Raw genomic sequence first — 72,089 nt, forward strand, 5'->3', positions numbered from 1 at the left:
CCCCTGGGGATAGAGTATTATGCCTACATCAGAAAGGATGAATGCCCAACTTTTGTAGCAACATGGACGGGACTGGAAGAGATTATGCTGAGTGAAATAAGTCAAGCAGAGAGAGTCAATTATCATATGGTTTCACTTATTTGTGGAGCATAACAAATAGCATGGAGGACATGGGGACTTAGAGTGGAGAAGGGATTTGGGGGAAATTGGAAGGGGAGGTGAACCATGAGAGACTATGGACTCTGAAAAACAATCTGAGGGTTTTGAAGGGACGGGGGGTGGGAGGTTGGGGTACCAGGTGGTGGGTATTATAGAGGGCACGGATTGCATGGAGCACGGGGTGTGGTGCAAAAATAATGACTACTGTTATGCTGGAAATAAAAAAAAAAAAAAAAAAAAAAAAAAAAAAAAAAAGAAAAGGAAAGGAAAAGTTGATAAGCAATGAACAGAGACTTTTCCTAGCACACATGACTCATAAACAACTGAGCCATGATCAGAACCCAGTGCAGTGCTAGAAGCTAGAAGAAGGTAGAAGCAGCACCTGGCCTCAGCTGTGACACAACATAAAACGTTCACCTTTACTTCACTCTCCACCATCTTCTGACTTAGTGAAATCTCCCCCAATCCAAAAACACTTCAATACCCACCCTAGCTCACAGTGACTTTTCCTTCCAAGAAACCCTTCATATTTGCAATCCAAACTATGTAAACCCCATATCTGATATGATTTCAAGATTGTGAATGATAACCACACATTAAGATTTTAGATTTGTGGGAGTCCAGAGATCTATTGGGAGACAGTTCGTGCTCACAGGATGAGACGGAACGGCAGAGACCCATGACTTGCCTTCATTCTGATGTACTTTCTCAAGGATGTTTGTAAAGCAAACAGCTTTGGAAGACAGATAGTGCCTTTGGATCCAGAATAAAGGGCAAATTGCTTACTATCAGTATAATCAAAGCAATGTCGCCCTCTAGGGTGAAGGGCAGATATGCTTACGTCCTATTTTAAAAGATTAGTGTTCCCTTAGCTGAGGGTCACCTTCAGGCCCCCCTTGCTTCACCCTATGAAGACAGGCTTAGGGAACAGGTGTAAATGCTGATACTCTAGTTATCGCCATTGCCATGACTGAAGAAGGGCCCTTTGTCTCTGGCCCAGGAGTCCTGTGTCCTCTGCCAGCATCGGTGAATTTATGGCAAACTAACTTATTACTGTACAAGCAGGGTATATTTCAGAGCCAGTGTATTACAGCCGTTGAGGACATGACTTTTGAGGTCCAACCAGGTACCTGGATTCAGATCCTAAGTCCCTGACTACTAGCTGTGTGACTTTGGCCAAGTACGATAATCCCTGTTTTTCAGTTTTCTCGATGGTAAAATGAAGATGATGGCAGCACCCTACTTCAGGGGGTTGTTGCAAAGATTGAATGGGTGATTTCATATAAAGCACCAATGCAAAGCACACGCGTGATATTATTGTACAGCTGCCATTCCAAATACAGCAGCATATTTCAATGCATCCAAATTACTTTAAAAACTCCAGCTTTATTAGACCCACTGATTTCAGACCATTTCCTGAGATAAACTGAAATATTTAACCATCATAAATGAAGGACAGAGGCGCTGGGGTGGTTTAGCCAGTTAAGCATCTGACTCTTGATTTCAGCTTAGGTCATGATCTCTGGGTTGTGAGATGGAGCCTTGCCTCAGGCTCTGCACTCAGCACAGAGTCTGCTTGAGATTCTCTCCTTCTCCCTCTCCCTCTGCCCCTTCCCACTGCTCATGCTCTCTGTCTCAAATAAATACATAAAATCTTTGAAAAGAAAAAAAAGAAAGGACACACTGGGACAGCTCTATTGTAGAACTCTGACTCTCAGTGAGGATAGAAATCCTTGCCAAAGCTTTAATGGACCATAGTGATGACTGTCAGCACTCAAACACTGCATTCATGAGGGAGTTATTTTGGGCTTGTGTTGTTTTTAGAATTCCTTGTTATTTGACAGGCAATACTGAATTCGCGAATGTCATCAAGTCTGTGGCTGCTTATGGAAGCCCCCAAGGCTCAGGTGTCTCCTGGTCATGGTACATACGATCATCAGGGAAAGATGGAAGGGTCTGTACCAGGAATCAGTCAGGGATGGAAGAGGCTGCTTGTGATCTCAGGGAGTGCTGGCATTTAATGCAATGCTGATGAACCGTGAAGAGTTTATTATCAGGCAAAGGGTGAGGTGGAGAGCAGGGAAACTAGATGTCAGCATCATCTGGTTTACTGTCCTACACTCCACACCATTCAGATTCACTGAGTCATTATCGAGGCTTCAGTTCATCTTATGTAATAAAAACTCAGCCATGTGTGCCATATTAGGGAATGGAAAGAGGAGGAAAGTAATCTTTATTGAGCACCTCCTGTGTGTCCTTAATGCGCATTATCTCAACACTTTTTGGCTATATTAGCCCCCTTGGAACAGTTGATAAAACAGAGGTTTCAGAGAAGTTGAGTAATGTGACCATGATCACAGAGACTGAAATGGTGAAGCCAGCTCCTGAACCAAGCTCTGCACCCTAAAACCAAATCCTGCTGCTCTGTCTTGGGCACCGCTGCCCCAGATGCCCATTGGACCACCTGTGAACTTCTCATGAACAAGAGAGCTGTGTCCTTTTCACCCATGTATCACCCATACACATACATCTCAGAGAGGAGGCCCGAATAACTTTTTTGTTGAACAAATAAAATTGGACATCTAGCAAAACCATAATAAATAATCGGGGTCCTTGAGGACAAACATCCAGAATAAGCACTCGAGGATCCTTGTCTATCTTGCTGGGAAGCTGCCACCAATAACTATACAAGCCCACGAAATCCCTTATAGACAAGCATTGAAAGCCACAGGGCCAGCTGATCAGAAGAGAGGGCAATCCTACCGGAGGAACCAGGGATCACAAGTGGTCCCTTGGAAGTCCTGTTGTATATCATGCAATGTCTTAGGTTTGACGGGGTCTCCCAGTGCTGGTTGATAACTCTTGCTCTGAAATCTGAAATTAAGTCTGATCAGGCCTACAAGGGTCCCCTGAAGTCATGGCCTCCAATAGCCTGAAATGTCCAGATGTCCCCCTTCTGGGCTTCCAGCAGTTTGGGCTGTACCAGCTGGTTGGAATTTGGACTCGTCCTAACAGACTGGCTGGGATAGACATTCAAAATCATCTGAAATGAGAAGAGACACAGACTGAGAGTATGAGGGCAAACTGTGGAATGAACCACAGAGAAATCATTTGCCAAGTCTCCAGGGCAGATGGTGAACAAAAGTGAAGGCTGAGAATCAGGAACCAGATCATACCCAGGTGCATTGGAAGCTGGGAGGGACCAGTGAAGAAGGTCTTGGTCCCTGTCTGCCAGTGCCACAGAGGACCAGTGGCTCACTTCCGTGGGCTGGTGAGGCGATCGGTCTAGCCAAGAAGCAGAGGGTAGAGCAAACATGAATCATTCTTGCCTCCATCTCTAACAAAGCCAACTCCTCCCAACCCCCGAAAGCCTAGAAAGGATTCAAAAGGGCTGACCTAAGTAGAACGGCCCGCAGCTGGGGGGAGATGCATCTGAGATGGCTCTGCCAGTGATCTCTTGCCAGGCCACCGGAGACCTGAGAGTGAGACCATGAGTGCTGACCTCCCACTATTCACCTTCTCTGTGACACCAGGGACTGGACATCCCCGACTCGGCCCTCACTTCTGGAATCTGCTGGGGTTGGCCCAGAGAAGGACGAGCCAAGCGTCCGGCCCAGAGCCTTACCCTCTGCTCAGCACATGATTAGAAACGCACGTGCTGGAGTCGTCACCATCTAGGGAGAGAATCCCTCTCTCGGCAACAGATGTGCTGACGGAATTTCTGAATCCCTCATCAGCCGTTCAGAACCGACGCGGCTATTTCTCGCCAGCACACAGGGATGAATGCATGTGCTGTTCCTGCTGACAGACATCTTTTCCAGTTTATAAATACCAGAGCACGTGCTCCTCACTCCGCTGGGGACATATCCGGTTCGCCTGCTGCCGACGAGGCACAATTTCATCCGATAATTGCTACTGGAAGAGGAGGCTCTGTGTGTGCTTCGTACATCTGGCCTCGCAGCCCCCATGGAACTTTTCCACGAAATGTATATTCACGTTGGTGCTTGGCAGGATTCATTTAGAAAGAAAGCTGTGTTCAAATAAAGCGACACGACGCTTCAGGAACCAAATGTTCTGTTCATTGATTTCTTTCTTTTTTTTTTTTTTAATGATGCAGTAAAATTCATCGTAGAATACAAGGGACGTTGCTTCCTCTCTTTGTCTTTCCTCTCAAGGAAAGAGGGCCTCATGATAGCTCCTTACTATGCAGTGTTTATAAAACAGATGTGAAGCATTTTCACATCCTCGTAACCGTGATCTTGTTGTCCCCTTTCCGTACGTGGAGCCCCCCAAGGCTTAGAAAGGTCAGATGGCTTCCCCAAGCAGAGAGCCATGAACAGATCTGGATTGCAAATGAAGGTATTCTGACTCCAGGTCCTGGGCCCTTTCCCGTCTTCAAACTCGTTACATCTCAGCCACATTGTCTCTCTTCTGGAAACCCTGACAATCCGCTTACATGGATTGTCTAACATTGCTCCAACATTAAATGTGAATCTTCTATTTTAGGTTTATAGTTCTTAATTTTAAATTAGCTTCATGTCTTGTCACACAACACTACTTCATAAATTACTTTCTCCTGACAGCTGTAAATGTCTGGACAGTCACCAAATTCTGCCTAATTTCATGAATATACTGTAGTCAGGCAGAGAAGTACCTCATTCTACACGGTTGCCTCCTGAGATAGGTCAAAAGGATTCTTGCATTATAATGATATATGGAAGGGCATTTAGGGAGTGCCTGCTGTAGGGCAGACCATACATCAGACACTTTATAGAGACAGCCATATATATTTATATTTATTTTATAATTATATATTTAAAGTAGGCTCCATGCCCACCTTGGAGCCCAAAGAGGGGCTTAAATTCAGGACCCTGAGATTATGACCTGAGCTAAGATCAGGAGTCAGACTCTTAACCAACTGAGCCACCCAGGCTCCCATAGAGAGAGCCAGTTTAGTCCTTATACTGTCCCTGTGAGAAAGTCCATATCAACCCCAAATACAGATGAGAAGACCGAGGGCAAGAGAGATTAAAGAGCTTGTCTATGACCACAGATAAAGCTAGGATTAGGACTCAAGTTTGTCTGACACCAAAACCCATGCTTTTATCGATTCTCCCTTTGTCCCAACCAACAAGATACATTCATATTAGCACACCATTAAAATTAAGGCTTCTTTTTAGCCGTGTGACCCTAGTGGAGACAGATGAATATGGACCCCAAAAGATATCCAGGTCCTAAACTCTGGAACATGTGAATGTTAATTTATATGGCAAAAGGGACTTTATGGATTTGATATAATTGGGGATCTTGACCTGGGGAGATTATCCTGGATCCTAAATGTGATCACAAGTGTCCTTAAAGGGAGGCAGAGAGAAGTGCGGCACAGAAGACAAGGTGATGTGACCATGGGGCAGACAGGAATAACGTAGGCAGCCGTGAGCAGTTGGAAGAAGCCTGGGGTGGGCACTAACCCCAGAGCCTCCGGAAGGAAGGCTGACAGCATCTTATCTTAGCCCTCAAAACTCAGTTCGAGCTTCTGCCTCCAGAACTGCGAGGAAATAAACTTCTGTTGTTTTAAGTCACCAAGTCTGTGACAGTATCACAGCAGCCATAGGAAACTAATATGCAAGAAAGTTGTTTAAACCTTCTACTAAAACTCCTACCTCATTTGGATGTTAGTTAAATTTGGTAACACCTAATAAATATTTTTTACTTACTTTCCTGGGGGGAAAGAAAAGTGAATAAAGATGTCAAACTTGGAATTCTTTAGAGCAGGAAAAGAGAGTTGAGAATGGAAACTGTTCAGCTTGAAGAACACAGACATTCTTTGTTCAAGGGGCAGTTAGCCACTAGCTCCACCTTCGGCGAGTGTAACACGGGGACAAATCAACTTTTAAGCACTGTTGGCAACACTTGGGTTAAACATAAGCCGTAAGGTGTGCGCTCTCAGCCTCCAGAGATCTTTAAAAACTGAGGGAGGGGACACGTGGGTGACTCAGTTTTAGAGTCGGACTCTCGGTTTCAGCTCAGGTGGTGATCTCAGGGTCCTGAGATCAAGCCCCACCTCAGGCTCTGCCCTCAGTATGAGGGCTGCTTGAGATTCTCTCTCTCCCTCTCCCTCTGTCTCTCCCACTATTCACACTCTATCTCTTTCTCTCTCCCTCACTCTCAAAGAAATAAATAAATTAAATTTTTTAAAACTGAGGAAACCCCAATCTGCCTCAGATCATTCAGGGGTCTCGGCAGAAATCCTTTCACTTACTTCTTGAGCTCCTGCTTCCTTATGATGCTTCAACACATAATTCGTAGAATTCTTTCACCTGAACCAAGTGTGCAGAAATGCCAAGTAACTGGAGAGTAGCGGTTATGCAATACCTTCAAGGACTGGCATTTGATACTATTAAGAAATTATTAATCTGGGGGCACCTGGCTGGCTCAGTCAGTAGAACACGTGACTCTTGATCTTAGGGTTGTGAGTTCGAGCCCCATGTTGGGCCTCTGGCTTACTTTAAAAAGAGAGAGAGAGAGATTATTACTTTTTAGTTTATCGGCATTGCCTTTGTATTTAGTAAAAGATTATTTTTTAAATATACTTACTGCCATACTTATGGATTAGATGATGTGATGACTGGCAGTTTCTTCAAAACAAATGAGAGGGGAGGAAGTGAGTTGAGGAAGAGAGGAAATGGGTTTCTAGTGAGTTTGATAATGTTGAAGCCAGGTGGTAGGCACATGCAGTTCCATGATGCTATTCTTGTAACTTTTATACATGCTTGAAATTTTTCATAATAAGATGTAGGTAGGGAAGAAGGCAGAGTGGGAAAGTGGAATACACCGTAGTGTGCTCCAATCTGGACATCGTCTCTATGAATGCCTTTAGCTACATGGCCTTGGCTGGGCTGGGTCACTCCTCTTCCTCATGACCTCCCAGGTCCCTCTGCCCTGTCACATTCATGGCTTTAAGCAGTGCTTCTGTTTCTCAGCTCACCCCTCCTCTGCCCTGTGTTCCTAAATGCCTTGGCATTCCTCCCGAGAAGGACAAACTAGCAGATGCCAAAAATGACCAAAGGTTAAGCCACCGAGTGACTTTCAAGAAAATCTATTTTATGGATCTACTGATGGTCAAGAAAACTTTTACTTCCACCACTCCCCAGAAATTCTAGGGCCCTTTGCTCCTCATCACCAGACAAAGGGAAAGAAATGACTCTGCAAATGTTTTTAATAACCTAAATTTTAAGGCAAGCTAATTCCCTGTGTCCGCAACAGCAATAAAACCTTATTGGTTAGCATTCTACTGACAGAATAAGAAAAATTCTTTTTTTTTTTTTTTGCTATGTGAATTTATAATGTAAACAAAGTTGGAGGGAAACTAACCAATTTGTAGAAAGAAAGTGAATTAAATAAATGTCCAAGATAGAAAGGATTCTAATGATTATTCTTAAATCCAGCCTAAGAAAAGGAGCTTAGAGAAAGGCTGCCTGGCCAGCTAGTTAGCTCTGGTGCTAATAGCCAGTGTCCAGGCTCCCTGATGCCCACTTTCTTCCTTAAAGTAGACATACAGATAGGATCAGTCACAAGTTTGCCTGAGACTTGAGAAACACCTTTTTGTTAACATAAGGCAAACCCTTAATATTATGCTGAATCATATTGAAGCTGTTGTGATTCCAGACCAAAAAAAAAAAAAAAAGATGATGGAATAATGACAATTTCATATGGTGGAAATCACCCCTTTTCTGAAGGTTAGAAAAAAAATCTTTTCCAATAATATTAACCAACTCCATAAAATAGTACAGATGTCTCAGATTACAGAAACTCCAAGACAATGGCCCACCATGACTCTCTAGATGGGGATAATAACAATTGCCCCCCAAATTCTAAGCTAAATATAAAATCAACACATGGGGATGATTTCAGGCATATAAAAAGCAACTATGACTAATATGGGCATAGTTAAACCTCCACAGAGGGAAAAAAATGGGATAATCATGTCTAAAGATGGAAGATCCTTTAACTAAAGAGGATGATGGTTGGCAGAGGGAAGAGAAGCCCCAAAGGCAGAGATTAGCCGTGTCTGCAGCTGGGACCATCCAGTGGCAGTGAAGGTTTTCTCCCTAAAACTAAACCAAACTCACCAGGATCTCAGACTAAAGTTCCCAGATAGCTCAGATGTCACCTCCTCCAGGAAGCCCTCCTTCGCTCTCACACATACACACACATATACATACATATCAGCTGACTAATTTATCTCCTGTTAGCCTGAAGTCTCCCTAAGAGCAAAGATCATGTGTCAGTTTTTCATTCCCAGTGTGTTCCCTGAGCACACATCCCAGTAAGCACTGGGGAAACAGCAAGTAGAACCATGAGCAAACTGAGACAATCTCCAGAGGAGGAAGACTTGAGAGGGAGAAAGTCAAGCCTGGTGAGATAGGTCCGGGGGTGAGTCACTGGCCTTCCAGACCGCCATCAAACACTGCTGAAGACGCTACCACAAATCTGAGGACGTGGACAAAGAGGCCACAGGGTAGGGACAAAGAATTTGAAAGAATTAAAAGTCAAAATTCTCCCAAAGTGGCCTGATCCCACTCACATGAACCCCAATGCCCAGGACTGATCACACAGCAACAGGCAGGGTCAGTAGGTCGGGTTGGCTGGCTTCCTGCTCGGCCCCTCATTGTGCACTCCTCCGCCAGCCCCCCTGTGCTGGGGGACTTTGGCCGCGGACTCAACCCTCAGGCAACAAGAAGCCGGCCATGTCACCACGCGGGATGAACAACAGGGACCTGTGTGGTTAGAGGCAAAAACACAACTGCTGCTCTGCTCCCACCATAAGAGCGCGGGTGAAAGGATGGAGAACTCGAGCTCTCCTTCAGTCCCACCAGCGGAGAGGCTCCTGAACTCCACTACGACTGCGGACTGCCTACCGCGCCTGCCGCTCGAGCTCAAGGAAGCCCCCTCCCAGTCGGCTCTGGCTTCAAGGGCACTCTAGAAAATTCAGCTTTGTAAACAAACGTGCCTGCTTTGCGGACCAGGGGAGGACAGGTACCTACGTGGTCAGCATTTTCCACACACCTACTAGAAAAATCCAAGTCCAACAGTGTGTTGATCTTTGCCTCTCCTGATGAACTCTGCCCCGATGTGTCCTTCAATCTGCTCCCCAGCGCAGCGGAGTGCGAGGCGCTGTGATGCCGTGTTCAAAGCACGGGTTCCGGGATCTGGATCCCGGGGTTCTCAGCCCAAGTCCGTCATCATTCACGGCACTTTCCTTGAGAATCTCCGTTTCCTTGTCTTAAAGCGCAGACAGGAATAAACCCTTGCTCATAGCCATGTTGGCAAGCCCCCGGTGAGACTGCAAAGGTCGTGCACTTACACAGCAGCTGATTATTATCATTGCTGTTGCTCTTCTTACCGTTCTCATTATCAATGTCACGGCTCGTACTACTACTCTGACTGTAACTATTACTAGTACTATGGAAGCGGCCTTCAGCTACTTCGCTACTAATTGGGAAATGGTTGATAAAAGATTTCCATCGCTACGCTTCAAAAGTACATTGACACCACCATCAAAAAGGGGTTTTGGGGAAAAGAAAGCTTTTTCAAATGGACAGGGGCTGACACACGTGCATGAATAAACCTCCAGATTTAAAAGTGACTATAAAACCCTGGTCAGTTATATCCGTCTCAGAAGGCACAGAAATGTTGAGAGAGGAGTCAGAGTTCTTTTCATCAGATAACCTACAGGCGATGTCCTTCTTTCAATGAAATGCATCTGCAAACATAGGACGTTGAATACTATATCCATGTGGCTTTTCCATTCGAAAAGATCTCAGGGAAAGAACTCAGTCTGACAGCAGGAGTCAGAGTCACCATACATCTCCAAAATTAAGATTTTAGTAAATTTTCTCCACCTGGGCTGGAATTGCTCTGTCACCGCTCTGGAAACGAGTATCTATGTCTTCCTTCATCGGGAGGGGCTTTTATGGAAGAGGCAGACATTACTGTCTCGAAGGCGATTTTAAAATGGCAGCTTGTTTTATAGCTGCTGGCGTCGCTTTTTCCGGTGATTAAAGTTTCGCTCCTCTGGCCATAATGAATCACATCTGTGTGTTTGTGCACCACTTCCCCTTTCTTCCACTCACGGAGCGTGTCCCTGCCTGTGAATGTGCCCTCTGTTCTGCATAATTTTCAGGTGATGAGGTTTATTTCTCAGAAGGAGAAATTATAGGGGCGCCTGGGTGGCTCACTGGGTTGAGCCTCTGCCTTTGGCTCAGGTCATGGTCTCAGGGTCCTGGGATCGAGCCCTGCTTTGGCTCTCTGCTCAGCAGGGAGCCTGCTTCCCCCTCTCTCTCTGCCTGCCTCTCTGCCTACTTGTGATCTCTCTCTGGGTGTCAAATAAATAAATAAAATCTTTAAAAAAAAAAAAAAGAAGGAGAAATTATAAAATACAAACGAGAGACTAGAAGGGTACCTGTAAGGGCATATGCTTCGTGCGTATATGCTAACTTGAGTATGTCCTGAAAGTGTACACGTTTCATCAGTTTACACAGGACATGAAACTTCTCCCTGCCTATGACCATTGGGTCTCCTGAACAAAAGAGCTAGCCTGTTTTTGACGTTTACCCCAAATTCAGAAACGAACAGCAAGGACACTTGATACTCAAAAAAAAGAGCATTTCCCTTCCAACATTTGAACATTCTGACATGTACTTACTTGACATAAAAACATAACAGCCAAGACAGTCTCCGTACTGAATTAGGCAAGTTTATTAGGCTCCTAATTTCCGTGTCTAGAACACGAACATGGATTCACATGCATTGTCTCATTTTGTGGCTCTTACATGCATGTAGTCTTCAGTCAGCTGGGCCTTTGATTCTACTTGTCGGTAATTTACAGTTAGCTCAATGTGAGTAGATGGCAAACACAGAATGATACGTAAGCCATAGCAACAAATCCCGCCCCACACCATTTACCTTTTTTCCAAAAGCATATGACAACTCTCTCTTGTAAAAAATAAATTTCCTCACAAGGCATTTAATTCACTTCACTGAGAAAAATAAAGGAGATTCTATTATTTTGGAGCAATGAATGTCCCACTATGGCTGAAAGGTATACCCTGAGAATTAAATGATTTTAACGAACCCATTGAGGTTTATAAAGCTGTGTTAACCTAACATCAGGAAGGGACGCAAGATACAGGCACAAATGTCCCTGCTCATTTTGCTGTGCAGTTCTCCAAGGATGCGGCGTTATAAATATCCTCGTTGTCTTCAATGCTCGAAGCATCCGTGGAATCGGGGTCGCTCACCACAATTCCCATGGAAGATAGGCTGGTAATGAAGGCGTGCATCCGCTGCGCGTAAATATCCCTAATGTTAAAGTAAGGGAGATCGTGACCCTTCTCTGGGGGGTCCTCGCTGCACTGGTCCACATCAATGTCCTTCTGCTTCTGGTAGTACTTGGAAAACTTGTTGAAGATGATGGTGATAGGAAGGGCCACCACCAAGATGCCACAGATGATGCACGTGCTGGCGATAAGCTTCCCTGCCAAGGTGACTGGGTGGGTGTCTCCATAGCCCACGGTCGTCATGCTGATGGTGGCCCACCACCAGCAGATGGGAATGCTGGTGAGGCTGGACATGTGCTCATCCTTCTCCACAGAATAGATAAGCACAGAAAAGATGGAAATGCCCACAGAGAGAAAGAGAAGCAGCAGCCCAACTTCGTGGTAGCTGTGTCTCAGTGTGGCACCGAGAGATCGAAGTCCCACTGAGTGCCGGGCAAGCTTGAGAATTCGGAAAATCCTCATTAGCCTGAGGATCTGGACAACCTTGCCCATGTTCTCGATGTCCTCACTCTCCTCCTCCTTGGTGTCCACAGCCAACGTGGCATAGAAAGGGATAATGGAGACGAAGTCAATGATGTTCAGAGGGTTCTTCCAGAACTTCTTTTGACAGGGAGTGGCCACCAGCCGGATGGCGAGCTCGCCGGTGAACCAAGCGATGCACGCGATCTCCACGCCTTCCAGCACGGGGTCGTCTACCTCCCCGTCCTCGTTCTGGAACTCCGACATGCTGTGGACACACATGGCCACAATGGAGGCCAGCACCACGCTCAAGGAGGAGATGGCAATGAGCTTGGCGGACAGGCAGTAGGCTGGGTTTTCCATTCGAATCCAGATCTTCTTCCGGAGCTGACCAAATCGCAGCTTGTCAAACTTCTCCAGCTCCTTCTCGAACAGAGACGACTCTTCAAAGGAGGTGTCGGTACTCACGTCATTGCTCTTCTGGTCCCAGTCCTTGTCGTGGTTTTCCTCCTTGCGCTCCTGGTAGCGATGACTGCAGCAGGAATCGATGAAAAGCTCGTTGATGCCCCAGTACTCGATCTCCTGGCAGAAGGAGAACACACACAGCTCCTCCATGACGTGCAGCTTCCCCGTGTAATAAAAATTCAAGACGTATCTGAACAAGGAGGGGTTCCGATCGAAATAGTACTCCTTATTGGCCACGCTGTAGTCATCACACAGCTCCAGAATGGCCTCTTCCGAGTGGCAGGTGAGCAGCTTTCCAAGTCTAGTGTGAGGAAACCGCAGGAGGGTGCTTTGGTCGACAGACTGCTTAAAGCCCCCTACGTTCAAGTTGACAAGTTCCTCGTCTGGTCCAGGGCGATGGAAAAACTCACCAAACACCATGGTGGACCCAGGAGGCGGGGAGCTGGATGGGAAGGGAGATGAGGAAGTTCACGCTGCACCTGGAAGGAGCACAAGACGGCATTAGCACTGTCCCGTGGTGCCTTGCCAAGCTCATTTTTAATCTGCCCTTTCCGGGATGGTGGGCTACATGAAGAACAAAGCTGGAAATGGAGTAAAAAGGAATATACAGTATTTACACATTTGAACTGGAAGAAAATCAACACAAAACAGGTTGTTTTTGCAAAAGCTGGAGTTCACAGATCCATTTTCTTGGGCGGTGGGGGGGAAGACTGCCATATCCTTTTCATGAACTTTAATTCTTATTTCTTTATTTTCTAAGCACACAAAAGTTACCTCTCACCCCTCCCTCTCCAGAGGAAAAACTGCATGGGCCACTTACACTATACAGGCACCTCCAGTCCCAACCACAAGCCTCTTGCCTTTGGGAATGCTCGGTTCAGATGTGATGGGCTGATCACTGCCTGGCTTGGAGCTCACCCTGAGCCCAGGGTTCAGTCATGCACCCTCCCAAATAGCTCCCCCTTCTGCTCTGACCCTCACCCCCAACCCACACTTGACCAGGGGCTCAGCTCAGCTCTTACAAAAGATGTATCTTTCCCCTGGTGCTCCCATGTTTCACTCTTTTAAGAGAATGTCCTACCCCTATGTTTGGGTGGGGACAATCAGGAGGATATAATCATCTCCCTGTCCTTAAGTACCCTACATCTTAAAGATATAGTTACACTTAACGGGATGCTGGTTTCAGGTACATCCACAGAGAAGAAAGTGACTTGGGAAAACCTCTATAAGTTAATTGCACTATCAGTTTCCTGACACCAACACGCTTCTCTTCCACCTGCTCCCTCTCCTCCTAGACTGTCCCCCACACACTCGCAGTTGCTCTGCTGATACCAAGTCTCCACTGGTCCAGCACCTGCTTCCTGTTTCTGGTTGTGACACTAACTGGGATTCACCAGATCTTTCTCAGAGAGAAAGTAATGGATTTTGGCCATCACCTAATACAATGGTGCTCCCTCAGAGCAAATGGTACAGATGAAAGAAAGGAGTTTGTCAGATACTAAGTTCCCACTTAGGATACTATTAGATGCTTTGTAGACATGTTGTCATTTTATCCTTCCAACATTTTACAGAAGATGTACAGAAAAATGGGTACTCAGAGAGGTTGAATCAAAGCTTACAGGATAGGTAAATGGTAGAGCCAGGATTTAAACCTGAGTTGGATCAGCCCCAGACCCATGATACTTCTACTACATATATCTTCTCCTCCACTTCCTCTCTTATTATAATCCAAAAATCCAATGTGGGAAGTGCTATAAGAGAAATGAGTCAAGCATCTTTGGCATTACTGAAAAGAGCAATCACCCTTGTCATTGGTTAGATCTGGCTCAGAAGTTAAAGGTTCAAGCGGGCATTCCCAACAGTGGGCACCAGGCAGTTTGTGGCGGGGGCGGGGAGTGGGGGGAGAAGCCAGATTGGTAAGAATCTTGCAGAGCAGTCTAGAGTCTGGACTTTATCTGTAGGCATGATCGCTAAATGGTCTTAATCAGTGACTGGACACAGTTGTCTTTGTGACTGTGACCTAGAATGACCCCACTGACAGCAGGGTGGGAGTTGGCTGGGGGGAAAAGGTTCAAGGAGTCAGAGGTGCAAGAGAAGGGAGAGGCCCCCAACTCATAACAGCGGTGGTGTGTGTAAGGAGGAAGTGACAGAAATCAAGAAAAGTTCATAATGTTGAATCAACAGTACTTGGGGAAAAAAGGACAGGGAAGTAGAAAAGTGAAAAGAGGATGCGTTTTCCACTCCGCACACGTGGCTGATATGAGGAAACCATTAGAGAAGGCAAAAAAGTCAGGAAGGGATTTTCTGCGCCTTATGCTTACGAAAAGCCAAGGCTCTCAGTGAGACAAGAGATGCCTCCTCTGAGGAAGGCCCCAGAGGACACAGCCTCAACGTCCAGCCCCCTGCCATCTGCCCCAGGATGGAGCCTCCAGTCGTAAAGCAGGCATGAGGCACTTGCTCTCGAGACACTAACGGAACGCGCTCCCATGAGCGTGTTCCCATGAAACCAGAGACCATCGCATAACTTGACATACCAGTTAACAGACTTGCGGACCTCTTCAGAATACTTGTTTTCTTTTTTTTCTGCTTCTGCTTTCTATTTTTAGCTAGATATCTTCTTTGACGGGCCTAAATCAGATCTCATGGCTTGGTCCAAATATTTATGGAACTTCAGATCTCGGAAAGCAAGCTTGTGCTCGTGGCACGTTTACATAGTAAAACGTTCCAAGGAGCTAGTTTGAGCTAAACTGGCATTAGGACGTTAATGGACATTTTCTTCTGGTGGCTTATTTTTCACCTTCTTGGTTATTCTGGAAAGCTACAGTGATAGAACAGCAGTGTCTGCCTTCATGACACACCTACAGAAGCCGGTGTCATAATCAATGAGTGTGTAATCCGTTTCCCGATCAATCTGCAGTCACTTTTCTAAAGAACACTGTTATCACCCTTCATGTCAGCCTTCCCGTTCTGTCCTCCCTGCTTTTTAATCACTCTGTGCTGGTGAAAGAGAGCCCATTATGAAGCCCATTCATGCCACACAGTCTCATCATAAAAGCAATACACATCGTAAAATAAGCACTTGTTGTGGGGCTTCAGCGGAGAGAAAAAGCAAAGCGTCTGGATTATACCAAATGCTTGAGCTCAGAGTGCAAGCTGAGATTTTCCAAGGCATGGTCCAGAGAAGTAGGTTTGGTTTCTCCTTGCCTGGGTCCGGCCTACAGCAGCCAACAGGGGGCCAGGAAGAAGGATCTCGCACCTTCACGTTCGTTAGCTAGGTTCCCTGGCAGGCAGACAGTCCCTTTCCAATTGCAAACATTCCCTCTGTCATTTGACCCTCGCGACCACCCTGGCATTTGCCAATGAGGAAGCAGGATCAGAGGAGATAAGTGGGCTTTGTGCAGATATTAATGGTTAGAGCGTAGGTGCAAATTCTCCCGATTCCAGAGCTTTCTACAGCATGGTGCCTCACACATCCAAAGTAACATAAAGACAGGCAGACACCGAGCAACCGTTTCTCCAAGATTCCTGTTCATTTACTCCTATCCAGAAAACATTTACAAGATCCAAGGTATATTTATACATGTCTACATATATTTATGATTTATATGAATTATACATTTGTAATTCATTTATATATGTAAACGTATGCATTTACGTATATATGTAAACATATACACATTTACATGTGTATTTATAAATACATAAATAACTTTAAATACATTAAAGCACTTTCTTTAGGCGTGTTCATGTGATCTGTAATCCAAAAACTGGATTGCACACGCTATTAATGAGTCTGTGGGGAACCAGGGGTGGCGGAAGAATGCAAAATGAAGGAAAAGGCTTTTGGAGGCAATTTGACCAGATGTAACAAAACTACATAGGCATTTATCCTCTGCCCCAGCAATCTCTCATCTAGAAATCTCTCCCAAAGAAAGACAAAAACTGAAAACACTTGCATAAGCTGGAAACATTCCAAATAGCCATCAATAAAAGATTGGCCAAAGAAACTGTGGTGTGTCTCTCTCGATATATGCAATGGAGTGATTTCTAGGATATGTTACGTAAGTAGAGGGAAAATGTGTGTGTATATGTACACATACATGCATATGTATATGCATACACATATGTACACACACACTTACACAGAGAAAAACAGCAGAAAGACAAACTGAAAATAAACAAAGTGCTTCCCTATTTGGGGAGAGAGGGAACAGGGTATAGGCGACAATGTTGGAAGCTGGACTTGGGAACTGTGTAAATGTTTTACATAATTATGAATCAAAATTAAATAAAAAAGAAAAAGACAATCCCTAAAAATTTAACCTTACTGTGTATCAAACTGGTCATTAACCTCAAGGACATAAATTCTTTCCAGATTTTTGAAGTTTGATTTAATTTTAATAAATTGTACGTCCATAATGACAAACTCTAAACATCTTAAAAATATTTTTAGTATTCATATCGGAATCATGACTCTGAAACTTATGCACACACAAAAATAAGGTAAAGCAAATAGATGATTATGTTAATGTCATGAAAAGCCCCCAAGATTCTGAGTGCAAAATAAAATACAAATATAAAAATCAAAGAAATTAAATAAGAGCCCCACGATCTTAAATTTGAATTGGAAGTAGCATTATGAACTGATAATTTAACTTTTTCTAAGGGACGATTTTATTTCCACTGAAAAAACGTACAACAAAATGACCAACTCCAGTGGATGTTATGAAGCATCACTTATATCTCCCCTTTAGAACTGAGCCACTTATTCTCACACCTGCTGGAAGTGGTAATAGCTAAGGGCTCTAAGTTAAGTCCCTCTTCGGGAATCACCTTCACTCAAAGTTTTGCCCAAGGTCACACTCCTTCCCCAGGCCAGTTCACATCCAGTGACATATGTATGAGGGGGCTATAAAGACCCAGCACCTTTTTCTCAAGGTAGGCTCCAGAGTTTCCATAGAATCAGCTAAGATTTCTGTTCCATCCTCATCACAGTTCAACTCTTCTCCTTGCCCAATCCTACTTCCTTCACTTCCTGCTGGCCTTGGTCCCCAGGGCACCTCCCAACAAACTTCCTGCACATCGATCTCTGTCTCAGTCTATTTCCCTGGGACCCCAACTGAAGATACCAAGTCAAGAGCAATGAACATCTCAAGTTTGTGCAGATTGAAGCATCAAAATAGAATTTCTCACTAAAAGAACAAGGGCTCCTTGGAGAAATATCTAATCCTGGGTCTGGGGTAAGAAATGCCCAAGATAAATGTGAGCTGGTGCAGCCACTCTGGAAAACAGTATGGAGGTTCCTCAAGACATTAAAAATAGAGCTACCCTATGACCCAGGAATTTCACCACTAGGTATTTACCCCAAAATACAAATGTAGTGATCTGAAGGGGTATCTTCACCCCAATGTTTATAGCAGCAATGTCCATAATAGTCAAACTATGGAAAGAGCTCAGATGTCCATCAACAGATGAATGGAAAAGAAGATGTGGTATAGATGTGTGTGTGTGTGTGTGTGTGTGTGTGTGTGTGTGTACAATGGAATGTTGTATCATAAAGGACGGAATCTTACCATTTACACTGACATGGTTGGAACTGGAGGGTATTATACTGAGAAAAATAAGTCAGTCAGAGAAAGACAATTATATAGTTTCACTCACTTGTGAAATATAAGAAATAATGCAAAGGATCATTGGGGAAGGGAGGGAAAACTGAATGGGAATAAATCAGAGAGGAAGACAAACCACGAGAGGCTCTTGGAACAACCTGAGGCTTGCTGGAGGGGAGGTGGAGAGGTAGCTGGGGTAACTGGGTGATGGACTCATGACGTAATGAGCATTCAGCATATGCAACTGATGAATTTCTGAGCTCTACATCTGAAACTAATGATGTCCTATATGTTGGTTAATTAAATTTAAATTTTAAAAAAGAAATACCCAAGATAAGCCTGTACTATCTTGTTATATTAGAAAGCAAGGAAGCTATCAACAAGGACAGGGGCAGAGTCAAAAGGACTCTGGGTCAAGTTAAGGACACTCTCACTGGCCAAAGAGGGTAAATTTGTGCATTAAAAAGAAAAAAAAAAACTCCCGATAGACTGACCTATATTGATATGTTAAAATCCCTGAGTTCATAATAATATTTTTTAAGAAAGAAAGAAATTAATATATTGGTCACCTTTGGAGGGTATTAGAGTGTCAGTTCATTATTCTGGAATGTAAGGGGGGAAAAAAGAAAATCAACTCTGGTAGATCAAGGGAAAAAATTAAGAATCCAGAAATAAGTCCGTATCTATGACCAACTGATTTTCAAAAGGACACCAAGACAATTCAATAGGGAAAGAACAATCTTTTCAATAAAGGGTATTGAAACTCTTGGATAGCGACAGGTCAAAGAATAAAACTGGATGTCCACCTCATATCATACACAAAAGTTAATTTATCTATGAATAGAGACATAAATATAGGTGTCAAAACTGGAAAACATGCATAAGGAAACACAGGCATAAATTTTGGTGACCTTGGATTAAAATGACTTCTTAGATACACACCAAAATCATAATACAATAAAAGGAAGAATAGGTAAACTGACTTCATGAAAATTAAAAATGTTGTGCTTCAAAGGACATTATTAGGTCAAAGGACAAGTATCAAGAAAATGAAAAGGTGACCCACATGATGGGGGAAAAGATTTGCAAATCATTTATCTGAGAATGATCTAGTATCCAAAATAAAGAACTCTTACAACTCAACCATAAAAAGACAAATAACCTGCTTAAAAATGGGCAACGGGTTTCAACAGACATTTCCCTGAAGATAAAAAAATGGCCAAAAAGCCCATGAAGAGAGGGAACATCATTTGTCATCAGAGAAAATGACAATCAAAAAGATGAGATAACACCACACTAGTAGGATGGCTAAAATCAAAAAGGAATAATAATACAAGCATTGTACTATAGTGCAAGTGTTTGTGAGGATATGCAGCAACTGGAACCGTCATGCATTACCAGGGGTAAGTTAAAACGGTGCAACCATGTTGGAAAATAATTTGGTCCATTTCTGAACAAGTTAAACATAGAGTTAGCATATGAACCAACCATTCCACTTCTAAGTATATTTCCAAGAGAATTGAAAACATATTTTCAAACAAAACATGCACAGTAATGTTCAAAGCAGCATTATTCATAAGAGTCAAAGAGGGAAAACAACCCAAACGTCCAAGTCCATTAATAGAGGGAGGGATAAACAAAATGGTGTGTCCATTCGAAGGAATCTTATCTGGCCATAGAAAGGAATGAAGTACCAGGTACTATAACATGGGTGAACTTGGAAAACATTATTCTAATGAAAGAAGACAAACCAAGAAAGACCTCATATTCTATGATTCCATTTATATGGAACATTCAGAATAGGCGAACCCCATTAGAAAGTGGTTGTTCGGGGCTGGAAGAAAGAATAGGGTGTAACCAACAGTAGGTATGTGTTTCTTTCAGGGGTCATAAGAATGTTCTCCAATTAGTTGGCTGTACAGCCTTAAAAAATAGTAAGAACTACTGAATTCTGCATTTTAGAAAGGTAAATTTTATCATAAGTGAAATGTATCTCAATAAAACTGTTATGTAAGAAAGGATCCCAGCTAATGAAGGAATGCAAGTCATTACGCAATAATGGATCTAGACTGCTAAAACCCAGATAAAAAGCTGATGCGGTACTTAACTAACAGCTACATCAGAATAACAATACCTGAGTCAGAGTCAGAAAGACACAAGACAGAGCATGCCTCTTGATGGAAGTATATATGCAATTCTGCAGTATTTCAACAACAACCAACAATCGGGCCTGAATGTTTTTGAGAATCTAGATCTGCCATTTGAAATCAGATAGAGATTTCAGAGGAACATGTGCAGTGACACAGCAAAATCCAGACTGTGGGAAACTGTGCGGACAGACAGCACAGACCAGATAAGCGATGTATCAGAGAGATCCAATGTGTGGGCTTTGTATGAATCCTGATTTTAACTAGCCAAATGCTTAAAAAAATACATATGAAAAACAGGAGAGTTTGAGTATCACCAAGATACTTGATAATGCAAAAGAATTATTGTTAAGATTTCAATGCCTTGATGGTATTGGAAGTATACTCTTTTAAAAGAACTATTACCTTTTGAAAATGTATACTAAAATATAAAAGTATGCCACATTTGGGGTTCATTTCAAAATAATCCCTGGGGAGGGAGGTTGATAAGAGAGCCAGGAGGTGGGGGGTTGGGGGAAAAAGGGGAGGTGTCTCTTGCTCATACAAGATATGGCCATTTTTTTTTATATGCTGCTTTATTTCTGTAAGGATACACTGAAACGTTAGAGGATAATAGCTAAGGACAAAATGCAGAAATGAGGCGTCGGCTTCGCTAACCACTCCTACGAGAATGTTCCTATGCACTGGCATTACGTGTTCACTTGTGGTACTGTCTCGTTATACTATGTCCTAGAACAATGTCGATGAGAGTGCGGTGAGGTGAGCACTACATGGGCGTCCCGCTGGCCCGGGAGGGAGGCCGCCACGCCCCCAGAGATCCCGCGAAGCTCTGAGGGGCAGTCCTTTAAGAGTCATAAGAAGAGGGACTGAACGGGGTTCTTCACCACAGGGACCAAGAGCAGACAACTACTACATTACATTACTGTTCAGAGACATCCTGTCGGTCAGTGACCGCCCCGGTGCCTGCTCACCTACCCCTCTCAGGTGTTAGGGTTACTTCTGTAGGATGGATTTCAAAACTGCAGGAACGCTGGAGGGGGCATTGATCACTGAATTGATCACTGTTGCAGTTGGATGATGCATACAGGAGTTTAATGTATTATTCTCCCTATTTTTGTCCATGTTAAAATTCTCCATCAAAAACGTTTCAAGAAAAATTTACGAAGCACCTTTTCAGGTCATGCATGGTAGTAAGCACTTGAATAGAGACTGTCCTTCATCCTTGAATTCCCAGCAGTCCATGTAGTACCTGGGCACTAGGGGGCGATGAGGAGGCATCACCGAATGAATGAATAATATCCTTTAATTCCCTAACTGTCCTAAGTGAGATCTTATACCTCACCTTGCAAATAGGGACACCTAAGGCACAGAGTCTACCCAACATTATCCAGATTTTATGCAGCAGACTCTTTCCACTATGCATCAAATATGAGTATTTAATTTTTTTTTAAGTGGGAGGGCGGAGGGACTGGCTGATCTTTGAATTTACCTAGTTTTTCATCATCCTCATTAAAGAGCACTATACTCTTTAATAGGGGATTTGGTATAATTATGACGAGGACACATGGGATCTCCAATCAGGCACATCTGGGAGTACAAAAGGCATCTGGCCACAAAGCTGAAAACTCCAATGCTATTTTCATTCTTTTTCTCAAGAACGTCAGCTCCCTGTGCCACTCCCCTGGCCCATTATCACCCCAAATTACGCATCGTGGGACCACTATAGACTGTATTTGGCCACCTTGGGTCCCTTGGTGTTTACTTGGTGTTTTCTTTTTTAAAAGAAAGAAAAAGATGTCAAAAATCCAAGGTATTCACTGGCAGCTTAAAAGAAAACTGGCATTGATCTTCCTCTCTCCAAGTGGCACCCTTTAAAAGGCTTTTTGAAGCCATTAACCTCTTACTCACCTCTTCTTAGTCCACTTCCCTCTCTTTTTGTTTTCCGTTCTCAAACTCACTTAAGAAATACTCTCAGAACTGTGTCTTCTTAAGCCAGACAAATATACATAGACACATGTGCATGAGTGGCTTTGCGGATGCTCTTGCTTGTTCAGAAATGTAACAAGAGCATAACAAATACAAGTCAGTATTTTGATTGGGCAGAATCACTTTTTTCAATCGATTCCACAAATGTAGACAAAGGCTTTGATTCCTTCTGCCCTCCTACTTGTCCAAAATCTACATTAATCTTTCCATCAAATTAAAAAAAAATAGGGCATTGTCACCTTTTTGGGCTATCCTGAGAGCTGCATTTCATCCTAATAAATTTAAAAGAACAATCACTCATGTTTTTAAAAAGGGTAGGTTTGTGCTAAATTCTATTTCTGCCCATGGCTTGTGAGAATATTCCAAATAAAAACAAGCAGATGGAAACAGAATTCAAAACCTAAAGTCAGTCCACACCTGTGGATGGAGGTGTTCCCACCGGGCGCCTTCCCTGACCTTCTCTTCCAGCGAGCTCCCCGTGCACCGGTGTAACACGTAAGGAACAGAAGATTGGTAATCAGTGCTGGGCAGAGAAGAGCAGAGAGCACGGGGAAATGTCAGTGGCACTGCAGGGCTCACCCCGTGTGGTTGAGAAACCGAGATGCTGGCATTCCTTAGTGCAGACCTTGCTGAACCAGTGTCATTGGAGCAGCTAAAATAGTGCAATTCCAGGAAATGAACGGCTACTTATAAGCCATCTAGAAGGTCATGCCCAGCGCCATCCTGGAGAGTACATCAAACTTCAAAGAGCCTTCTGGAAAAGAGGCAGCTCTCGCCACCTGGGACAGTCGGATCAGGACTGCACTCATTCCTTCTGGGCCTCTCTTTATGTGGCTACTCCTCTCTGCACAGCCCGGGCATCCTGTCATTCCTACAGCTCCTCTCCAAGTGGAGTTCACTCAGAAGGCTGGGGGATTTACTGAGGCCAGAAATCAGTGGCCAGAAATCTGTCCCCTTAGTTAAAAAAAAAAAAAAAAAAGAAGAAGAAGAAGAATCACGGATGGAAGATTTTCCACCATAAAAGGGGAGCCTTTACTCTGCAGGTAATACCCTCTCAGGAGTCACCTTTGTGGGGGAACCCACAAACACATGCTCATACTGGGGTCCAGGGGACTTCTGGAGAATCTGAACACACCTGGGCCAAATTAACAGGTGCCCCCCCCCCGGTTCCTCAGCCCCCTCATCTTCTCCCAACAGCCCCCAGTGCACAATTGTGTAGGCGCCCCCCACAAGATATTATAATTCTTTCACAGTTCTCCCCCCCCCGCCCCCCACAGGTAGTGTCCCTACACCCTAAGCTGTTCCATGGAAGGAAACAGGCATGGCCGCTTCTGCAGTCTCAGACCCGTATGCTAATTTCTGTCCATAATCCAGTGAAAGATACTCGCTTTGATCCGGAAGAATTAAAAGGCTATCACTGTTTTTGTCAAAGAGCTAGCAGAAAGATCTAGACCAGACAAGGGGAAATGAAATGCCTCCAGCGGCCAAACAAGTAAGTTAAACAAATTTGGTTGGGACTGCAGTGAATTCTCCAGAGGCAAAGCTCGTTCAGCCCCAGAGTCCTTTGTGGGAACAGAGAGCCAGCACGCATGTATCTTATAGTGGGCCAGGAGACCCAGAAACCCTGATTTTTCTATGGGGCATCTCAAGATTAATTGGAATTGATCCAACATGTGTTCAACATTATTTGGCTCAAACAACATGTGTCTCCAGACCATGTACTTCCAGGAACCCCGGCCCTTCTATGACCTGAGCCAGACCTACCAATCCACAGCCCATTTTAAGCCAGACTGACTTAAATGGACTCAAACGTAATCTTAACACAATAAAGGCAGCTGTTACTTCCTCAAGTTTGAGCCAGGAATCTCAGAAGGCGGAGTGGGCAATGTGGGCTACTGAGTCTTCCAAATCGGGCTTGGTGCCTCCCCCAAAAGAACCCAACCTAATCCTTCCAGGCTGGCTTTCTCACCTTCCTCCTTTACTCATCTGCCCCAAATGCCAGCGAATGTTAGTCAGAAGAGTCTCCCTGGTGTGTGACCTTCCTCTCTGTCACTGCTCTGTGCGGCTCACTCTCCCCTCTCCGGTTAGTGATGGGGCCAGAGGAAAGATCGGTGGCGGCTCTTACCCTTGTGGTGTCGATGGTACACTCTCTGCCCTCATCCTGCCCAGCAGAACATCCATCATCATCCAAGAAGCTCCGCCCTTCTTCCCTCACGGGTGTGTGTGGTACACAGAGGCATTTAGTGGCCACAAGAAGAGAAGAATCCTGTTTTCTGGTTGAAGGGGCCAATGCAATCACTGGGAAATCATTCTCACCTGCAGAAGAAGCCAGAAGTCAAGTTTTAGCCCCAAGGAAGAAAAACACCCAAGACATTCTAACTCAGACTCAGTGATCTGGGCACTTTACCGATTAGACCCATCTCCTAGAGCCCCATCTTCTTTCAGGGACGGAGTGTTCTTCCCCTCCGCCCGCCTCCGTGGAAGCATCCCTCTCACTAGACTCAGGGATCGGGAGACATCGCTGTCCCAGGACCTGACTTGCAGTCATTCTCAGGCTTAAGGACCCTCAGGTTTTGACTATAGTGGACACTTGGGACATCTCCACTGACCCCAAAGCCAACAAAACATCCAAAGCTAAAATGAGGCACTAGAATTAGGACTGTGGTTATTCACTTCCCACACAGTTTCTTCTAGGAGCATTATTTTCCTGGCTAATTTATCAAGGATATACTTATAAGCTTCTAAATGAATACATTTTAATCCATTTCAGAGACCAAGTTCTCAGTGTGACTGCCCTAATAGAATTAACACCGCTGCTCTAATTTGAAATCAATAGGTTTAAAAGCCTGGCCAGATTCGATTTTGCTTTCTTTGTCCATTGTTATATTTCACAGATCAGAAGTGACTATGCATGCTAGATCAGAGTCCTCTGGTTAACGTGTGTCTATGGATGTGTGCGTAGTGTGTCTAGGGAGTTTAAGCTTGTACCAAAACAAAAGGACAAATTTACATTTCTCTCTCTGAATAAATTAAAGAAAGCAAAAGAAGTCCCAGTTCCCAAAAAGGTAAGCCTTGCTTCATGTTGATGCCTTCCCATAGATTTATGTTAGTATCTAAGCATCCATGCATTGATTTTCATGTTTTCCAATCAATGCTAGGTCTTAAAGGGGGCCTGGGCTGGGTGGGGAGGAGGAAGGAAAGATGGATTCTGAGCTTCAGAAAGAAAATGAAAGAAGTGTCTTCGGCTACGTCAGTCATTAAACAAACATTCATTATAGCTTAAGATCTGCCTGGAATTATCATAGGCTTTGGGATCACACACAAGATACAGTGCTTGCCCCCTCCTCCCTACCCTAGGAGCTCCCAGGCGCAGGACCAAATGTCATAAACAAAGCATGGTATCCTACCAACATCAAGGGGGCAAGGGAGAGGGGGCCGAGCAGGAACACCCTGGTCCAATAATGGCCAGATAAATCCTTCAGTGCATTTTCACCTCTAATAAAGATAACAAGAAAAGATCCAGGGTGCGGGGGGTGGGGGGGGGGTGCAGCTTTACCCAAAGTGAATTTCTGAGCTGGGACTCTTTAGCAGAAGAGGTACAGCAATCTCAGCAGGGATAAATAAAATCAACTCAGGAGTTAAAGTCCTCCTCCTACTCTTCCTTCTGCACAGCCTTCCAGCAACACAACATTGGGTCAGTCTCAAATATCTGCGTCCCACTGAAATGCTGCTGTGCCTTTTCTCAAGGGTACAGCACACACGTACAGTCTTCTTCTGCCTGCCAGATACCTTTCCAAATGTAGCACATGTTAAAGGAAGGTATGATTAATCTTGCTGGGGGATAATTAGCTGCAAACAGCTTTGACATGACTATATTAATTACTGAAGAAAAAAATTAGCAAAGTACTTAAACTATCTGGCACTTCTAAGAAACCCCAACCACTGATGGGCACTGGCTCATCACAGAAGGACTGGCCCAGGGACAGACTGTGAGGGGGGCCAAGTGTGTCTTTTTTTTACAAAAACTGGTACTTAGTAGGCCCTCCATCAATGTCTGATGCATTAAAACCTCCCAGCCTGCCTTTTCTCTCTGTCTCCCCACAAATTCAGAATGCCAGGGTTCTGCCTCATTTTCCGTCACTATGACTCCCATCCAAAAAACTAGATTTTTGGAAAAGATATGATACCACTCAGTAGCTCTCGGTATGAATTTACGTCAATGCACACCCCTTCTAGGGCGTTCCCATTCTAAGCGTGACTTTTCCATGTAAAATGATAACCAGCATTCTCTGAGTCCCTACAACATGCCAGGAACCTTCCAGGAGTTTCACACACATTACCTCTGCCCTCAGCTACTGGGAGTGTTAACTGTTGTGATCCCCATTTTATAGGTGGGACATCGAGGCTCAGGGAAGCGATTTGTCCAATGTCCTGAACCCAGTCGATGCCAGAGCCAGGATTCAAACTGAGGTAGGCCTGCCTGATGCCCCCTCAGCACAGAAAATCAACTTTGATATGACTGTACGAGTAACTGATGAAAAAAGTTAGTTGTCAGGGAAAGTGAAGGGCGGGGAGCAGTGAGCAGAATGGGTCCCAAACCAGAAGACTTGGGAAAGAAAAATCCAACACGGTCTCCTCTTCCTGCTTAACCATCCCGCCACATGGTTCCATTCTCTACGTTCCCAGCACGCCATCAGTGTGGAATGGTTCCGAAGAAGATGGATCGTCTGTGATTTAGTACCTAAGCAGGCTTCTGACTTTGCTGAGTAATTCAGCAGGATCGTGGCAAAACACATCACGTTCGCTCAAGTATTGCTGGCCTCTGTAGGAAAATCTCTTCACTATAAAAAAGGAGGGCGTCTACAGCATCCTTCTCGTGGACCCTCCAGCTTGGCTGTATTTCCTGGTGGGTTGACAACAGCATTCAAAAATGCACAAAAAGACTGGCTCCGTTATGGAGAGGGAATGGTGAAGATTAAGTGACCTATTGGACTCTTTCATCATCCAGAGAGTTGACATCCAATCTCGGAACAGAACGAGGAAAATCAAATGGACAAGCAGACAGTACCCAGGGGTAATAATAACTCCTAATGCCCGTCTCTTAAGACTCAGATTCACAGGACTAAGGTGGCTTTCCAAAAATTAAACCATAAAATCAGTGTCTGAGAGATCAAAACAGACACTCTGAGGGACACTGCTGCATAGATCTGGGTCTGATGTACTTGCCCAGAATCCTGAGTGTACCTGTTACTGCCCTTCTCACATTGTTCTGAAATGTTGTCACCTCCGTCTACCCACTAGACTGAGAAGCCTCCAGTTAGGGACAGTGTTATAATATCAGTCTTCATAGTCATTATCCCTGTTACACAATTGTGCTTGACACATTTTTATTGAACCAATTCCTCTCCCCCAAGGCAATGAGACTAAAGAGTAAATTAATTAAAAGAATCAATATGGATAATGAAAGGCAGTTGGTCAGCAAGGGAAGCAGAGGAAGAAAGTGTAAAAGATCTAAGTTGGTTGCCCAAGACCCCTCCCAGCACTTTCCAAAGGTCTCATCCTGAAGAGGCAGGATTGTCCAGCCCTGATGGAGACATCCCAAGTAGATTTTTAAGTGTCTACACCTAGAGTTCCAGGTACCATTAGATGCCCAAAAACCTCTCCTTGTTTTGATTCTGACTCTCCAAGGCACCTGATGGTGACTTCAGCTTCCGGGCACATCACCGACAGACAGCACGTGACCATGTCCACTCCGTCCACTAGATATACCTCTTAGTGGAACATAATAAGGTAGGAATAGGTTTAGTGACTCCATTTTCTGTAAGTTTCTGTAAGAGTCAACCTGCTAGAGTCTGATCAACTGTGGGACACCTGGAAGTGAGTTTCTGAAGTTGGCAGGCTGCCAGAGAGCCTGAGCCTGACCTGGGATAAGGTCACCAAGTGAATGGCACCTTTAAGCATCATCCTGACAGGCATCCGGCTTCCCTGGAGATACCCTGCCTTTGACAACGTCTCCAGAAGAGCTTCCCCAGCCTTGGCACTACTGACGTTTTGAGGCCAGACAATCCTCCTGCAGGGGGCGGTCCGATGCCCTACAGGATGGTTAGTGGCTTCCCTGGCCTTGACCTACAAGACACTAGGAGCGTACCTCCTCCCTGTCCCCTAAGGTCCTGACAACCAAAATTGCCAAATGTGCCCCAGAGAGCAAAACCGTCCCCAGTTGGGAACCCCTGCTCTGGATTAGAGTAGAAAGATCTTCGATGCGCGTTTGGAAGCTGGAAGTTCAGAAAGCTCAGAATGGCAGGTGGCACTCATCTGTGTCACACGTCTGTGACCCGGGCCAGGGATGCTCCCCGGACATTTGTTCTTCTAGGATTCAGTCATGTCATTTCTGGTATCAGACAAGCAAAACTTTGCAAGTAAGAAAAGACAAAAGGCAAGTTAACCTTTTGTTCAGACTTGAAGCATGCTTCACGCAATTGGAGTCTAGAGTAAAGGTTAGTGATTTTCTCTGAGAATCTATCTGATATTTGCTAACATTTTTGATGCCAGGATTATGCACAGGACAGCACACTAAGACAGCTTGAAAGATGTCTTACTACAGCTCTCTGTAGGTGGGAGTCTTCTTGCTGACCATGCCCACCCCTGACCAAGCTCCACTCTTGTGGAAACCCATTGATGCCCCAGGAAAAATGCAAAGATGACAGGCCAGTTTAGTCTGGCCCCTATTTATCAATCATAGACTAATTTTCAATAAAATCTAAGAGTTATGCAATAATAAGAATACTAACAAAAGGTGAAATTCAACCCTAATTCTATCTTGATTAACTAATGAGAGTTGTAGTCTGAGGTTTTGCTTAAATAAAATTAAAATCTCACAATCAGACTGTTGTAATTGGATTTAGGATGCCCGAAAAATTGTCCTTACATTTAAATCCTATAATTCAAAGCAACCAGGAGACTACATCACTTCCCAGTTGATTCAGACAGCAGACTACTAAGAATATCTCTGAATGACTTCGTTTTTCCGAATTATCAAATCTTAACATGAGAAACCCTTGAATTAACAATGACTTTTTAAAAATCTTTGCTCTGTCCCCAGAAGAAAATGAACACTTCTCAGGACCTAATACATTCAGGGATTAAAAATGAATTTATAGAAGTTCTGGTCTTCAGGGAGGAAACCAGTAAGTGCCTTCCAAAGCAAAGCCTCTAAATTATATTTCAAAAGTTAATATAAATTATATTTCACTTGGCCATCCAGAATGAGTAAATGCAATACCATCTCCAGAAATCCCTAAGGCTTGATGCATGGGTAACTAGACACCATTTTGCTCTCCTCGGGTTCTGTGTTCCTAGACAACCCTCCCTGGGGAACAAAGGGAGACAAGCGAGCTGCTGCTGAGTCACCTAGTCACCTCTTCAGAAAGGAAAGCGAGGAAAAGCCCTGTGGAAGGGTGGGACCCACATAAGAGGGAGCGAAACATCGCAGCCACTGACCCCAGTGTGGTCATCCACACTTGGTAATAGGGCTCTGGGACACCCTGAGTGGGGGCCACTGTTCCACCAGCCCCAGAAAGGAACTCCCCTGGCTCCCTCCCCTTTTCAGGAACCCCCTGAAGCAGAACTAGGCGAAATCAGGGGCTCAGACTGCAGCGAGTAAACAGGCAGGCAAAGCAGCCCACCCAGGGGGCTGGACCCCGGGCTCAGTCTCATCTGTCCCTGTGTTTTCCATGGCTAATGCATCAAGCGTCTGCACTAGCACAGTGATTAAAAGAGCAACGGCGAGCAAGCCGTTTTAGAGAGGAGGGGGAAAAAAACCTATCATGCCATGGTAATAGTGATGGAAACTGGCAAAAGGAAACCTTCTGGAGGACACTGTAGCAATGTGCATTACAAAGTCACAGTCTCCCATCTGAGACTGTCTGCTGAGGGAATAAATTAGACAAGGGTGCAGGGATGGGTATCCAAGGATATTCAGGGCACCAGTACTTATTCATAAAAGTGAAAAGTCAAAGGCAACCTAAATGTCCATCAACGGGGAAATTGTCAAATCAGGGGGTAGCCAGGTAATGGGATATTCTGTGGCCATTAAAAACACCGAAATAATCGTAGAAAGAGCTCTCGCATACTCAATCAGGTGTTTCAGTACGTCTGGGTGTTTGCACGTCTGAACCCACGTAACGCTCACAGCACTTGAACAAGTAGTATTTTCACTGGATTCATTTTACAGATGGAGGAGCTGGTAAATAGAGAAATTAACTAGCTCTCCAGGGTCAACAGCTACTAAGTGAGAGCCTCACTTGAATTGAAACAATAATGCTCTAAAGCCATCCTCTGAACCACAACACTCCACTACTTATGGATTCATGAATGGTCACCACAATATGTTAAGTACAAAGACAAAATAATTATAGTACAACATATGGCAAGATCTGATATTTATAAAAGAGGTCTAACTTTACAAAGGGAAAAAATAATCTCTAAGAATATACACTACAGTGTTAAATGCATTTCACCCTGGATGCTAGAATTCAGTGACTTTTGCTTTCTACTCTGTACCTCTCAATGCTGTGTGACTTTCTTTGCAAGTATGATGGATCACTTATGTAAATAGTTGTTTCGGGGCGCCTGGGGGGCTCAGTCCGTTAAGTGTCTGCCTTTGGCTCAGATCATGATCCCAGCATCCTGGGATCGAGCCCCATGTCGGGCTCCCTGCTCAGCAGGGAGTCTGCTTCTCCCTCTGCCTGATGCTCCCTGCTTGTGCTCTCTCTCTCTCTCTCTCTCTCAAATAAATAAATAAAATCTTTAAAAAATAAATAAATAACAAATCAAAATAAAATAATAAGTAAATAGTCGTGTTTTTTTGGAAAAAATAAAAGATCAAAAGCAGACTTGGGGGCGCCTGGGTGGCTCAGTGGATTAAGCCGCTGCCTTCAGCTCAGGTCATGATCTCAGGGTCCTGGGATAGAGTCCCACATCGGGCTCTCTGCTCAGCAGGGAGCCTGCTTCTCTCTCTCTCTGCCTGCCTCTGCCTACTTGTGATCTCTGTCTGTCAAATAAATAAATAAAATCTTAAAAAAAAAAAAAAAGCCGACTTGGTCAGTACCTGGGGAGGGGAAGGCGGAACAGGCTAGACACTAAGTGAACATACAGATATGGGTGAGGTAGGATCTTCCGCGATGGTCTCCTTTGGCATCTGTAGAATCATACGCTTCTGCTGCTCATGCACGTCTGCTCTGGGGCAGGCACTGTCCCGGCAACTACAGAGAACAGAAGATAACGTGGCTCCTACCCTCAGAGCTTACAGTTGGTTAGAAATGGTAGAGGAGGGTACACGGGTAAATAAATAATTGCAGTATGAGCCAGAAGATGTCAGGTACCCTGAGGAGAGGTACCGAGGTGCTGTGGAAATTCACAGGAGGTAAGGGATACCTCTGGGATCAAGAAGGAGGCACGACTCCAGGAACAGGTGGCATTTAAGCTGAGGCTTGAAGGTTGGGTCAGACATGGACAAGTAAAGAAAACAGTAAGAGTAAGAAGGTCGTTCTCCCAGGAGAGGAAGGAACCCACACAAAGCCACGGGGGCGAGAAAGCTTGTAGTATGCACAGAGATCAGAAAATAGTTGAGTCTGGCTAATGGAGCCCTGTGACCTAGAGATATTCGTGTAGAATATAAAGAATCCTACCTGTACTAGCCCACACCTCTGTGAGCCAGGGATAACCAGGGTGAGTGAGTGACAGATTTAGGAAAGGAGAACAGATTGCAGGTGGCCATACCAAGAATCTACTGAAACAAGGACTGTGACTCAGGTCTCAGGTCTCCTGAACTACTTAACCACAAGGAAATAATCAGGCAGATGTTAAAAAAAAAAAAAAAAAAAACTCTCAGTGGGGTGCCTGGGTGGCTCAGTGGGTTAAAGCCTCTGCTTTCAGCTCAGGTCATGATCCCAGGGCCCTGGGATCGAGTCCTACATCGGGTTCTCTGCTCAGCAGGGAGCCTGCTTCCCCCTCTCTCTCTCTCTCTGCCTGCCTCTCTGCCTATTTGTGATCTCTGTCAAATAAATAAATAAATAATCTTTAAAAAACAAAACGAAACCTCTCAGAGTTATGGCCGTTTCCAGAACATCTGGAAAATTAGAGGCTGGTTTTGGGTACAACAATCCACCAGGCACTGCTGACCTAGGATGACAGTGAATCCCAGCAGTGTCTATGAAGCGCAGACAGAGGCAAGGCCAGAAGCGTAGGCAACATCTCAAGAATTTACCCCACTTCTCTCTTCACCTCCCCCGAACAGCACAGGAAAGCAGGGCTCGCTGGGTGTCATATGCAAACAATGAATCATGGAATACTACATCAAAAACTAATGATGTACTGTTCGGTGACTAACATAACATAACTGGAAAAAAAAAAAAAGGAAAGGAAAGCAGGGCTCAGTAGAGAGAATTCAGGAGGTCCTTGAATTCAAATACGGGGGTAAAAATTTAATTTTTGCTAATCTCTAACTAAAATTTAGTTATTCCTCCCATTAAAAATGCAGGCAGTGGCCCAGGGCAGTAAACAGCAGGACCAGTGACTTCACCCCTTCAGAAATTCCAGGTAATCTCATATCATAGCACACTTGTTCCAGGTCTCAGAAAATAATCACATAAATTCATTACTTCCTTGAAATCATGATAGTTACAGACCTACTGCTAGATTATCCTTAAGGAGTTGATATAGAAGCACATTCATCACTAAATCATAAGTAGGTTTAAAATATTTTGATAACACTGTATTTCCATACAGTTGGATTCCTTTATATTTTGTGACTCTTGGGGTTATTTTTGTTTGTTTGTTTCGTTTTTGTTTTTTTAATTTAAGGACCCTGTTCTGAAAAGTGGTCCATAGGCTCCCCCAGACTACCAAAGGAGTCCATGGCACAAAAAGGGTTAAGGGTCCATTAGCTAGCGTGGCTGGGTGGCTTAGTAGTTAAGCAGGTGTCTTCAGCTCAGGTCATGATCCCAGGATCCTGGGATCCAGGCCCACATCAGGCTCCCTGCTCCGCAGGAAGCCTGCCTCTCCCTTTCCCGCTCCCCCTGCTTATGTTCTCTCTCTGTCTTTGCCAAATAAATAAATAAATAAATATTTAAAAAGAAAAGAAAAGAAAAGAATCCATTAGCTAGAGATCCTGTTAAAATGTAACTCATACCATGTCACTCATTCTTTTTCACTCTTCAATGTCTTCCATCTTCCTCAAAGCAAAACTCCCCTTCTCCCATGTTATTTGTCTGTTTTCATCTCCTTCCCCTCTTTCTTTCATTCCCAGCCAGCATACTGGTGTCCCTGTTATTCCTTCATCATTCCTGCCTCAGGGCCTTTGCACTGGCTGATCCCAGTGCCTGGAATGCCCTATCCATAAGGGATTGCATGGCTTGCTTCCCCCTCTCTCTTCAGGCCTGGACTCAATTGATATCTTCCAAATGAAGCCTTTCTTGCTACCCTATCTAAAATGCCCCCTAGTGAAACTCCCATCCGCCCACTCCTTGCTCTATTTTTTCTCCTAAGCATTTATCACTCCTTAAAATATACTTCAAGACATGTACTTTATTTCTTTATCATATTTATTATTTCCCCACTCAGACGACAGCTCCACCGTATCCGTATCCCAAGTGCCTACAACCTTGTCTGACACCCAGTAGGTTCTTAAAAGTTAGTTGTTGCATTAATTAGCTAGGTGACTTTTGTTATATAGCTTGGCTGCTGGCTGCTTCCATTCCAGGTAGAATTTTAAAGTCTCTCCCTGCCCACTGTATTTCTGGGAAAAAAGAAAAATCACAGTAAATGTGCCTGTGAAATTGTGGTCATCCCAGTAGAAAGCTAGCTTATTTATCAGCTGCTGCTTTTTTTTTTTTTCTTAATAAAGAGTTTTCATCAAAGACAAGACAGACAATAGAGATATCCTATGACCCTGCAATTGCACTACTGGATATTTCCCCCAAAGACACAGATGTAGTGAAAATAAGGGCCACGTGCACCCCAATGCTCATAGCAGCAATGGCCACAGTTGCCAAACTGTGGAAAGAACCAGGATGCCCTTCAACGGACAAATGGATAAGGAAGACGTGGTCCATATACACTGTGGAGTATTATGCCTCCATCAGAAAGGACGAATACCCAACTTTTGTAGCAACATGGACAGGACTGGAAGAGATTATGCTGAGTGAAATAAGTCAAGCAAAGAGAGTCAATTATCCTATGGTTTCACTTATTTGTGGAGCATAACAAAAAGCATGGAGGACATGGGGACTTAGAGAGGAGAAGGGAGTTGGGGGAAATTGGAAGGGGAGGTGAATCATGAGAGACTGTGGACCCTGAGAAACAAACTGAGGGTTTTGAAAGGGTGGAGGGTGGCGGGTTGGGTGAGCCTGCTAGTGGGTATTATGGAGGGCACGTATGGAGCACTGCGTGTGGGTATTATGGAGGGCACGTATGGAGCACTGCGTGTGGTGCATAAACCATGAAACTTAGAATACTGAAAAAATAAAGTTAAAAAAGACAAGACAGACAAATTCTCTCTCTCTCTCTCTCTCTCTCTCACACACACTAAGTTATTAGACCAAATCATGTCATAAGACAAATACAAAAAAGTAAATGGAAAAATTGGTACGTGGCATCCAACCAGGAAAAGGCCCAGTCTTGGAGCTTGAAATAGAGGTGACGCTAGCATATGAGATCATCACACAGATCCCACCGGCTGAGCGATATAAGGAAACAGGCAGTGCACAACCCAGGGGTAAATGCGGGGAGTAAGTCACCACACGGGCCCTGCTCCACTCGACCTGCTGCTGTTGAAATGTACCGTCGCCCATTTGCAGGCTCTGTTGTTCAAACCAGCAAGAAGGCACCTGATGCTGGGGAGACCTGAACTCGGCAGGGCTGCCTCACACACGTGCAAGAAACCTCACTCCATTCTGGCCCCTGGAGCACGCTGTTTTAATAAGAACAACCAAACCTGAGACTGGATTCCTTGTAGTTACGAAATGTGAGTCGGGGACAAAGAAAGTACTATTTTGTATCTCATGCATCCTTATACGGTCCGATCAAGTCAGTCTCATATTAAAAAGTAACAAAACAAACTCTCCCAACCCCAACTCTCTCTGCAGCACAGCTTCTTAAAATCACTTTTTAGATTCGCCCTTCCTTCTTCTTGTGCAATTCTTGCCCTAACACCCCAATAAGCATTTTTGCTAAGGGCACCTCTAGATGACCAAACCCAAAGCACGCTTCTCATCTGCGCCATCTGCGCGTGACTTAACCTGCCCAAGGCATTTGTCACTGCCCTCCTCCCAGCCCCTGAGGGTCACTGATGTCACCTCTCTGACTACTCTCTCACTCCTGGTTTCCTGCGAAACTCTGCTTTGTCTTCCCAAACCTTAAATCTGGGGGCCGGGGTGGGGGGGAGGGTGTCACAAAATAAAATACCTTTTGGGGGCCATGCAGGTGACTGAAATGAAAAAAAGGGGACGTCTGGCTGCTGTGACAAGCTGGAGAGCACCAGCCCTGCCAAAAGGGGACTGCTGGCCCTTATTTGGGTATATCAGGGGATCGGATCGCCCCACTTGTCAAGAACACCCACAGATCTTATTTTTTTTTTAAGATTTTATTTATTTATTTGACAGATCACAAGTAGGCAGAGAGGCAGGCAGAGAGAGAGGAGGAAGAAGGCTCCCCGCTGAACAGAGAGCCCGATGTGGGGCTCGATCCCAGGACCCTGAGATCATGACCCGAGCTGAAGGCAGAGGCTTTAACCCACTGAGCCACCCAGGCGCCCCCACAGATCTTATTTTTATGTGAACTTTCCCAATTTTCTAAATGTTGACAATCACTGGTTTTAATGTTTTGCTCTTGTGAGCCAAATCACAAAAATCTGTATGCGGGAGATAATCTCCAATGCCTGTCACTGCAACCCCTTGGGTTTCTCCTGTCCTTCTGCTCCTCGCCCTGGGAATTTCATTGCGCTCGGAGGCTGGGTGTGTATCTCCAGCCCTGATGTCCCCTCTCCATCTCAGACTCTTACAACAGCCTGCTGGACATGTCCACTTGAATGTCCCACCGGGACCTTGAAATAAATGTGTCCACATTTTCCTTTCATCCTCTAGTCCCAAACATTTCTCAGATTTCTTTCCTTCCCTTGTCCTTCCTGCCTGATTTAATTCAGGTACTTGGTATTTTTCCATGGTTTATTACAAAACACCGCTCATTGTCTTCCCTGCCTGAGACCCATCTCCATCCGCCACCTTCAGAGTCATTCCCCACCCCAAGTTCCAGCTACCTTCCATAATGCGCAGTCTCCAGGTCCTCTGATAGCTGCCTTTGCCTGCAGGATAAACTCTGGCCCCAGAGTGCTGGCGAGAGTCCCAGCTTCACCACCCGCTAGCTGTGAGGCCTTGGGCGATTACTTAAGTTCTTTGAGTTCAGGTTTTTTGTTTTGTTTTTTTTTTATTTTGTTGTTTTTTTTTTTTCCATTTGTAAACCATGGATACTATCACATGCCACATTAGAGCGGTCATGAAGTTTAAAAATGACATTATAAAAATAAAGCTCTCTGTGCTTAGTGTAAGTAAATGCTCAATTAAATGTTAGCTGAGGCCATTCCTCATCCACTAGCCTCACTTTCCACAAGCAACTGAAACTCTAGAACTGTAAAGAATTACCTGAGATTCTCCCAAAGCATCTTTGACTTCTCACTCATTTGTCTGCTCCGAATGCCCTTGGAGACTCATATTCTTTATCGTAGTCTTCAGAACCAAGTCTTGACCCAAGGACTCTCCCTGCCCCAAACCCAGGCCCTCAACGACCACTGCCTGCCTCCATTGCCTCCATCGAGTGTCTAACCTGCTGAACTGCAGTAGAACAATTTCCTGGAAGCCTCCACCACCACGCTATGAGTCCCACAAAGGCAGGACCTATTTTTTCTTAATCTTTATGTCCTTAATGCTCAGCGGAAAATAATAATGACTGGATGAACTTCTCTAATTGCAGATCACCCCAGACAGGCAGGCACCATCACGATCCGGCTCTTTAGCGTGGGGTTCAGAACGGTTCGGCACACAGGGGAGGCAGCAAGAACATCCTGCCCACCTCTCTAGCCTCGACATCCACCAGTCCACTCCAAAACCCTCTGCCTCAGCCCCATCCCCAAACCACAGTGCACTCTCCTTCCCAAACCTCCTTGAAGCTGTTCCTTCTGTTCCTTTCTTTTCCAGTTAATTCGACTTTTGTCTTCAAGAAATCAGCTCAAAGATCACCTCTCTCAGGACACATCCCTTTGACGTACCACACGTGAGCACATACACACACACACACACACACACACACAGGTACAGACACACACAAAACTGATGCAAATAGGAACAAAAAAGTAGGCATGTCTCCTTGGTGCTTCCACTCAATTTCTTTTTTTGGGTGGGGGGGAGCAGGGAGGAGGGAGAGAGAGAACCTTAAGCAGACTCTACACCCAGCTTAAGCCCAATGCAGGGCTCCATCTCAAGACCCAGAGCTCGTGACCTGGCGCTCAGCCGACTGAGCCACCCAGGCAACCTCACGGATACAAAGTGATATCAGTGTCTGACACACGGCCGACAAGTGGGGGATTTGGGTGGAAGTATGACTAAATGAATGATCTACTTAAGGGTAAAAGACAAAGATTTTCCCGCTCAAAATGGAGCAAAGAAGGCCACTTGGGAGCTGCCCTCACATACAGGCCTCCCCAGGGGGCTCCAGGACACTGGGATGAAGATGCCTCACGAGCGATTGCTTCTCTCTACCCAATGGGAGCACCCAACACATTATGACCTTTCCAAAGGATTGAAGAAAAGCACTTACTGCTACTAGAAGTAAGAGTACTTTTGCCAAATCATAAATCCTCAGTATGTTGGCAAGGAACTCAAGAAACCTAATGTCTACTGCTCTAGCAAGCTGCCCCAGTAGCTATTTCATGGGATTAAAAAAAAAAAAAAAAAGTTTCATTTAACATTTTAAAGATGCAGTGCAATAAATACGATCGTTCATACAGCTCCTAATCTGTTATTTGGAAGGTAGGAGAAAAAGGTTTTATGTTTCACAATCATCCTCATCCTGCTCCTAGAAGCCACCCTGGGAGGAATTTTTTTTTTTTTAACATTTTTCCCAGAACTATCTGCTGTGACTAATTCCATACTTCATCAACATGAAATAAAAAAAATTATAAAATAATGAGATTCCCCCCAAGACAAGGCCAGCCAAAAAGCTTTCAATTTGACTTATTAACATGAAATCTCTCACCTCTGTTTGTCCAAGTCATTTCCTAAGTGCACCCTCCTCTTGGAGTTTCGAAGTTTTCCAACGGAGGGAGACGGGGGTGGGGTAGAGCGGGAGGGAGAAAAAGGAGAGTCTCTGAAGCCCGAAGTATCTTCCCAAGAGTGAAGTTCAAGATCAAGCCCCAGGAGAGAGCTCTGGGCACCACCTTGGGACACACTCCACAGTAAACAGGAATGCACGCTTGATAAAAGCAAACTTTGTGTACCCTGGAGGAAAGCATGGCTTTCTTTACCTGATTCTCACACTCAAAATTTTCCATGTCTTGCGTTTCCTACTCAAGTTAGTTTAGCAAGGGAAATTCTAAATAGTTACACACTAGACCAATCTGGTAGCTTCTGAAAAAGTTAACAACAGGATGGTACAAACAAAATTTTTTTGTTGCTTGTTTGTTACAAAAACTCAGGGGGAAAAAATATGGTATTTTTTTTTTCCCAGAAGCTACATAGTCCTTTCATTTGAAATCACAGATAAAACAATACATTGAAATGCTGAAGTTCAAGTTCAGATAACATTTGATGAAAAGAGCTAAACATAGATTATAACAAAAAATTAACATGGCTGCAGATTTATTTTACAGTTCTCAAAATGTGGTCAGGAGACCCCTGGGACTCTTAAGACCCTTTAAAGTGCCCAGAAGACCAAAACTGTTTTCCTAATCAACTAAGATATTTTCCTGTTTACTTTCCTTCTCTCACAAGTGTCCGGTGGAGTTTTCCAGGGAGCATATGACGTGTGAGATCATAGACTAAAGAAAGAGGCAAGTCTAAGAATCCCACTGCCTTCTATTAAACCAGACAATAAATACATTTCTAAAAACATAAAACAATGCCACCCTTGAATTTTTTTTTTTTTTTTGACAGAGATCACAAGTAGGCAGAGAGGCAGGCAGAGAGAGAGAGAGAAGGAAGCAGGCTCCCTGCTAATGCATTGTTTTTGTTTTGAAGATAGTTATTTTTCATAAAAATAGGCCATTTATGTTAAAACATGCAATGAGAATATTATTGTGACTTTAAATGAATTAATAATTAACACTTTAAAATGTAACTATTTTAAGATTTTATCTTTTTTTTTTTAAGTAATCTTTACACCCAATATGGTCAAGATTAAGATTTACAACCCCGAGATCAAGAGTCATGTGCTCTGCCAATGGAACAAGGCAGGTGCCCTTAAGATGTAACTATTTTAATTTCTAATATATACATATTGGTAGATGAGAGTATGTACTGCCCTGGCTGGAGTCACAGGCAGGACAGGAGTTTAGGAAGTTTCCTCCCCTCTTGGACCGAGTTTTGGTTGAAAGGAGTGCAGCCAAAACTGTAACAAAAGGACACATTATGCTTCCAGAAAAGCCTCGGGAAAAAGCATGGTATGTGACAATAGTAGCTGTTGGTTCTGGCTCTAAAGGAAAGTGTGGAGGGATTCAGCCAGTTAGCATGAAAGTTGGGGATAAATTTCTTCTGCCAAAATATGGAGGCACCAAAGTAGTTCTAGATAACAAGGATTACTTCCTGTTTAGAGACCGTGACATTCTCAGAAAGCACATAGACTGAAACACATTATTATTGTAATGCTATTCACATGAAGTTCCCATTTTGTAACTGAAGTTGTGAAATCTTCCGCCATGTAAATAATTTCTCTGTCTCTCTTTTATAGTAAACTGATGGTATCCGAAAAAACATATTGATAGATATAACCCCCATTAACAGGAGCTTTGGAGGGGGGGAGTTCTCAATAATTTTTAAGCATGGAAAGAATCTGAGACCAAAAAAAGGAATCTCAAATTCTTTTTTTTTTAATTTTGTTATTGTGATAAAATACATGTGACATAAAATTGACCATCTTTGCCATTTTTAAGGGTATGGTTCAGTGGTATCGAATGTATTCCTAATATGCAACTATCAGTACCATTTAACTGCCAAACTCCTTGCCTCTTGTCAAACTGAAACTTTATATGCAATTGGTACATCTTTGTGGTTGGTCTATGTCTATGCAATCAGCAAAGCAGCCCGCACCACCTCTGTCCCCTGGAGGGTGTATGTCTGTGTGCATGGCATGGGGATCCAGGCCCTGTTTCCAACAGAGACAACTCCATCTCCCTTCAACACCACACAATCCTGGAGTTCCACAAAGTTCCTTCTAGCTTCCCACTCCTATGACATACCTCTGCATTTGCATGTATTCTAAAACCTAACCCCAGTATCTAATAATGCCTCAGTGGGATTTATTTCTGAGCTGCTGACCCTGACTTAAACAGGGCTTGCTTGTGTGCTTTTAAATGATGTGGCTAACAGGAGTGACTGGTCGAAAACAGCTAAAAGCAAACCCATTAGAGTTGAGGGCCACATTACAGATCCTGTCCTCTTTGTTTCAAAGCCCCATTGAAAGGACACAGATGAGAAGGCAAAATGCTCTCCAGTGCCTGCATTTTAAGTCTGGGGGGCGCTGGGAGAAAACTCGGGGAGAAAACTACCAAGATGTACCACAGTGACATCTGCTTTCAAATTAGGTCAAAAAGTCTGGGGAAACTGCATAAAAGGTGAAGTTCTCAGGCATAGTATGAATGTCCATGAGATTCCCATTTTTGCATATGCAGAGAGCCTACCCTATAGAAATGTGATTTAAGGAGATGATAAGAGACATAGATACTTTTTTACTCTTTGACAACGATGGTAGATAGGGGGGCACCTGGGTGGCCCAGTCAGTTGATCGTCTGACTTTTGATTTCAGCTCAGGTCATGATCTCAGGGTCCTGAGATAGAGCCCCGTGCTGGCTCCACACTCAGCAGGAAGTTTGCTGGATAGTCTCTCTCCCTCTCCTGAGAGACTCCTGTAACTCCATTTAAGGCAATTCTCTCCCTCTTTCTGCTCATGCTTTCTTTCTCTCTAAAATAAATAAGTAAATCCTTTTTTTAAAGATAGATAGACAGACAGACAGAAGGACACTGCCATTTAATGACACTTTTCATTTATTCTTTTAGCCAGGAGACAGAGAAGGTTCAACCCTGAAATAGTTTCAGAGCTAAATCATGACCAGGGGATGTCTAATCACCAAGAGGAGGAGGGGAGAAGGAGGTTTGATGTCAGCAGCTTCATGAAGGAACCACATTTAGAAAACCGGGATCTTAAAAACCCACGGGAAAAGCCCTGCCCAGGAGGTCTGATTTCCTGACCACTAAGACAAGAGTGCTGACCTAACTTTTTGCCAGAACCCAGGCTCCTCCTCTCAATCCAAACCTACCAACCACGAGTCTTTAGCTGCCAAGTTTTCTCATCCCTCTGGCCAATGAAATTCTTTACCTTAAAGTAAATGCTAGGAAATACTCTGGGATTCACCTTGGCTTGTATCGAGAAAGCCAGACTAGTCCATAAAAGAATGAAAGTTTAAAAAAAAATGTGGACATATTCAAGCGCCACATTTAGTCTACTGGCATGTTTTATCTCACCACAATAATTATTAGCCAGGATAGAAGTCCGCATTCCTGAAAGAAGTCTTCAGGAAATAGCAAATGTCTTAAATGATCTTTGGAGTAACTTTAAGTCCTCTGGTCCTATCTACCTTCTCATTCCACACAGCTGCAAAGAGATTCCTTTTCCTTTTTATTTTTTTTTTTTAAGATTTTATTTATTTAGGGGCGCCTGTGTAGCTCAGTCGTTAAGCGTCTGTCTTCGGCTCAGGTCATGATCCCAGCGTCCTGCGATCAAGCCCCATAGCCGGCTCCCTGCTCAGGAGCCTGCTTCTCCCTCTGCCTGCTGCTTCCCCGGCTCGTGTTTCTTCTCTCGCTATCTCTTTCTGTCACAAATAAATAAAATATTTTAAAAAGAAGATTTTATTCATTTATTTGAGTGAGAAAGAGATAGTGACAGAGACAACAACAAAGACCATTATACTCTGCTGAACGTGGGTCCCCAGGTGACAGACCAGAGGCACCTCTCTTGCATCTTTTTATACCATATCTATGGAGAAAGAGGAAGTTTCATGGGATAAGGAAGGGCAGGTTAAGGAAGGACTCCACTGAGACGCAGAAAGTTGGCTTAGCCGCGCCCAGGGCTCTCCACCAGGCCTCACCCCCACATAGCTTCACGGGGCTCCACACCACCAGGCTTATCACTCCTGTCTCTCCATTTAAGGCAATTTGAAAGCAACGTATTGGGAATCATCAAAGAGCAAATGCTTAGAATCTCACCACAAATGTTCCACATACCCACTCATAACTCTCCTAGTTCAATTTACAAAAATGATCCAAATTAACACACGTGAATGATACTATAAAGAAAAAATATTCATAGACAGATTACCTGTTTGTTTTTTTTTTAAATCATACAGTCAACAGGCTGTGAGGAAAATAAGAACAAAAACAAAAACAGAGAAGAACAAGAGATAAACTCAAATTTCCCCACCAGTTAGAGACAAAACCAGAGCCAAGATTCCAATGTCTTCTGTTCTAGAAGCTCTAGCGCCGTAGGACTCCAAGCACAGAGATGTGGACATGTTGACTGGGCTCAGCTCCCTGACCTCAGCTCTGTGTGGGCTCCACACACACGGGCGGATCCTCACACCCTCTCTGATCCCTTTCAGAACCGAAAGGGTTCTGTACAAGTGTGGCCTCTACTTCCTCAGCTCCCATTGGTTTCCACTCGGTCCGATCTGGCCCCCTCTCTCTAATCCCCCAGGTAAGAAGGCTCCAAATTGCCATGCCTGAGCCTCTCCAATCTGTTCTTCCCTGTCTTCGTGGGCCATCCTGCAGAAATGTAAATTGGCTCCTAATACTCCCCAGCCCCTACAAATCCACAAGCTCCTTCCCACAGCCCCCAAAATAAACCCTAATGTCCTTAAGCTGGTGTGAAGGGTGCAGCATGATCTGCCCTGGCCCTCCTCTCTGGCCCCCTCCCAGCCCCCCACCCCAGCTCTCCAGAAGTTCCTCCAAGTCTCCGTACGCGTCCTTGCCTTCAAACCCTCACACTCCTTCTGCGTCCTAAGATCCTCCTTCTCCCACTTTCCACTGGATAAACATCCGTGCATCCCTCAGAATGGAAAGTCCCTTTCTCAGAAAGGTCTTCCTGGGTCCCCCCATCTAACCTAGTGCCCTCCCCAGCCTTGTTCCTCTCCCCCCAGGAAGTTCTTTGAAGCACCTGGCCCTACTTAAATGTTTGCACGTCTTTGTTTAATGTCTGTCTCCCCAATAGCTGCCCACTCCCTCCGTGCCTGTTTCCTTTACCGCGGAATACCCAGCATCTAACAGTCCGTAATGCCAGGTAAGTACTCCAGTGCTTACAGAATGAAGTAATGTAAATGTAAAGAAGATATATGTGTATTTTTATAAATGGAAAGAGGGTTGTATTTGTAACTGTAAAGAGGGTATATATGACTGCGTAAGTTAATCATTAAGTCAACATTGATAAGCATCTGCTGGCGGCTCAGATGAGCTCAGTTGATCTTCTCGGGCTGATGAGCAGGAGGGTTTCATTCACGGGGGACCTCAGCAAGCACACTGAAGCCAGCTGCTGTCAACATTAACTGCTTATCTGTAACATTATTAGCTAAAAGCAGATGTTGGGCCATTATCATTCAACACTTGTGCAATTAAAGATCATTTTAAAGGGTATCTACTCCAAGCAAACCGTGGGGCAAGCCTCTGCAGGGTTCCAAAGACAGCAAGACCCTCCTGCCCACAAAGAAATGATAAAAGAGAAAGAAAAATGATAAAGGAAGCCAGGGATGGAAATTTTTCTAAACCACATTCTACATTTGATTGCCCCTTCTCAACATTTTTATGGAATTCATCATAATGGGGGTTTCTCTCCACGTCTCACATACCAGACCCCTGAATGCAAAAATAAGACAACAGCAGCAAAGATTTTCTTCTCCTCCCCTGCTCCCCCTGACTAGCCAAGAGCAGGGACCAAAAGCCAGCTTCGGAATGAAGTTCAAACGCTGCCTCCTCCCAGGACCTTCCACATCTTCCACGTTCCTTGTGAGGATGACAGATGATGGCTTTGGAGTCGGAAGACCCCTGGCTCTGGCCAAGTCCAAGAGGCTCACTTTGCCTTGCTTTCCTCATCTGCAATAGGGGCTTGCAAAACCCCACCCCGCCCCGGGCATATTACCCTCCGTTACTAAACTGAAACGAGGTAACCCTGTGGGAGTTTCTGCAAACTGTAGCAGGCTCTACAAATACGACAGTTTGTCACTGTTATCAGGATGCAAATATTTAGCGTCTTGTGTTGACCTGCCTAGTGCCTGTTCATCTCGAGTGTCCAGGTCCACTGTGCGCTCAGGCTCAGAGAACACATGTTCTTACAGTCCGCCTGCCCTTGGTGTCTCAGTACTGGGCACATCACACCCACACAACAAATTCTTGCAGGCTAGTTACTAGTTGGCATTTTTGATAAATTTGACTCAGTACAAACTGATCTCCCACTGTTCTGGATTCCTCATTGATAACGAGCACTTTCTCCGGACACAGCCATGTTCACCTAGCCCATGATCTTTATGGTCTGTCTTCTTTTTTCCCAATTACATTGGAAAGACGACATTTTTGGCAAAAGCAAAAAGAACGCTTCTCCAGTGCCATTGTCAAGGTTCCTTCTAAGGATGAGATGGAGACTAAAAAGCCCCTTGGTAATGGCAAGCCACGTCTACCGCTCACTAATCAACAAACCCCACCTGAGTTCTACAAAGCATAGGTTAGTGTTGGGGCTGTCCAGATAACCAAGGAGGGCAGAATCCCATAGTAGCTGTGTAGCTGGACTGCCAGGCATAGATCCTGGCTCCATATAGTCCTAACTGTATGACTTTGCATAAGTCATCCAGTTGTTCTCTTTTTTTCTCATCTAAATAGGCTGATGATTGCTACACTTACCCTGGCGAGCACTGTGTAATGTATGTTATTATCGAATCGCTGTATATTGTATATTCTGGAACTAATATAATATTGTATGTCAAGAATACCTCAATATAAATAAATAAATAAATAAATTTTTAAAGATAAAATAGGGTGGTAATAGACCCCGCACCTCCAAAGGCCATCATCAGGATGAAATGAGTCATGACATCCAGAGCTTTTAGCACAGTGCCTAGTATAGGGTAAGAACACATAGGAGACATCCAGATTCTCGTCACTGAACAGACTATGACTCAGAGAAGAAAAGTGACTTAGGTCAAGGATCCATGAAGAGATTGAAGTCAGGGCTGGAACCCAGGTCCTTGTGGGTATGTCACACAAGGGGCACTCCGGAGAATCTGCCTTCCTGAAACCTGATAAGCCAGGCCAGTAATGATACCCACCTTCGGCTCTGCCTCCAGCTACCCTGCATAGTGGCCCTTGCCTGCCAGTGGGACCCCAAAGCCCAGGCCCACCCTTTTGGTCTCCCATGGGACTCAGAATGTACCTAGAGGGGTTCCATCTACTGCTGGCTCCCCTAGAAACACTGTGATGAAGAAGGAAAGCCTCATTTCCTCATGGGGTGGTTCTGAACATTAAATGAGATAATGTCTGGAAAAGTGCCCAGCAGAGTGGCTGGCATATGGTATTCAGCCAATAAATGATCTCTATTAAAAAAAAAAAAAAAAAGAGGAGGAGTAGGAAAACCCTGTAGTGCCTGTCTGCTCTCTCAAAGCTGCGCACATTCCAACCCCAAATGCCAGACACAGGGTAGATTGAGATCTTGCTTGGGTAGAACAGAAGGACACAGAGTCCGCAAAGGATTGACATGAAGGGCGAAATTCACTTAAGACAGAGGAAGTGTCTGGAGTCCCCACTGTTCCCCATCTTTCTTAAAAATAAGAATGACAATGATAATAATAATAAGGAAGAAGGAAAAATACTTAGCTGGTGCTTTGCTGGCAAGCCCAAGCATCCGAGCATCGGATTTTTAATACTGTAATATGTCTCAACAAAGCAAAGACGGCTTGCACATACACCCCCCAATTGCTTTTATACACTTGACCCATAAAAGCTTAGCTTTGCTGCATTGATGAATGGGCTTATTCAGGCTGATTTTCCAGGCAAAAAATGGCTCAGACACAAAAGTGAATTAAAACAGATTCCACAGATCTTCTTAGAATTTTCACAACGTGCTTTGGATTCAGAGTTTGTAAGCACCTCATCTTCTCCTCCCTACCCCAATATTGACAATCCCTAGTTGTGAAAAGACAGATTTAATGTTAGAACACAAGGAAGGAATCTGGTGAAAAAAGGAAAAAGAAGGGCCGGACTAGACGGAGTAGAAACTTCATTTTGTACTGTGTATCCCCAGGACAGAGCCCGGGGCCTAGCCCGGGAAAGCCGGCTGTAAACGCAAACTGATTCAATCAACCGCCCCACGGACTCTACAACCCAAGTGAGGAGTGAAACCGAAATGTTACACCAAGTTCAACCACACTATCAACGCCACCCTCCTTCAGCCTGAACTGTGTGGGGGCAGGTGCTCAGGAAAAATGCTGGCTTCCTGTTTACCTAGGCAGGTATTTGCAAGTAGTCTAAAGGGGGGCGGGGGGGGCAATGTATACAGTACTAAGCAAATGGTTATGCAAATCACTTAAACAAATACAAGGAAGATGGAGGGGAAGGTTTCTGATCAGGTTTTCCTCACCTGCCCTGCTCTTCAGAGGGAAAGACAAAGTAAAAAAAAAAAAAAAAAAAAAAAAAAAAATCCAAGAGCGGGACGATTGGCAAGTCCGCTCTCTATGCCCAGGCACGACCCCGCTTCACCCGCTCACGCTCAGACATCGAACCAGAGCCCCGCGGTTATCCCGGCGGCTGGAGGGGAATCTTTGCCGCCCATCACCGCCGCTGCGGGCTGCCGGAGTTAGACCACCGGCTGCGTCTCCCCAGCCGAGATGCGGGTGACACACCAAGGACGCCAAAGGTGCTCCTTTCCCAAAAGAGACGGGGAGAGACAGAGCGGGGAAGGAGGGGTTGGGGGGAGCCAGAGCCCTGCAATGCGAAAGGAGCCCAGCCTGGCGGGCCGCGGCCGCCGTGGCAAGGTCTGGCTCGCTCCCCAGCCCATTCACCTCGGGTGGTCCGGCAGCCACCCCCTCAGAGGGGCGCGGGAAGGGGACGTTCCCGACACCCCCACCCCACCCCCGAGGCAAAGGCGGGGAGCCGGCGGGCGGCCCTGCAAGCCCCAAGCCGCCCGCAGCCGGAGCGCGCAGCCGGCCCGTGGGCACAGCGCGGCACCAGCCCCCGGGCCGGGGGTGCGCTGTGCCCTGCGACGGTCGCGGGGCGCCCGGCCCCGCTGCAGGGCAAAGGGGAGGGGAGGAATGACGGGGAAGAAGGCGGAGCAGGCGGCCGGGGAAGCACTTACATTCGCCAGGAAAGCGCCTCCTCTCGAGGAAGAGAAGGAAAGGCTTCCCGGCTAAGGAAACGCCCCAGGGATGCCCTCCGCGAAGTGCCGCCTCTCCCCGGCTCCCCGACTCTCCCGCCTCCAGTGAGTCCCCCACCCCGCGACTACCCACCCCACGCCCAACAGCGGATCCTAGCGACCCCGGCTGCGGCCTTCCGAGGGGCCCGGCCACCGCGCCGCCGGCCGCAGCTCGCGCAACAGGCGGGTCTTGAGGACTCCAGCGACGGCGGGCTCCGGGAACCGGAGGATGAGGGGGCGCCGCGAGGCAGGCGCTCAGCAGAATGCCAAGTCCCCTGCGGTCCTAGACCTGCGCGGCCGTGCACTCGTGACCCGAGCCACGGGAATGCAGGGGCAGCAAAATGTGGCCAAAGTTGCGGGGTCGCACGGAGAAGTCGCCGGAGTGCGCGCGGAGGAGGGGACACGAGCAGGTACCTGCAGGAGTCCCGGTGCCTCAGGCTCGCTCCGCTTGGCGACGCCGCCCGCCCGCGCTGCAGGAATCAGGCCTCGCCGCGCGGCCCGGCGCCCGCCGCGGCGGCGGCGAGGAGAGCCGGGTGGCCCGCCTGGGTCTGTCCGTCGGTCCCGCCCGGCCGGAGCGCGGCTCCCGAGAGCCGCGGATAGGGCGGGGCGGGGCGGGACGGGGCGGGGCCGGCTGCTCGGCCACCGCCCCATTGGTCCCGCTTCGCCCGCCGCCTAGCTTCTGGCCCCCGCCTGCGCTCCCCGGGCCGAGGGCCAGGCGCTCCGCCGAGGTCTGCTGCAGGTTACCGGGCTCGGGCCGTGCGACTCACGGACACACGGAAGGACAGACTGGCGCCCTGGCGGGGCGCGTGCCCCCGCCGAGACCCGAGGGCAGAGTCACCCCCGGAGCCGCGTGCCCTGTCCCGGCGGGAGCAGGAGCGCGCCGGCTGCCTCCCACCTGCGCGCCCTTCGGGCTGGAGCCCGCGATTCGGCGGGAGGCAGACCGTCTCCTCCGCGGCCCCCCGCGGCACCGGCAACAGCCTCCCGAAAGTCGCGGCCCCAAGCGACACTGTGCAAATTTGCCAGGATTCTCCTAGGAAGTATCGAGGCCCCAACTTGTTTTAAAACAAAGTGCGAAGGAAGAAACAGTCGCCCCGGTCCAGCCTGTTTACCACCAGCCCGGCTGCCCGAATACTCGGGCACTGCGCAGAGCAAGACTGTTTCTTGCTCTGTTCCTCGACTTACCTAGCAAGTCACATGCACTGAGCGAAACGGCGACAAGCCGGTTCTCCTTCCTGAAGGATGGAAGAGGAGGTCACAGGGAGGTGCCTTCAGCCCGAGGTTGAGGAACGAACGGGGCCTCAGCGAGGACGGCCTGCGGTCCGGAAGGCATGGTCGGCCCCTCTGCAGTGAGCAAGAACTCAGTGAACCGCCGGGAGGAGAAATGGGACGCTCGGGGACCCACCCCCGCGCTCCCCCTCCCGCCCCCAAACTGCAGATTTTTAAGTTGTGCAGACTTGCAATAATTCCTCCGAGCCAGCTGCTCCAAGCTATAGGCGCCCGGTGTTCCCGCCCCCACATCACGCAATGGGGCTACTGCCCCCAAGCCAGCTCCTGCTGACCACTGGCCTCAGACAAGCACCTAGCGAGACCACACAGAGTTAAGTTCCAGGCCCTGAGCCGGCATTAAGGAGGGGGCAGGGGCGAAGAGATGCATGGAAAAGATGAAAGACACTTTTTCTGACCTCATCCAAGTACCCGGGGGTGTCTGGAGTTTCTCATTGTTTTTGTTTGATCAAACCCACAATAGGAATCAGAGAAAGGGGAGCAATGTTCAGGGTATCTTGTAGGCTAAGGGTGAAACCTGCAGCTTACAGAGAGTTTTGGCTGGAGGAGAAAGTAGTGGCAAGCAGGAACGGCACAGGAGAGGCTTAAGCCCAACTCAGTGTTCCCTCGGACACCAGCACTTTCATTTGGCTCATGGAAGGCAAGGTGGGGAGGCAGGTGGCTGAGGAACAGATGTTTGGGGGCCCCTGTCCCTAATTCCATTGTTCTTTGGCTCCCCGAAGCCTGTCCTGAGGAGAAGCCAAAGCTTTTGTCTACACTGCTGTTCGCAAGCCTCTGAAGAAGGTAATTTGCATATACAATCAGCATCTTTAGCCTAAGATCTAAAATTATTCTAAAAATATGCTTATATTTTGTCAACACCTGAGAAAAATGCTTCCGAATCTCTCCCAGCAGTTTGCTATTTAATCATTTTAAATCACTAAGTTATCTGAAAAGTACAGCATTGTTTACTTGAGAATAAGAGATGTTCAGAATCTCCATGCGCTGCAGAGCCTATCTGCAGTGCAGAAAAGCCAGGGAACCAGGGCCTTCTCACAGGTCTGGACGGTACCTGCGAACTGGAGGGAGGCACCCACGGTGGAGGTCAGAAAGGACCTCCACGCAGCATCTGTGAAAGCTGGGACAGAATGGACAGGCCTCCACTGTGCGCATAGGGGACAGGGTGTAGAAGGGGCACAGACTTAAGAAACAGACTGGGCTTCTCATCATGCTGGACTCAGGGGAAGCCCTGTGAGCAAGTCACCTAGTGGTTCAATGTTTCTTCTTCGGTAAGAAAAGTTCCTCCCTTAGAGGGCAATCCTATGAAGCAAATGGAATTAATACACAGGAAAGCATTGTGTGGGTCATAAAGTGCATGTCTGTTTCCCCAAAAGTTCATCCCTGACAGTGTACCAAGGTTGAGCCAGGCAAAGTAAATGGATTCATACACACACACACACACACACACGCACGCGCGCGCGCGCACACACACACACACACACACACACACACGGCCATGTTCTCGCCCCCTGTTCCTAGGGCCTCTTCCTTTGAAATCAGTCTTCATTGCCGCAGTGCCTGCTCTGGTCGATTTAACTGCCGCCTTCCTACCCCATCAGAATGTCTTTATGCCACATGATATGGCCCGTCCCCTTTTCATTAACTATGTACATAGAAAAGCATCTGTGCAAGCCATGCATTAACCTATAAGGGGTTGATCGTCAGCTGACAGTAGTACCCACCCCTCCATGTTTGCAGAGGACCCCTAGAGTCAGTGGAGATAGGCCAAGCAAATGTGGGCCCAGGAAAGCCTGTCTTCCAGGCTTCCATATTCCCCTTGCTCTGGACACTCCTTTGGTAAGTTCTTCCTCTCTTGCCCACTTACCCACAGGTCCACGTTCTCCTGCTCCTCTCCCCTCCCAAACCTGTCCCTGACCCTAAACCCAGCTGTGTGTCATTGCTGGAGGAAGCGGGGGTATTAATTTGTTTTTTAAATGGTAAAAGGTCTTCGTGTGAAAATGAAGGTGTTCTCATCTCTGACAGGAAGATGGTGAGTGAGGGAGTATTAGTAATGGTGGCTAACATTTGTTCCTCTTACTGGCTTCTCATTAAACAGCCGCCTGAATGTCACACCAGCCAGTGGGAGCCCTTGGAACATTTGCAGTTCCTGAAGTGCCAGACTTTTTCACGTCTCCCTGCACTCACAGTGGTCTCCCTCTGCTTGGACTATCCTTCCCAACCAGAAGCCTTTCTTTGCTCAACCAATTCCCTTTCCCTTAGGACACCATTCTGTTCTTAATCACTACCCTCTGGAAAACCCCCTCTCCTGCCCAGGGCTCTGAACCTCTCTCTCATTCTCCCTCATGCCTTTTGCTTCTTACTTACGTAGCACCTACATACTGGATTTTCACTGTTTATCTTCAAAAAGACAGTGAGCTCCTTGAAGGCTGAATTTCTAGGACCTTCAATAGGGTCTGCATGTTTGTGAAGTGATTTACCATAGCCTCCATCATAGGGCTGCTCGGCTCTGTGTGCTCCCAATGGGAACTGAAATATTTTATTTCTTCCATAGGTAAAGAGAAAACATATGAACCATCACCTCAGTCTCTGCTTGGATGCCAGGCAGGTCAAGATCGAATCTGATTACTTAGCTAGAATTCTTTTATTCCAGATTATTGCTACGATGATCTCTGTTCTTTCACAAAATTATGTGTATGTTTACTTTAAATGCCCTGTTATATTATTTTTATATTCAGAGTACCTTGGGGGTGTCTGGGTGGCTCATTCGGATGAACTTAGGACTCTTGATTTCAGCTCAGGTCATGATCTCAAGGTCATGAGATTGAGCCCCTGGTTGGGCTCTGTGCTCATTGCAGAGTCTTGAGATTCTCTCTCCCCCTCTCCCTCTGCCCCTCCCCCATGATGCACAGGTGTGCACGCTCTGGCTCTTAAATAAATAAATAAATAAAATTTTTTTTAAAACATAAAGCAAAAATAAAGAAAGTGCCTTAAATACTTGTGGTCTTCAAGTCCAAAGACTTGAATTCTCTCTGATCAGCTCACAGATATCTCCTCTCTGGATTTCTATTTGGGTTTGGACAAGATGATCCCCAAGGTGTTTGCCAGTTCTAAAAGCCTTACAGCTACCCAGATAAAAGGACAACATTTATAAATTATTCAATTAAAAAAAAAAAAGCCTCTGTAACAGAATATGTCTTAAGTCTCCAGGCACAAAGGAATCCTCTCCTCAGGTCTTGGAGATGTCCTCTGAGGACTCTTGAGCATTTCCCAAGATGAATTCCATAGAACACCTGTGTCATAGTCAAGAAGACTTTGGGCAAGCACATACTACGTTCCATGTCTCAGTACTCATAATAATCTACTTCAGCGTAGTAAGGGCTGTGTCTGAGAGGTCAGGCCATGAAAATACTCCAAGGGATGGACTCCCAGAGGGCTCACAATCTGGCTGAAACTTACCTCTTCACTCATATTTCCAGCTCTTCCCACTTTTCTCCCCGCCTCATTCATTCCACAACCCTCCCCCACACTGACACACACCGTCCCCTCTTACCTTGCAGTCTGACACATTAGGTCCATTTTTCCATTGTGTTTATTGTGTGCTTTCTGAACCTTGGCCCTGCCTGCACCATGTTTCTACAAGGCCCCCTTCCCTACCTGGCAAATGCCAGCCCTACCTGCAATATCATTATCACCTATTCTTTGAAGCTTTCAGAAATCATATTTAGTTATTCCTTCTACTGGGCTCCATCATACTTCATACAGACCCTAGTTACAGTTATGCTCTTACAATATGGTCACCTGTGTAGACTGAGTCTTTTTTATTAACTGTGGGCTCCTTGAGGGCAAGCACTATGTGGCATTATTCATCTCAGTATTTTCAGAGCCTGGTGCATTACAGATGCTCAGTGACTACTCTAAGAATAAAAAAAAAAAAAAAAGATGACGGATGAATGGCTGGATGGATAGATGGATGGATGGACGGACGGATAGGTAGTTGGGTGGGTAGGTGGATGGATAGATGGATGAACTAAGGTCTTCAGACTTCAGGGAGAGTACAGGAAAACAAACTCAGAGGGACCAAATACTGAATGGGCCAACCTCATGGTTTTTCTCCTCTTGGGGAGTTCTGCACCTATTTTAATAATCCTGCATACCTGTGAAAGAACATAGGGTCTAGCCTTTATTTCCAACTAGAAGAGTGAAAAGTTTCTCCATAGTAGAGACAGCCAGGCACAACCCTGTGATCTTTTCTCTTCTATTTCTTCAGTAAAAATATCCCCAATGGTTACCTGGATGGTGACCAACTCTTCCTGGTTTTCCTAGAATTGTCTTACTTGCAAAACAAACAAACAAACAAACAAACAAAACAAAACAAAAAAAACAGAAGTCCAGTATCTCTGGAACCTCCTCAGTCCAGACAAACCAGGACTCTGATCATCCTACTCAATACACTGAGCCCCAGGATAAAGCCTACATGTCCAAGCCTCCCATGTCACTAGGGGAGATCAGATGACTGAGTTCTTTTATGGATGGCCATGCAAGTGGCTTATTCAGTCTCAGTGACAGAAGGAATGTTCTATTAAAATTTCTTTGGAAAAAAATCACAACTTCTTACTACAGTGATAAAGAGGAGATTCTCCCATATCAAGACACAACAGTGAGAAGCAACCAAAAGATCTTTCTGGAAGAGCAAGATGGAAAGTTAGTGCCCTCCTGTCTGCTGGGAGACCACTCTCTCCAATGCACCCCACTCTTCCTCTTCCTCTTTAAATGTAGCTGTAAATACCCATGAGAGTTGGGTAGCTGTACTGACTTCATGTTTCTTACCTTTTTCTTTTTTTTCCTCTTGGTTGCAGAGGATTAAATCACTCACCATCCTTGGGTATGGCATTGGCAGCAGCAGCTCACACAAAACCTCTCTCCTGTTTCTGTTTATTTATTTCTTTATTCCCCATTCCACACTTGCATTGCCAGCCCACCCTCCATAGGCAGCCATTCTAATATGCTTATTGATAACCTTCTGTTTCCACATGTCCTTGTAGAAGGTTGTTTTGAGTGCATGCATTTTTAATTTATGCAAATGGAAATGTGTCCTTTATCTTCGTCTTCTGGAGTGTTTCATTCCACACTGTGGTGGTTTTGACCTCCATCCCTGTTTGTTGCTCTGAGTGCATCTGATCTGTTCCTTTTCTTCTTTTTTTAATTGTGAACATCATCCCTCCCTCACTGATGGGTGCCCAGAATGCCCCCTACATTCTGAGCCACCACCACCACAGCACTGAACCGGACATCCTTGCATGTGCCCCCCTATGGACCTGGGAAGAATTTGAGATGGTTATATATATATACACCCAACAGCAGGATTGCAGGTCAGAAGGTGTGGACAAGACTGATAGAAATATTGAAATACTTACAACAGTTGGTAAATAGTGCTGCCCTGAACCTCCCTGAGTATCCTTCCTGTTGTGTCAGCCCTTCTTCAGGATCCCCCAGAACTTCCCACCATCCTACAACTAAAGAGTCAATGCCTGGCCCAACCAGACTGAACAGTCTTTCTAGCAGTTGTTAAATACTTTGACAATTGCCCCTGGATAGGCACATGCTCGACACAATGGTCCCAGTCCTTATTTCTTCATATAGCAATAACAACAAAAACAAACTTATCTGAAGAATTCAGTCCAGTTTCTTGTCCTATTATATGGAATTCTCAGAGCTGCAGAACCCTGCTGATGTTTCCATCTGCATTATGGGGTCTGTATCCTACCCAATGCCGTGCAGAGATGTGGGAGCCTGCAGACTGTGACCACTCTCAGGGCCAGCCCTTGAGCCTGCTCTGCCAGCAAGTGAGGCACCTGAGACTCAACCCCCTGAGTTTGACCTTGGCTCTGTTCTGAGTTTGACCTAGACTCAACCCCAAGTTTGACCTTGGCTCTGTTCTGAGTTTGACCTAGACTCAATCCTCTGAGTTTGACCTTGGCTCTACTCCCCTCTAGCTGTGAGACTTGGAGCATTTCCTCTCTCTCTGACCCTCAATCTCTTCATTGTGTAGATGTTCCCTGACAGGGTGGCAGTAGGGTTCAAATAAGATAATGAGCAATATAGAGGAAGAAAAGAAAAAGTCTCTTGGTATCCAACTCAACACAAAATTTAGCTCTGTCACCTGACCCTCTTCGGTCTCTGTTTCTCCCATGTAAAATGGGGATAATTATACTGTAGGGTATCCCCCAATTATTATGAGATTCCTTGTGCTGCCTTAACACCTTTGAACTTTGCAGGACCCCCGAGGCTTAGCCAGGAGTTCTACTACTCTAGCCTGATGTGCCCCCCACACAGGGGGAAAGTGTCCCCTTCTGGCGAGTTCCCCTATTGATTAGACCAGCTGCGCCTTACCTGCTTCTTCATCTAATGGGTTTTGCCTCCCTGCCAGCCTGTGGAATTATTCAAACAAGGCAATCACATCCTCCTGCAGGAACCAACAATCCCCTCATCCTCTCATCACTGCAAAGCACTCTTCCTGCGAGCCCTGCTGGTTCTCTGCTCCCAAGCTTTCCCAAGTGGCCCCCTGTGGGGTGCGGTGTCCTCCTCCCCGTGGCTATGAGTACGTGTGACTAATACACTGCTGTCAGTCTCATCTGTCCTGTGTCAGCTGTCGTGTGTTCAAGGCTCATCCTATTTATGGCAAGAACGCTCCTTCGCCAACCAGGTGACTAGGAGGTGATCGGAACTGACAGACACCCATCGCAAAGAGCTGTAACTCTGGAGCCTTCCCCACTTCATGGAGCTATGAGAGAAATGCCATATACTGCCAATCACTGCAACACTTTTACCTGAGAGAAAAATAAGCAATTTATTTGTGTGCCTGTGTGTGTATGAATGAGAGTGATCCTAATCTCAACGATTACTTCATGACTATTAATAAATATTACACGTCTTATTTTATTTAGCTCTTAAAGCAGTCATGAAGTTTTTTAAAAATGGAGATGCTTCAAGGATTTTATTTATTTATTTATTTATTTATTTATTTATTGCTTCTGAAATGCCAAGTTTTGTGGTGGTGCAGCAATGCATGGTAGGAATTTTTCATAACTCCCTTCAGGAGACCCAAATCAATGTTTGGGCTCACGTTGTTCTGTGGCTGCAAAGTATGGAAAATTCTCCTTTCATCTGATCCAGCAGATAGATTTCTAGGACAGCAAGTCTGTTGTACAAGACTCAGGCTCCCGTGTACTCTCATTCACGAAAATGACACGAAAATGCACACACCTGCGTGGGCATATACATATGCTCTCAAGAAGTTACATATGTCCTACACACACACACACACAGAGCCACACATGGGTACACCCTTGTTTCCACATCCAGGGACACTCTCCTGTGGTTCTCTGACACTGTGAAGGCCCCAGATTTCTCTTTCATCAGGACACTGAGCTATCATGAGTTATCATTTACAATAACCTTGTACGCCAGGCTGGCTGTAGGATGCTGAGTCATAGAGAGCAAGGGCAAGAAAGCTTGGGAGTCAATCATCAGCCATGGAGGTGAACTCAAGGAGAAGCAGAAAGAAGAGAACCCCCTCCCACACACTGATCCAGAGTCAGAAGAAGAATCCTGATGACCGGGGGGGCAATTTGGTCCTTACAAGAGCTCACCCTCGTAGAGGACACTTCCATGAGGGAGTGAATTCAGCTCCTCTCCCAGCCTCTGTCCTCTCTCCAGGGCTGCTCCTCTGGGCAAGCTTATCTGCTGACTCAACCCCTGCTTGTATATGTTGACGTCTCCTAGCCCTCAACCTCCAACTCAGATCCTGGTCCTTAGAGAGGCTGCTCAGAGCTGCACATTGTGTTAAGGACTTTGGAACACGCAAAGATGAAGAAACAATCTCTGCTTTCAAGAAGTGGGCATTCTAGAAGATCATCAACTGAGAGATAAATGTGGAGAGCCAGCTCTAAAAATGCACAGAGAATTACAGGAGTTGACACAGATCTCAAATAACACTTACTACCTGTGGAACCTTGGGGATAAAAACTTCCACCCTCAGAAATGTGTGACATATCTACTCGGGGATCTCTTTCTGTGCTCAGCAAATCTTTCTTACTCAACTTCAATTTTGTCCACATTTCCCATAGAACCCCACCCAAGTCTCCATTCTGAGCCCTGGAGTGTCTCCATCCCCACCAAATCCCCAGTTCTCATCCGTAGCATGTAACCAGGCCATCTGCTTACTGAGACAATAGAGGTTGCAGGACGTGTGGTCCCCCACCTTCCATCTGCTCCACGTCAAAGGCTCTCTGAGGTTGACACATTTTCTTTTACTCCTGCTTTGAGGAAAGCCGCTTATACCCATGTACTTTGAGGTCCCCAAGAGAAGCAAGACTAAAGGGAAAGAGAGGTATTTTTTTAAAGATTTTATTTATTTATTTGAGAGAGAGACTGAAGGAGATAGAGCACAAGTGAAGGGAGGGGCAGAGGGAGAGGGAGAAGCAGACTCCCTGCTGAGCAAAGAGCCCAACACTAGGCTTGATCCCAGGACCCCAGGATCATGACCTGACCTGAGGACCAATGCTTGACTGACTGAGCCACCCAGGTGCCCCATAGCATTGCTTTTTGGGGGAATGTTTCTTTCAGAAGATTTTCCAGATATTGCCTAAGGAATGAATTACAGTCCTAGAATGCATGTCACCATGTGATGGAAATATGTAGGTTTCAGAGTTGTATCCAGGATACAACTTACCACTGTTTCACCTTGAGCATGCGACAATTTTCACTTATTAATTCCTTCAACCAACATTTGAAGGTCTACTGAGTGTCGAGTATACTAACCACAGCTACAATTTAGTCATTAAGCAGGAGAGGGGAGTGCAGTGGTAATAATACTACCGACTTAGAAGTTTGTATTGAGGCTTTTGTGCCCCACCAAGCACAAGAGAGAGTAATAAGTGTGATTTATCTTCTTTTCTTTCTGGCTTACAGCACCCATGCTCCTGTTCTGTATATAAAGAGGAATTCCTCATAAACAAAATAAATTTCTAGCTGGCTAATGAGAAGCATCAATATAAATTCCACATAAACTTCAAAGTGTACCCTTCTGTTCTGACAATAAAGTACTGGGGTTTGAGCATCTAGTTGAGCAACATTCTCATTCTACGTAAACCATCCCAGGGCTGAGTCTCCAAGTCCTGCCAGATGATGACAGGAAGGACCCCATAGGCCAGAGGGCCGGCAGCACGGCTTCCTCGTATGCTCTCCCCAATGATCACAAGACCTGGGTTGTCATTCATTCAATCTCCTGGTCAACAAAGGTTTTCAGAACATGACTATTACATCCAGATCAGTGCAAAGTACTGGGATTATTGAATGTGAATTTCAAGAACACAGATCTATAGGTGCAATTTTTTAAAAATTTTCTTTATTTCTCTATCTCTGACAGCTCTTGAGAACTAATTTCTACATGACAGCAGAAAACAATATTGGCAATTCCAGGTAAATCCTGGGATTCATAGGATTAAATTCTGTAAAATCAGCCTCCCTTCCACCTGCTGCCTTCCCTTATTCTCTGAGGTCAAAGGTAAGATCTGTAGGGGCCTGTGACCATCACCCCAGCAATGAGGGTAAGTGAAGTAAAGCATTACTACAACCCTCCACTGGGCTGGGCTGCCCAGTACTTGATACTCATCCTACCCCATCGTGTGTTACTAGTTTTCGCTGGGCTTCTTGAGTTCACTGCGTCCCTCATGGACTTGACCCTAGTGCTTTGGGGCCATCACCCCTTCGCAATCTGCAGCATTTCTACAGGATGGAGAACTCCTGGTCTCATTTCCTACACCATGTGGTGTGTATGGCACCCTGTAAGGTACCCTTGGGCCCATATTCCCCAATAGCTTACTCAGCACACTACTCTGCCTCAGACACCATACTGGGAGCAGATCTCTTTATTTGGCTTCAAATGTGGACACTGGTATCCTTTGCTCTGGGATTCTTCCAAACTTGCCCAGACTTTTCCTCTTCCTCCCCTCCTTAAGGCCTCCACCAGCTCTCAGATCAAAGGTCTTCCCACCGTCTCTCACTTGCTGTATCAACTTTAGGAAAACTGGTTTTCACGTATCCACTTTCCCATTTACTGTTTTTGCTAGAATCTTAGCTCTTGAGGTTCTATAATTTAATTCCTTTCTCTCAAAGCTATGGAGATATGAGCATCAAGAGCCTATTTTGCAAGTCAAAAGTCAAACTCTGATATTTCCTCCTCTTTGCATCCCCATAATCTTAATCCTAACCTCTAACTAAATGGGGAGATAATTGTATATAAAAACTGTGGATGGGAGAAACACTCTGATTAATATTTTAAAACATTATCTTACTATATATTAAGCACCCGTGGTCCCTGTCATTGAAAAGCTCATAGTCGGGGCGCCTGGGTGGCTCAGTGGGTTAAGCCTCTGCCTTCGGCTCCGGTCATGATCTTGGGTTCCTGGGATCGAGCCCCACATCGGGCTCTCTGCTCAGCAGGGAGACTGCTTCCCCCTGTCTCTCTGCCTGCCTCTCTGCCTACTTGTGATCTCTCTCTCTCTCTCTCTCTCTGTCGAATAAATAAATAAAATCTTTTAAAAAAATTTTTTAAAAATTTAAAAAAAGAAAAGCTCATAGTCAATGGGAAATTTTTACCAATCAGCCAGTTGGCCAGATCTAATATAACCTCCAAAGATTGACTGATTAGCAAACACTGGTTGGCAAAGTAACCCATGGATTTAGCTCTGTCCCTATCCTGAATTTGTGAGGCCATGATAAGAGCACAGGTAGAGGTCCCCTGACCCTTATCAGATACTCTTGCCTTCCCATTCTGGTTCCTTCCAACAGTGTAAGAGAGCAGCACACTCACCCTAATGAACACATCAACCCACTCATCCAAGATGTCTGTAAGTCCTGGTTTCAAGCTTGCTGTACCAAAAGGTGTTTATTTTCTTGGGTGCGTTATCATTGGAGACCACATTTAGGTTAATGGCATGGCATGGGAGTTCTGGGGACCGTAAGATAGTATAAATACAGACCCCAAACCTAGTTAGGAAGGTAGAAAAAAATTATTCTGCCCAGAATCCAAATTGAAACAGACAAGCTTTCTTGTCAGTTCCATTTATCAAAAGGTGGATTTGTTTTTCTATTCTAGTATTTTCCTAGGTTTTTAGTCTTCTATGCACTCGGGTTTTATGGAAGGATAGTATTTACTTCCTATAGTCATTGGATTTCCAAAGTTAGCTTCTTAACCACCCAGAATGTTCTTGATTCTGCTCATCCCCAAATGTGATCTTCTGGACTCTCATGAACTCTGTGAGCTCCCAGGAAATTACTCTTTGATTAAATTTATCAGTCTCATTTCAGTTACTAGCAGCCAGGAGCTCCATCATATCCACCACCAAAAAGGCCTGTTTCCTGCCCCTCCCTCTCCCCCCATTCTACATCTTGGAATCTTCTCAGTGAGGAATTTTCCAACCATTATTCTTCCCTATCTTGAGCAGGTCTAAGTGGCATATCTGTGACTGATGTCTGCCCGGTCGTCAGCGATGGCTCCTTTTTCGATAGACCAGTCCCTTTGCCATTGCAGATGGCCCCCAGTCCCTCACTGGAAGCAATGCCAATGGTCTGAGGGTAGGACAGGTAGGACAGGCATCCTAAGACTCTGCACCTACACCAGGCTGTTGATAAATGCTAACACCAATGATTACTAGAGCTGGAGCCCAGGGCTGTCCCACAGCACCCAACTTAGCCTTGCTATGGACCCAGCAATCCATGTCATTACTGAAAGCTCCACATCATAAACAAGGCATTGGACTTTGCCTTTAGATGAGCTCCGCAAATTTCACTAGTACACAAATGCTCTTCCTCATCTTCTCCTCACAGAACACCACCTCCAAGCCTTTGAAGTAGGTATCAGTGTATAATTTGAAAGGCTCATTAAGATCAGCAAAACTTAATGTAGAATCCTTGTCTGGCCATTCCATTAGGGTTCAGATGGCTTCTCACAGGCCTCCATTCATCTCTCTTTGGAACAAGCACAGAGGGATGATCCAAGCCCCCATCGCAGCCCTTCAGGCTCCCAGGCAGACTGTCCACTGGTGAGAAACCCAGATCCCTAGCTTATTCTTTTCAAACTGTCCAAACGCTCCTGTGAACACTACTCCTGATTTATTTAGTCCTCTCTGTTGGTGAACCCGGTTTGCTTAGTGTTGGAAGGAACCTTTCCTGATCAGAGCACACTCCCAGCTCAAATGTCTGCCGTTTATTTCTTAGATGCTGGAGAATTCACAGTCGTCAGGAGTGCCAGCTCTGTCTCCTTGGGGCAGGCTAGCTCTCAGAGAACCATTTCTAAAGGACCCTCCATGTCCTTCTTTATAAAACACAATATGCAAGCACCATCAAACAGTTCACGTTCCCAAGCATTCTCCCCCAAGCTGCTAGAACAGGGCTACTACTCTGGAAAAGACCGAAGAGAAAGAAGAAAAAATTATCATCATCATTCTAAAAAAAAAAATTAAGGCTGTTCCTTTCTTTTCTTCCTCAATCATGAATTCATCTAGTGATACTCAGGTCTAAAATCTAACCCAGAAAACCAATGATCCACTGCTGAACAGACTAGGGTGTCCCAAACCTGGGGACATTTTTAATCCATTTATTTAGTGTCCAATAATTCACACATGTTTTAATTTTTATACTCTAATATGAATGGGAATACATAGGAATTTTGAGACTTACCTATACCGTCATTGATTTTTTATAGTATGCATCCTCTAATCATTGTTTTCTTGTTTTTTTAAGATTTTATTTATTTATTTATTTATTTGAGTGAAAGAGAGCACAGCAGGGGAGGGGCAGAGGAAGAGGGAGAAGCAGAGTCTCCGCAGAGCTGGGAGCCTGACACAGGGCTCTATCCCAAAACCCCAGGATCATGACCTGACTTGAAGGCAGATGCTTAACAGACTGAGCCACCTAAGTGCCCCATATCATTGCTTTCTGACAGAATGTTTCTTTCAGAAGATTTTCCAAATATTGCATAAGACATATTTTTACTAAAAAATAACCTAACTGGGAGATATATATATATATATATATATTGGTTGGCTTAAATAACAGACATTTATTTCTCACAGTTCTAGAGGCTGGCAAGTCCAAGGTCAAGGTACCAGCAGATTCAGTTCCTAGTGAGAACTCTCTTCCTGATCTGTATAAATCCACCTTCTTTCTCTGTGCATACGCGGCCTTTCCTTAGTGTGTGCTCTGGAGAGACAGAGAGAGCTCATCCCCAAGTATAACACTTAAAAGACACTAATCCCATCATGAGTGTTCCATTCTCAGGACCTGACCTAAACCTAACTCCTTCCCAAAGGACTCATCTCCAAATGCTATCACTGTGGAGGCAATGAATTTTGGGCGATCACAAACCTTCAGCCCATGGCTACCACACACACACACACACGCACATGCATGTATACATGTGTGTATAATTGCCTTTGGAGGGTTTTGCTAAATCTAGCAACCCATCTCCTACCAGTGCATGACCCCTGCCTAGCCCGCCCCCCAACATCACCACACAAATCCACAGCCTTAGGGAATGGTCAGCATCTAATACCACTGCCCTAGAACCTGTCCAGGTTCCCTACGTGAGCACCAGGGATTCCACGGCTGTTCCTATCTTCCTACGAATTCTGCTGTATTGCTGAAGACCTCTCCTCTTTCCCAAGGGAATCCAACTTTCCCTAAAATACCCATGTTGAATAATGTACACTTATAGATTCTCTGCATAGGTCAGAAATTAATTTCTCACAACTCTGGAGGCTGGAAAGTCGAAGCTCCAGGTGCTGGCAGATTTGGTGCCTGGTGAGAGCTGGCTTCCTGGCTCACAGATGGCTGTCGTCTCCCTGTGCCCTCACACGGCAGAAGGAAGACAGGTAGTCAGGGTCAGAATTAAAAGGACTCATAGGATACCTACTTAGCGTCCACAGAGAACCGGAGACTTGCATGGAGGAGAAAACGTACACATTTGGTGTCAGAAGTGGTATGAGAGTGAGAACCGCTTCATACAGAGCTCAGCATGAGGACACAGGAATGAAACCACATGCATTCCACTGATGTGTTGTGTCGGGGTCTGTGGTTTCTCCGTGCGTCAGGCAGACACTCTGGAACGCAGGTCAGCTTGCACCATCTTGCCAATGTCCCCCACGGGAGGGCTGCCCAGTTTGCCCTGGGAGATCACCAGCGAGAGGCCCTGGACTGGGCACTGGTGGCACGAACTGAAGAGGATTGGAAAAGTCAGGTCTTCAGTGTGCCGGGACGGAACAGTGGGGATCCCGGGGGCCCCTAAAAACCTAGCCCACAGAGGACATCAGGGCCCACTGATGGCAGCCAGAGCAGCAGAGGCAGTCAGCAGAGAGAGGACAGTATCTGCCCCCGCCCCCCTCAGGCGGACTAGCCTTTATCCTTCATTGAGCCACCTCGCACGGGCTCACAACCGCTTCCCAACGCCACGTCCAGCCACACCGCACTGGCAGCTTGAAGTAGCCACGGTGGGACATTTACCTCACAGAACCAGGCAGATGCTACAACTCAGGGACACCTCCTTCCCCTCCCCACCTCCTCACCCCAGCTCTGTGCTGGACTGAAGACTAGAGGAGGCAGGAGAAGCCGAAGGAGGAGGAGGGGAGGCGGAGGAAAGCAGAACAAGCTCCCTCCACCCTCTGAGGCTGTGGAGCAGGACAGCGGCCTCACACGGCTTAGGAGGTCTGAGATTCTCCCATGAGTCTGGCATCATAAACTGGCCGTGCTCGCCTTAATAAGAGAAAATAACCAGAGTCTATGAAATCGACAAGGGACAAGGGACCTGGAGTCAGGCACACCTGGGAGTGGAGAGCGGTGACCTGTTTCCCAGCCCATCCCCTCCCCCACCTCGGTCATTCTCCAGGACCAAGAGCCAACAGGGAGGAAAGAAAGAGTGGGGGGGGGGGGGGGGGAACCAAACAGTCATTTTGTGGGTGTGGTGGGCGGTGTGATTTGGGGTCTTTTCTTTCTTTTTGATGAATTGGCCACTGCTGTGGTTCTCTGTTAGTGGTCGTGGCTCCTCTGGTTCCCACCAACTGGCCAGCAGTGCTCTTGTGCGACAAGTGTCCCACGTGGCTGGAGAGCTGTGCCCACCTCGGAGGACCTGACAGTCTCCTTCCCCCCACGCCGCTAACACAGGAGGTTCCAGCCCAGATTGCTGCCTCCTCCCTCCCCACCACCAGCCCCTTCCTTTCGCAGCTGAAGCCCCTCCCCATAGCCGGAGGTCACAGAGGGCAACCCTGCGCCCCTCGGGGGGGCCCCCACGGTACCCAGTCTGCCCGTGGAGAACTCCTCCTTCTCCCCACACCCAAGGGTGGCAGTCCACGCTCCTCCCCGCCTGCCGTCTGTCTCCAGAGCTCTTCCTGCTCGCTCTGTGCGGGTGGCTCAGCCCAGCACTGCGAGAACTCTGCTCAGGCAGGTGGCCACTCTCGCCTGTATGTACTGTCCTTCCCATCGCTCCCGAGCTTCCCGCGTCCGAGCTTGCGGTGGGCACTTGCCCCTGCTGGGGGACTGGGCCTTTCCACCTGGGTTCCCAGAGATGCCTAAGGGCCAAGGGAAAAGGCCCCCTCAACCCAGTAAGAGCAGGAGGGTGGCCTGACTCTGAGCCACACACAGGTCAGACCTAAGACTGTTTTTCTCAGTTCTAGCCTCGTTCCGGCAGGTCGCCTTCCCTCATGGGGCCAGCTAATGTACAAAGGAGGACTTAGGGCACTTTTTATTCCAGTAGGGTCCTTCCAGTGACTAGGACTGTCCTTACCGCACGAGGCTTTCTGCCTCACCGGCAACCGCCTCCTGAAAACCATTAGAGAGGCCCGCGCGCCCTCCTGTGGCAGGCCTCTGCCATTGCATCTGCTCAGGACTGCCGACTGCTGGAAATTTGAGTGTTCAGAATCCTACGCACACGCACACAGTGTTAAAGGCACCCCATGAATCATTGGACAGTACATCACAAACTGATGATGTAGTATGTGTTGGCCAATTGAATTTAAATAAAAATAAGTGGGAAAAAAGATAAATCTTTGAAAAAAAATAAAATGTTCTCCAAAAGAAGAAGAGGAAGAAAGAACCCTATGCACAGAAATTGTTGCATTACTCTTCTGTCATATTCACTTCCGGCAGACTTCCCATTAGCACGGAAAGCATGCGATATAAATGCCTCCTTTTTCACTTAGCTTCCCGAGAAAATTTAATTTTGCTATTCTCGGGCATTTTTTCTATAAAAAAAAGATGGCACACAACTGTGAAGTAATTGCTAGTTCTAAGGATGCAGACTTGAGAAAGCAGTGGGTTGAGGAGAGCTTCTGGACAGTGGAGGTGACTAAACCCAGTTAAGGCCCCTCTATAACCTTTTAAGACCCTACTGGATAGGGGTGGAGATCTCATCTTGTGGTGCCCAGGAGAAGCCTCAGACGTAAATTCTCTTGTGTAGAATAAAGAAATTCTCTTGTGTGATAAAGCTGCCACGTACCAGTCTGGAATGGCCCTTATCTGTCCCTTCCCTCTGAGCACAGAGCCAGTCCCAGGGGCACCCACGAAGTTCCCGGTGATGCCAGCCGCGGGGAGCCTAAGTTACCAGCGGGTGAGCCATGAGCAAGAAAGTAAGTGTTTTCTTCACGCCCGCATTCCTGGTCTCTGGCACAATCCCTGGCCAAAAGGGTTTTAGGCCATAACATGTACTTGCCATGGAAAAGTTCCCATTCCGATGAGGAAAGAGAGCTTCTGGTGTGCACAAACATATTCAGGGTGACTCACATCCTGGCTGATTCCCCCTCATCCTGGCCAAAGACACCTCACAGACCCTTCCTAGCTACCCATTTAATTTGCATATCAGATCAAAAGTGGTAGGAAAAAAATTATTTGAAAAAATATATCTATTCTAGCTTATCCTAAACTTTTCCTTTTCAGGTCAACAAAACCAAAACCTTTTCAGTAGAGATGTTGAGTTTAGCAAATCCATATGAAAGATGCCTTGTTAATTTGAATTTCAGATAAACAAGGGATAAGTTTTTGCTCTAAGTATGTCCCAAATATGGCAATATTCCAAGTATTATCTAAAATTAAAAATTACCAAGGTATCCTGTATTTTATCTGGAAGCCTACTTCAGGGCCATCTCCATCTCCCTGTGCCTGTATGTCTGTGTGTGTCTCTCTCTTCCCATCCCCCACCCCATCCCCTCTTTCTCCGACTGTTTGGTAAACTTCTCTCAATACTCTCAAAGCAGAGAGGGGAAGGCATTGGTATATAGACCAGCGGTAGGGTCTGTGCTGTATTGCATGTTAATTCATCTAGGAACGTTGGTTTTCAGACATGCAGCCACTACCACTGGTAGGTGATAAGGTTCATCTTGTCCAGCTGGACATAGACAGTCTACAAGTGGTAATCATAGGCTCGCCATCCCCTTGACGGTGTAGACGTGGTGACTCTGGAGTGTGGGAGAGCCTCATGCACATGACCCTGGAGGTCACACACAGCAGAGACTAGTGAACTGACCTTCCTGCTGCAACCTTGACTGTTCTGGATTCTCATGGGGCATGGGGAGCCACAGCAGCTCTCCTTGGTTTTAACTGTCAAAGGATTATATATTTTGTAAGTAGAGCTCAAACCTCCTGTTTCCCATAAATCCCTGGCACCTTTTGCCTTTCTTAACATTAACCAGCCCCATTTACCATCTGAAGATTTTTATTTCGCTGAGACCTGGACCTCTGGCCATGACATGATCATTGATTTCACATTGGAATGGATGCATGTATGGAAATAGTTGACTATTACCAATAAGAAACAGCTGTTTGGGGGCGGCTAGCCCTTCAAAAGAAGCTATGCGTCTTATAGAAACTGTGAAAGATTATGGAGAGCACTTAGACTTGAGTTTACCCCCGCAAATGTTCTTCTCCAGCTGGGTGACCTTGAAGGGGACTGACACCAGGGTCCTGTTGAAGGCTGTGTTCACAGCCCCCAAAGCCCAGATTTTCTAAATTTAAGAATATTTTTTCTTTCCTATGAAAACAATTTATGAATTAAAAATGAAAACTTGCAGAGTTTTTTTTTAATCTCCCCCACAAAATTAACAAAGACTTTCTAAATGATAAGAACGCTAATTATAAAACACTTTGAATTTGTTACAAAATTCCTATTTCCTCACCTTGGGATACCCCTGAAAAGAACACATGTATAGATTCAGTATAGAAAATATGATTATATAAATATTATGGCAGCATTAAGGGAAGTTAGAGATCTCAAATTTTAAGATTGTTTAGACTATGGTGTCTCTTCATCATTAAAAAGTCATTAAAATACTATTTAGTCAAAGAGGTTTTAAATGACAAGAGGCGGAATAGCATTTGCAAAAAGAAGCAGACTCTTTTTCCCATAAAATTCTAAGATATAAATTTTGTATAGAAAATGCAAATGGATTTATTTTATAACCACTCAGCAATATAGCTTAGCTATTACAGAAACAAACTTTGAAACAAATTGTCAAGATCCTAACTATGTGTGGTTCTTGGCAGATTCTAGGCATTACTTTTGCTGTTAGATCAAATATTTTCTTTTCTTTTTTTTTTTAAGATTTTATTCATTGAGAGAGAATGAGTGAGAGAGAGCATGAGAGAGGAGAAGGTCAGAGGGAGAAGCAGACTCCCCAGGGAGCTGGGAGCCCGAGGCGGGACTCGATCACAGAAGGCCAGGATCATGACCTGAGCCGAAGGCAGTCGCTCAACCAACTGAGCCACCCAGGTGCCCAGATCAAACATTTTCTATGAGCTTCGCTAAATGATGCTAATTTGGACCCAGCTGCAGGCTGCCCTGTGGGTAAGCCACAGCAGGGTGTTTGGATAGCAGTGGAATATCGGGGGGTTTTAGCCTGTTGTACTATGTAGGGACTATTTCCGTGTTGGGGCTCTGGGTCGCAGTCAACAGATCCCCAGGTCTGAACAGGTCAAAGGAAGTTCTTCATTAGGAAACGGAAAACTTCACAGTTAGAATTGGCCTTGGGGTCTGCCTCGCTTGGCCCTTTCTTCATCTTCCTTGTCCCCAGGAAGATCTTCCTCATTGTGGCAAAGATAAACCCAGAAAAGTTCAGGGTCCTCTTCTTTCCCACTAGAGATAAGTGTGACCACGTCTGTGTTTGGATGTCCCCCCTTCCCGGCCGTGCAGGTAATATACATTTGATATCAGACTGAGTCATGGATGTACTGCTTCCATAAGGTTCCAAACACAGTTTCGTGGTTAAACATTCATGGTATAAAATATACCAAATAACGTTGTAAATGCTGTTCATCAGTTTTCAGTTTTTAGACTTGACCTATAAGTAGACCACAGAACAACTCACTGTAATTAAAGAACAAAAATTTATAAGTTCTAAATCGTACTGATGTGAGGCACCTGGGTGGCTCAGTCGGTTAAGCATCTGCCTTCAGCTCAGGTCAGGATCCCAGGGTCCTGGGATTACCAGCTTTGGTTGGGCTCCCTGCTCCTCGGGAAGCCTGCTTCTCTCTCTGCCCCTCCCCTCGGCTCATGCTTTCTCTCTCTCTCTTCCTCTCTCTCTCAAATAAATAAATAAAATATTTTTTAAAAATAAAAATAAATCCTACTGATGTAAAAAAAAAAAGTCATTAAGAACAATTAGGAGATGCAGTGCTTGAAACAGGCAAATGCCAATTTCCTTGTCTTTCATCAGACATTTAAACTCATAGGGCAATCTCTAGAATAAAAAAAGTATAATAGTTGTCTAGACAATGAGGAAAGTTAGTTTCACTTTGCATTTTCAGTTCATCCAAACCATTTGAATTTTTTGTGTGGTTGTTATATAATGAAGCACTTAATCATTCTATCATCACAAGGCTGAAATAAGGACATCAGCTTCTTTCTGTGGTTGAGCTGGGACCTCTGCCCCCAGGATGGATCATTCATGGTGAGCCCGGTCTCTGACATCATGGGGCCACCCACCCCCTGCCATCCCTCTGGGGAAGACACTCGTGTACAGCTTCTCTCCTCCACTAAGCTTGCTGATTTAACTTATTGACAATTTTTTTTTTACCAGATCTCCTCAACCTGAGGGGAAAGAAACAAGCATTTACACCATGAGTTGCTATGCATGGCACTTAGGGTCATCATTCCATTTAATCTTCACACTTGGCCTGTGAATTAAACTTTGTTTCCCCATTTTGCAGATGAAGACTTCATGAAGTTTGTGGCTTCGGAGACACTGCTAAGTTCCTACACTGACCCACGGGGCTTCTCACTGTCTCATGTTCTCAGACCACAACATTGGGTCCCCAGATCTCTTCTTCTGCCTTGGTACACAGTCTGTCCATAGCCTGGCTGGGAGAAAGGGATGTCCCGTTGGAGCCCAGGAGCACAGCCCCCGAGGTGCCTGCTGGGAAATTCTCTAGCAGCCCATTTGCTCCGGGCTTCCCTCTCTATAGTCCAGGACCATCGCAAGTGCAGGATTGCCTGTCACCTGGATAGAATGTTTTCTGAATGGATTCCTGTTTTGCAGCAAGTGGGCCTCCCTGGCATCCCAAACATCTGTCCATGGCCTTCCCAGTGAGCCTGAGTTGCAGGGTGACCTAGAGCAGCTGGGTTTGGAAGCTAGGACTGGATGCTTGGTGGCTCGGGAGACTCACCTGCAGCTTTGTCCACAAAGAGGATGGGCAGGGCAATCCAAAAGTGGGGGAGATCGCATCTGCCTCCAGCTCCTGCTTCCACAAAGTCGCACTGCTCTGCTGCTGCCCAGTGCCTGGCATTGTGAACCTTGCCTGGGGCTCGGGAATGACGTGGTCATTCCCTCCTGGCATTTAATGCCCTAGCATTTCTCTGACACCTTTTGCTCCTTTTAAGTAGAGCCCTTCATAAGGGCACCTCCTGGTCCCTCTGGCCTCCTGGGGACCTACTTTGGCACCTCCAGCCTGCTCACCTGCTGCCGTGGAGAAAGGTCGGCAGGGGGACACCAAGGTAGGATGGACTGAAAGGGCCTCTTTTGGAAGAAGTGGAGACCCCAGGGAAGTGACCAGAGCATTGATTGTATTTGGTTTCATATACTTATTTACCCCCCCCCCCCAGGAATTTTGGATAGATCCTTCCCAAACACGAGAACTGAAAGATCAAAAGGGGGAGGCATTTGTACTTCCTTAAATCAGCTATAAACAAAGAAATCTGTCTCTCCCCCTTTCCTGGAATGCTTCAGTTTTAGTGTTAATCACAGATATTTCCTGTCTTCAGAACTGTCCTGAGCGATCCGTCATTCCTCCCATGGGGTCGTCATGCTCTAATTTCACTTTCAGGTTCTTTGTGTGAAGGAGGGTAGTGCGGCCGAGAGGCCTGGGGGAAGCCCTCCATCCCTCCCTCAGTCACGGGCCCCAGGCCACTTGCTTGACCTCTGTGAGCCTCATTTTCTTGTCTGTAAAATGGGGGAAATGGCAGCTACCTCACAGCCTGATGGATGTGCTGGAAAGTGGCAGGTCTGTTAGCGGCAGGTACTCACTGAAGTGAACGTTCGAGAAACAACAGAATGCTGGGGGACTGACCAGTATTTGGGAATGATGCCTCCTGCACTGGCTTTTCCATAACTTTGCAAAGCTAGACCCACGGTTCCCTTCTCACCGCTCCCGGTCCGTCCTTCCCCATACCTTCCTGCTCCTCTAAGAATGCTCTGTCCTTGTTCCCTTCCCAAGCCTGCAGCCTCTGCTCTCACACTCTGTCACCCTCCAACCCCTCCACCCATGCTTCTAACCGCCAGAGAGTTCACCTCTCTCCCCAGAGTTCCTGCAGACTCACTGTCCACCGCCAAGATCCTTTCTCCTCAGTCAGGGAATCTTACTCCTCCACCACTAGATACGAACTCCCGAAGAGGAGTGGGTGCTGGGTGACTCAGTCAGTGAAGGTCTGCCTTCCGCTCGGGTTGTGGTCCCAGGGTCCTGGGATGGATCCCAGTGTCAGGCTCCCTGCCCAGCCAGGGATCTGCTTCTCCCTCTCCCTCTGCCCCTCCTCCCCACTTGTGCTCTGTCTCACACTTTCTCTCTTTCAAATAAATAAATAAAATCTTTAAAAAAATAAAAATAAACTCCCCAAGAGCAGGGATCCTGCCTCTCTCCCAGGTACCAAGTGCAGGCTAAGAAACATCCCACGAGCCCATAAAACCTTGATCAGTGCATTAATTCATCACCACTGCATACCGTTACAGAAAGAGTCAAACAAAAAAATAAAGGGATTTGCTACATCCGACCCCTTAACTTGGCATTTGGCCCTTTACAGTCTGTACTCACACACCCTCAGTCCCCATGCCCACGCGCCCTGCCTCTTGCCTTCCTGCCTTTTACCTTGGCTTTGCTGTCTTTCTTGAAATATCTCTCTGCCCTACTGAAATCCCACTTACCCATTCAGGTTCAAGTTCAGTGCTAGCTCACCTGTGAAGCCAGGTGCCCCATCAGCTAGAACTCCTCTCTCCTTCCCTTATTTCCAAGGATTTTGGACCTTTTTTAAAAATTATTTTTTTAATTATTTAGGTGCTTTTTGATGCTTATTTACTTGTAAGCCTATTCCCCCAGCTCCATTTAATTATCTTGAGAACAGGGACTGCGTTTTGCCCTCATCAGTTGATCCTGAGGGTTGAACAGAGGGAGGGGCGTGTACAGAAGGGGGGGAGGGTGGTGAGAGACAGAGGGGTTGAAGGGCAAGGGTCATGTGGGTACCACTGGGGAGGGAATTTTTGCAAAGTTTGAAATAAAGGTATGGCAGGAGCTGTGAGATGCAGAAAAAACAGCAGAAGCAAGAGGATTTTAAGCATTATCACCAAAAACGGGATTATTCCTTCATGGGTTGAAAAAGAACTACAGTGTGAGGAGTAAATCAGGAA

At 45.8% G+C, this 72,089-nt stretch overlaps 2 protein-coding genes across 4 annotated transcripts; one reads left to right on the forward strand and one right to left on the reverse strand.

The window, feature by feature from the left end:
* Positions 1-10,900: 10,900 nt before the first annotated feature.
* Positions 10,901-49,255, reverse strand: KCNS3 (potassium voltage-gated channel modifier subfamily S member 3). Of its 3 annotated transcripts, none has more exons than XM_032353244.1 (3): positions 49,054-49,255; positions 24,293-24,483; positions 10,901-12,904 (listed from the first exon to the last, which is right to left on the reverse strand). In XM_032353244.1, the coding sequence occupies exon 3, from the start codon at positions 12,843-12,845 to the stop codon at positions 11,370-11,372; it is 1,476 nt and encodes a 491-aa protein (XP_032209135.1). In that variant the 5' UTR covers positions 12,846-12,904; positions 24,293-24,483; positions 49,054-49,255; the 3' UTR covers positions 10,901-11,369. The 3 variants fall into 3 exon arrangements, with proteins under 3 accessions (XP_032209135.1, XP_032209133.1, XP_032209136.1); XM_032353242.1 differs by lacking the exon at positions 49,054-49,255 and adding an exon at positions 48,286-48,469; XM_032353245.1 differs by lacking the exon at positions 49,054-49,255 and adding an exon at positions 31,322-31,763.
* On the forward strand, positions 31,350-40,058 carry LOC116596417 (10 kDa heat shock protein, mitochondrial-like). The gene is made up of 2 exons (XM_032353716.1): positions 31,350-31,508; positions 39,753-40,058. Exons 1-2 carry the CDS (start codon positions 31,350-31,352, stop codon positions 40,056-40,058), a joined length of 465 nt encoding a protein of 154 aa, XP_032209607.1.
* Positions 49,256-72,089: the final 22,834 nt, after the last annotated feature.

Source organism: Mustela erminea, chromosome 7 (assembly GCF_009829155.1).
Source record: "Mustela erminea isolate mMusErm1 chromosome 7, mMusErm1.Pri, whole genome shotgun sequence".
NCBI classification, from domain to species: Eukaryota; Metazoa; Chordata; class Mammalia; order Carnivora; family Mustelidae; genus Mustela; species Mustela erminea.

Coding starts and splice junctions, on each gene's coding strand:
- KCNS3 (XM_032353244.1), bottom strand. CDS start 12,845: ATGGTGTTTGGTGAGTTTTTCCATCGCCCTGGACCAGACGAGGAACTT.
- LOC116596417 (XM_032353716.1), top strand. CDS start 31,350: ATGGTCTCCTTTGGCATCTGTAGAATCATACGCTTCTGCTGCTCATGC. Junction 31,509..39,752: donor TGGTAGAGGAGGGTACACGG/GTAAATAAATAA, acceptor CTGGAGTCACAG/GCAGGACAGGAGTTTAGGAA.